Raw genomic sequence first — 72,089 nt, forward strand, 5'->3', positions numbered from 1 at the left:
GTCGATGCGTGCAGAAGTAGGGTGCGGTGAAGTGGCATCGTCTTCGTCCTCGATCACTCTGGCCTTCACCGTTGCTGTGGAGGAAGAGAACTCAGATTCTTCAAGAGACGGAGTTCGTCGCAGCACAGTCCTTGGAGGTGTGGAGTCAAACTTGAAACGTTCAGAGAAGCCATCCTCTTGAAGATCATCTTCAGAACACATAAGTGTCAACCCTTTCCATGTATGCCGATAGGTTTCATGGGCAACAAAGGCAATCTTGGTGGCAAGATTGCGAATGCAGTTGACATCCACCAAGAGGCTTTGCATTTGGTGCTTCAGCCAGTCATGATGCCTATCATGTTTCTGATGAAGGGCAACCGGAAGCTCCCGGTCATTGAGAACACGAGATCGCTTCTTGGGCCGTTGGGAAATAGTGCTTTCAGTGGCTTCAGTGAGGGCACGATGAGGTGCACGTGTAGTACCAACCAGAGGATAAACACGAGTGACTGCTTCAACTCCTTCAATGTTTTGAGAGAAACTTTGATGCTCAGCATTCTGAAGACTAAGAGGCTCCTTGGCGGGCTCTGGATAGATGGCTTCAATGGACATATCAACGTCAGGCAGAAAGATCCGATGATTGCAAGCAGAGGGCTGATATGAGACAGCTGAGTGTAGTTTGATCAGCCGCATTATCCATGGAGCATAAAACTTCAAGCCAAAAAGATCAAATCCTGATGCAGTAAGTTGGCGGATGAAGAAGTCTTGTGCATTGAAGCATTTGTCGTGAAGAATATAAAAGACCAAAGTCTTCATTGCACCTTCCAGCTTTGCATGTGGAGAATGTCCTTTGATGGGCCAGAGAGTTCGCCTGATAATGTGATAGATAGTGCGTGGCAGATACTCAAGGTCTTCAACAAAGAACTCCTTAGGATATGCAGCATCTGGAGGCAAAGGCTTCATCATGCTAAGCATCTGACTCATGTTCGGTTCAGGCTTCTGAAAGATGCTCTCCATAGCTGCACTGTGAAGCTGAAAACCAGGTTCATAAAGATCTCCAGGAGTGGGCAGACCAATGAGCTCAATGATATCAAAGGCTTTGGTTTCGTGATGAACATTGCCGGTCATCCACTCAAGGACCCAAGTCTTCAGATCTCTATTGTAGCCACGAATGTGAAGAGTGGCATAGAATTGGAGCAGTAACTCTTCGTTTCAGTGCTCTTGGTCGGTGACGAAAGGCAACAATCCAGACTCTTTGAAGCAATCCAGAGCTTCTTCCAAGCAAGGCAGACCAGTTATGGCTTCAGTGTCAAGACGCATATGAGGGAAAATGCGACCTTGATTGTACAGAATGCATGAGTAATAACTTCGCTGCGGATAACTCCAGAACCGATCAGAAGATATTCTTTCCCTTGAGTAGGGGTTCTTGGCGCTATTGAAGAAGGTGTTGTCTACTTTGAAGCCATTGACATTAAAGGATCCGGGTGCTGATGCAGGACCTGGAAACCAAGGCAACCTTGGCATTGGCTTCTGTACCTGAGGCATGTGCTCAACGTGAGAGTCAAACTGAGGACCAGCAGCATGCGCAGGAACAGGAGAAGTAGCATCATTGGCTTCACTGACTTCTGACACATTGGTTGGTGCAGGCTCCACATTTGCTTCAGCCATGACAACGTCATTGGCTTCATTTGTGTTGCTGGTGGCAGCCTCAAGATTCTCAACCTCCACTTGATGAGCTGGAGGGTCGGGCACAGACACGTTCTCCTCGAGAACAGCTTCTTCAGTAATGGGGAGAGTAGGGACACGTTCTTCTTCTTGTGTGTCGTCGGCTGATGCAGCCGGAATTTCTTCAGCAGCTTTAGCCTCAGACTCGGAGACATTCACAGTAGGAGTGGCATCTAGAAACACTTGACGTGCAACAGATTGGTGGGGCACTTCTCCTTCTGGAACGCTCGAAAGAGGGACTTGAGACCTTGGTCCTTTGCGAAGCCTGCGTAACGCTGGCGACGCCTCTGGAGACGGAGTTGGCTGGGCCTCAAAGTCATCTTCTTCTTCTTGTCGGGGTGGTGTGACTTGTTGTTGTGGGTGATCAGCCCATGATGCATCCTGAGCAATTGGCGTCAGAGGACGACCAATGCTGATGAGTTCGTTGTGCGTAAGCACAGGCGATGATACCAAGTTGTGCTCTATCTAAGGAAGAACTACATCATCTTCAACATTGTCATGGTGACCAATGTCTTCAGCAGCGGTGGGATCAGCTGCTGGAATGTCTTCAGCTTCATGAGCCTCTGTGGAAGCAGACTCATGGACAGTCAGTTGGCGCTCTTGATGTTCAGCTGCAGGGCGAACCATGGAGATAGGTTCAACAACTAAGGGCTCTGTGGGAGCAGCCCGATCCTTCTTGGTCTTGCGCTTCTTCTTGGAGGGAGCAGCATCAGAGGCTTCAGGATGTTTCCTCTTTCTCGCTTCAGCCTCAGCAGTCCTCGTCTTCTTCAGTTCTGAAGCGGTTGACCTGACCTTTGGCTTCGAGCTAGTCATGCTGGCTGGGAAGACAATGGGATGTGCTTCCTGCCTTGGTGCTTCGGGTTCGGCCACAGCTGGCTTCTTCTTCTTCTTTGCAGCCATCCTGGGATCGATGCCAGGACGACCAAGGGCCTTGCGCTTCTCAGCCTCATTGTAGGCTTGCACACACTTGTCAGCCAGGCTCTTCATGTGCTCACGAGAGCCTTGAGCTTCTTCATGCTTCTTGAGAAAGGCTTCTTTGAGCACGTGCAGCATGATCTTGAAATTTTTAACCTCTTGCACGCTGAGCTTGGCCATGTGCTTCTTGAACTGAGCTTTCTCAAAGTCGATCTTTTGCTTCAGTTCAACGATGCGCTGAGCTAGAGCAAGCTCTGAAGCAATGGCGCCATGGAAGGCGACACTGAGGCCAATTGGAAGTTGCAGATCTTCAAAGCTGAGGTTGGGCATTTCAAACCACTCATCAATGAAGTTGTGGATGATTGCCACGTCAAAGAGAGGCAAATCATTGAAGATTTCTGCTTCTTCTTTGCTCTTGATCAGTTGCTCAAGAGCATCATCTGCAAGATCTTCATCGCTGGACAGATCAATGGCATCATTGCGCAGAATAGCAGCAACAGTCAGTTCTTGGCTGGTGTGTTGCAGAGGCATCTTGACTCTCGAGGGCTTGGAGATTCGCGACAAATCTTCAGACTGCACACTGTTTTCAGGAGGTGCAGTAGCCAGTGGCTTCGCCCGTGAGATTTTTGGTTCTGAGGCAGGCATTGAAGCTTTAGGCTTCTTCAGTTTCTGAGGCTTCGGCGGTGCAGGCACTTCATCAGATTCAGCGTCATCTGCAGGCTCATCCACGGCTGTCCCTTGAACCATGATATGATTGATGAGACCTTCCAAGTTGTAGAAGGGCCCAACAAGATTGGCTTCAGCTTCGCGGGTGACATCGGCACGGGGAGCAGAAGGGCCAGGGTTGAAGTCTAGTCCCAATGACTTCTTGTTTTGCTTAGACGAATTCTTGGCAAATTGGAAGTTGCGTTTGAACAGATTGTTGTCACGACACCATAGCAATGACGATGGGTGAGCATCCGCAGGCTGTGGTCCACGGACCATGCAGGGATAGAAGCCTTGTTCAATGGCTTCATCTCTGGACCTGGGTTGAAGATTTCTGTATAGGATGTCTCCCCAAGGTCGCTTGATGGCATTTTTCTCAGCATATTCCTAGGTCACAAACCGGTACTTGAACCATTGTTCTGCCCAATATCTTCGAATCCATTGGATTCGGGTCTTGCGCTGATTGTAATCTGTAAGTGCATCTAGTGCCACCCCTAGTTGGTTTTGGAGTATTGACGACAAACCTAGTTGAGGGACTAATGTGTTTGTGAGAATTGCAGGATAACACAGGTAGAAGTCCCTCATTGATTCAGTTTTCCTACCAGAGATGACCCCTAAAAATGTATGAAGACATTGAAGTCAAAGGTGGTATATGAGGATATTCACATCGAAGACTATGACAAGAGAAGACATCGCATGAAGCCTATGGAGCTCGAAGACTTAGATCTTTCGTAGTTCTTTTTCTTCTTTGTTGAGTCATAGGAACCACCGTACTGTTAAGTGGGGTCCAAGAGAACCATTCAGAATGACTGAAGTGATGCCTAACCAAAACCTATGTCTTCGAGTGAAGACTATGAGAGCGAATCTTGTCCAGAGTCAGACAAGTCAGCTTTGCTTGCAACCCAAGTAAAGTTGCCGTGTGAGTTTGAAATCTGACCGTTGGAACACGTGTCAGTTCCTTAGTGACCCAGGGTCATTTCGGACAAATCAGGTCGGGTTGCCTTGTGGCTATAAATAGCCCACCCCCTACAACCATAAATGGTTGGCTGCTCAGAGTTAGTGTACGACTTTTGTCGTTTGAGAGCAACCCACCTCGAAGCATTTGAGAGAGAATTCCTCGCGAGGATAAAGCCCTAACCACCCAAAGCCAAAGAGAATTAGGCATCACTTAAGTCTTCTTGTCTGTGTGATCTGAAGACTTATTACACTTGAGGACTGTGCATCCTCCAGCCGGTTAGGCGTCACGTTCTGAGCATCCAAGAGACATTGTGGATCACCAGTGAACGAAGTCTGTGAAGGTTTGGGAGTCTACCTTGAAGACTTACCAGAGTGATTGGGCGAGGTCTATGTGACCTTAGCTCAAGGGGAATACGGTGAGGACTGGGTGTCCTGAGCTGCGTGTTCAGGACTGGGTGTCCGGGACTGTGTGTCCTCAGGTTTAAATACCTAGCCGTCCTAACCAGACATACCGTTGTCACAACAACTGGAACTGGTCCAACACATCATTATGTTCAACAAGTCACTGGTTTCATCCTTCCCTTCTCTTTACGTACTGTTACTCCTTGTGAAGACATTGTATGATTGCACTATCTTTTATCTTCACTGAGTGACTGCGTGTTCTGTTTGGCTTCATAATTTCTTCCTACTTGATCCTTACTACATTACTGCTCTTAGCCATTGTACTCTCACTCTATTGAATACTTGACTATGGCTTGCCTAGTGTAGTCTACCTTCCGCTGCAGGGTAATAGGTTTATTTCGGTCGTTTGTCTTCATAACTTCCATGTTTTGAAGACTTTCATAAAAATTGCCTATTCACCCCCCTCTAGTCGATATAACGCACTTTCAATTGGTATCAGAGCAAGGTACTCCCTTGTTCTGTGTGATTCGGTTTAACCACCTATAGTTTTAGCTATGTCGACTGCAGGGATAATTAAAGTCTCCGCTGCGTGCCCCGTCTTCGATGGAACTGAATATCCCTATTGGAAGAATAAGATGCGCATGCATCTTGAAGCCATTGACGTCGACCTATGGTATGTCGTCAAGAACGGCGTTCCCAAGGCTGGAGAAGGTGTCACTGCTGCTGACGTCAAGAAGTTCGTTCAACTGGACTCTGCTGCCAAGAATATCATCTGTGGTCATCTGACCGAAGGACAGTATGGCCGCGTGAGTGCTTTGGAAACATCTAAGCTAGTTTGGGACTGGCTCTCCAAGGTCAACGAAGGCGTCTCAGCCCAGAGAGATCAGAGAATCAGTGTCCTTCGCAACCTCTTCAACCTCTTCAAGAGAAATGACAATGAGATCACCAACCTCTTCAAACGTTTGATCGACTCACTGACATCACGAATGAGCTTCAAGCCCTTGGTGCTACTGAGATCACCAAGCATGAAGTCGTCAAGACACTACTGAGATCACTTGACAGTTCGTTTGACACCCTAGCCCTGATGATTCAAGAACGTCCTAATTTCAAGACACTCGAGCCGTCTGACATACTTGAGAGGCTCAACACACATGAGTTTCAGCTTTCTGAGAAAAGAGATATCTACGGTCCAAACTATGGGCGAACTCGTGCCTTGAAGGCAAAAGCTGTCTCCTCATCTGAAGAAGAATCTGCCAGCAGTTCTGATGATCCTGAAGACATTTGAAGGGAACTTGCTATGCTTGTCAAGAAGTTTGAAAAATTCACCAAGAAGAAAGGCTTCAGAAAGTTTTCCCGATCAAGCTCAAGGAATGATGAAGCTTCTGCTCATGACTACAAGAAGAAAACATGTCACAAGTGCAAGAAACCTGACCACTTCATCTCTGAGTGTCCGCAGTGGGACAATGAGAACAAAAAGAAGAAGAAGAGCAAGGAATATGACTCTGACAACAAGAATAAGAAGAAATACTCAAAGTCCTCTTCCAAGTCTTCTTCAAAGTCTTCATCACACAAGAAGAGCTCATCTGGCAAGGCACGTGCGATTGTTGGCAAGGAAATGGATTCAGAGGAGGAGTCCGCTTCTGAGGAGGCGGAGGTGGAGTCTGAGGAGGAGTCCGATTCCGGCGTCGGAAGTCTGGCTACAGCATACGTTGCCAAGTCCATCTTCAATACTGAAGACAATGACCTCATCACCGACACCGATGCAAATGACAAGGACTACTCCGCTCCTACCTACTGCTTCATGGCACGCGGTGCCAAGGTAAACACATGCACTACTCACTATCAAACATCCAGTGACGATGACTCTGATTGTGGTTCAAAACCCAGCTACAAAACACTTGCTAAAATTGCAACTGAACAACAGAAAGCCATGGAACATATTTAAAAACTGTTAGACAAAAGCGATGATCTGTTAGGCGCTGAAATGACTCGTTCTGAGTCCTTAATTGAAGATATAAAAAATCTTCACACAAGTATGAGGAACTTGAAAGTCGTCATGAAACGCTCTCAACAACTCATAAAAAGCTTTCCTATGATTATCTTCAAAGGAAGCAAGATCTTGAGAAATTGAGAGCGGCTCATGAAGATCTTCAAAAGGAAAATGAGTCACTTCGCTCCAAACAGATCAGTTCCGCTCAGGAAGGATTTGAACCACCATGTCTTAAGTGCATTGAGCGTGATAATGCTACTACTGTTGCTGAATGTTCTACTGCTGCTACTGTTGCAATATCTTCAACTATTGATGTGGGAACTAACCCCTCTGTTGAGGATTCCACTTCTATTGCTGATGAGAATGCTAGGTTGAAGACATTGCTTGAAAGAGGGATGTACAAAATTCTTAAAGGGCATCAGACACTATGTGATGTCCTCAAAAAGCAGATCTTGAACCGAAACCCGAGGAAAGAGGCTGTTGGATTCATAAGGAAAATGAATGCTGATGGCTCTTACTGGAAACCTGAGCAGTACCCCAAAACCACATGGGTTGCTGCAAAGGAATCTTCAGCAGATCTATCCAATCTATCTGGCTTCTCTTGTGCAAATCCCATTGTCATTGATGAATCCTTTGATGCAAACTATAAACTGTTTAAGAATCAAAATGGTGAAGTGTTTGCCAGGTACATTGGTACTAACTGCAGGAATGGATCGCCTATGAAGAAGATCTGGGTTCCGAAAAAGTGTCTGGAGAATCTTCCTGTGAATGTCATCATGACACCACACATGAAGAAGACAAACCTCAGACCACAGACTTCACACGGTCCAAAGGCTTCATACAGACAGAGGACTCACCTGAGTCGCACTAACGCAAATGTTTTGCAGGGAAACCGTACTCAGGCCTATGAATATGTGCGCGATTCATCAAACCACCATGTTCATAAGACCAAGAACTATTCTGCTTATTCTTATGAGTACTATTGTCCGCCTGCAAGACTTTTTGCTAGGGCTCCAAAGCCAAAATTCTCAGACGCTGCACTTAGACTTATTGCTTCTAAGCCACCCTTAAAGATGTGGGTGGCTAAGAAAGCTTAACTCTCTTTTGCAGGGAAAGGTCTCCAGCAGAAAACCAAAATTGTCTGACGCTATTGCTGGGGACCTTAAATATCTTGTAGGGCGCAAGATCAAATGCCCGAATGGTCTTACTATGTACTTCGTTCCTGAATCGCTTGCTACTCTCCCTATCAGTCCTAATCTGGATCTAAGCTTTCATAACCCACTGGTTCGTCAAATGTTTTTGCTTCACAATTCTCTTCATGAAGCCTATCCCCCTAACTGCACTGTAGGGTACGACACCAGCGTCTTCATAATGGATTATTGATAGTGGGTGTACCAACCACATGACTGGCAAAAGAAGCCTTCTTATGGACTCAACCTTACGTCCATCCGACAAGAGTCACATCACATTTGCTGACACAGGTAAAAGTAAGGTATTGGGTCTAGGTAGAGTTGCAATCTCAAAGGATCAACACATGGATAAAGTCATGCTTGTTGAATCCCTTGGCTTCAACTTAATGTCTGTCTCAATGCTTTGCGATTTGAACATGATCGTAATATTTGGAAAATATTGTTGCCTTGTACTAATGGAATCTGACAAGTCTCTAGTGTTTGAAGGGTATCGGAAAGATGATTTGTACGTGGTAGATTTTTCGGCAGGACCACAGCTTGCCGTATGTCTTCTAGCAAAGGCTTCAGAATGCTGGCTCTGGCATCGGAGGCTAGGGCATGCTGGCATGAGGAACCTCCACACCCTTGCAAAGAAGAAGCATGTCATAGGCGTCGAGGGCGTCAAGTTCAAGAAAGATCACTTATGCGGTGCCTGTGAAGCAGGGAAGATGACGAGGGCCAAACATCCCTCGAAGACAATCATGACAACCACTCGACCCTTCGAACTGCTCCACATGGATCTTTTCGGTCCCACTCATTACTCAACTCTTACTACTACTGCTTGCCTCTATGGCTTTGTTATTGTTGATGATTATTCTAGATATACTTGGGTGCACATAATCCTTTACAAGACTGAAGTGCAGGGTGTCTTCAGACGCTTCGCCAATCAAGCTATGAACCATTATGGCGCCAAGATAAAGCACATCAGAAGTGACAATGGCACTGAATTCAAGAACACTAGCCTTGATACATATCTTGATACCTTGGGCATCACACATGAATTCTCGGCCCCGTACACGCCACAGCAGAATGGCGTCGTTGAACGCAAGAACAGAACACTCATTGAGATGGCCAGAACGATGCTAGATGAATACAAGACCCCAACAAAATTCTGGCCTGAAGCCATTGATACTGCATGCCATACAATCAATCGTGTTTATCTTCACAAGCTTCTGAACAAGACATCTTATGAGCTCCTTACTGGCAAGAAGCCAAATGTCAGATACTTCAGAGTATTTGGTGCCAGGTGCTGGATCAAGGATCCACATCACACTTCAAAATTTGCACCAAAAGCACATGAGGGTTTTATGCTTGGATATGGAAAGGATTCACACCCCTACAGAGTCTTCAATCTCTTTCTCTATAAAGTGGTTGAAACACTGGATGTGCGATTTGATGAGACTAACGGTTCACAAAGAGAGCACCTGCCAAATGTGCTAGATGAAGTTCCATCCAGCGAATCAATCAAGCTAATGGGAACTGGAGAAATCATACCCTCTGAAGCTCAACCTGAAGAGGAACTTATCATCTCCGCACCTGATCAACCTGAAGACAATGCTCAGTCTGAAGACAATCCCACTAACAATGACAATGATCAGCAAGAGCAAAATCTTCGCCCTGTACATCCTCGTGTTGCCAATGAAGTGCCGATTGAGAGAATAATTGATAGCATCAATGCACCTGGTCCGCTTACTCGTTCAAGGGCGACTCAGCTGGCAAATTTCTATGGGCACTTCCCATTCGTCTCAATAACAGAACCCAAGAAAGTTGAAGAAGCCTTCATGGAACCTGAATGGATTCACGCTATGCAAGAAGAGCTTCAACAGTTTGAGCTGAATAATGTATGGGAACTGGTTAAGCATCCTGATCCTCGCGAGCACAACATAATTGGAACCAAATGGATATACCGCAACAAGCAAGATGAGCATGGTCAAGTTGTCAGAAACAAAGCTCGCCACGTTGCTCAAGGATACACTCAGGTGGAAGGCATTGACTTCGATGAAACATTTGCTCCTGTGGCTCGACTTGAAGCCATACGCATACTGCTGGCCTATGCAAAACATCATAACATACTTCTATATCAAATGGATGTGAAGAGTGCTTTTCTCAATGGCAAGATTGAAGAAGAAGTGTATGTTGCACAACCGCCTGGCTTTGAAGATCCAAAACATCCTGACATGGTATACAAGCTCAACAAGGCACTGTATGGCCTCAAACAAGCCCCTCGGGCTTGGTATGACACACTCAAATACTTCCTGAAGAGCAAAGGCTTCATACCTGGTTCCCTCGACCCCACTCTCTTCACGAAGACATATGATGGTGAACTGTTTGTGTGCCAAATATATGTGGATGACATTATCTTCGGCTACACCAATCAGAAGTACAGTGAAGAGTTTGGATATATGATGCAAGAGCAATATCAGATGTCCATGATGGGAGAGCTGAAGTTCTTCCTCGGTCTCCAAATACGACAGCAACGCAACGGCATCTTCATATCTCAAGAGAAGTATCTCAAAGATTGCCTGAAGAAGTTTGGTATGCAAGACTGCAAAGGCTTCACGACGCCAATGCCAGCCAAACATCATCTGGGTCCCGACGACAATGGTAAAGATTTCGATCAAAAGGTATACCGCTCCATGATTGGTTCTTTACTTTATCTGTGTGCATCTAGGCCAGATATTATGCTTAGTGTTTGCATGTGTGCTCGATTCCAAGCGGCACCAAAGGAGTCGCATCACTTAGCTGTGAAGCGAATTCTTCAATATTTGGCTCACACCCCAACTCTAGGATTATGGTATCCAAAGGGCTCAGAGATTGATCTGGTTGGATTCTCGGATGCTGATTATGCTGGTGACAAGGTGGATCGCAAGTCTACGTCAGGCACATGTCATTTTCTGGGACGATCACTTGTATGTTTGTCTTCAAAGAAGCAGAACTGTGTATCTCTCTCCACTGCTGAATCTGAATACATTGCTGCTGGATCTTGCTGCGCTCAGCTTCTGTGGATGAAGCAAACACTCAAGGACTATGGCATTCATCTGAAGCAAGTACCACTCTACTGCGACAATGAAAGTGCCATCAAGATTGCCAACAACCTAGTTCAGCACTCGAAGACAAAGCACATTGAAATTCGTCATCACTTTCTCAGAGATCATGTTCTGAAGGAAGATATTAATATCATACACGTCAACACTGAAGAGCAATTGGCAGATATCTTCACCAAGCCCTTGGATGAGAAGAGATTTTGCAAGTTACGGTGTGAGCTAAATATCTTGGAATCCTCAAATGTCCTGTGATTCGGCACACATCCTAACACTTATGCATATTGATGACTTAGATGTGCAACACATGAAGAAAAGTATATCTTCAATCAATGATGACATACATTCTAAGTGTGAATACATTAATGTGGAATTTGACTTCGGAGCGCCACGATAATTGTGCGTCGTGTCTGGGTCTAATACTTCCTATACGATGGGTAAAGCCACCACCAAACTTTCTGTTTGAAGTGCTTCACTCATGGTGTTACATTAGCTATGTCTTCACATTTGGTTTGGCTTCAATCTCAACATGTCTTCATGATTATCTTCACTATGTTGATTATATATATACACATACTAGTGTTCTGTCCTCTACAACATTCACTTATAGATATGTCTTCTTGTTTAATCTTTTGAACTAAGTGAATGTGATCAGACCCTAACCTCTCTATGCTTTCTATCTCAAACTCTATCTCTCCAAATCATATGCATTCTATTGAAACTGTCGAATGTCTTCTCTGCGTCCTTGTCAGCAGAAGATATAGAGACAACCATTAAGTCCGTTTTCAATGCTCATTCCTTCACCTGAAACCCAGAGAAGTCAGAACGACCACCTGACAATCCAGGCATGCATGGGACGTGGAACAACCCCCGATATGCTGCATGAAGGCCACGTGCCCATCAGATGTGAATCGCCAGGGGCACCTGTGTAATAACGCAGTGCCGCCCCTGTACCTATAAATACACGCCTTACCATAGTCATTATCTCTTCTTCCACTCTCGCACGAACCCTAGTGCCACCGCTAGCACTCGACGATGCCGGCGACGAAGCGCTTCGCTGCCGCAACCTCTCCGATGCTGTCTTCACGCCGACCGCGGACATCGTCCTCTCCGCCGTCGCCGTAGGTGTCCTCCGTCGCCAAGTTAGGGCACGGAAGATCGAACTGCTAGGCCTCTTCTTCCACTCCGTCTAGCAGTTCTTCGTGTGGTAAATAAAACCTCCTTTTACGGCCCCCTTTGATCCTATAGCTTTATCACTTTCTACGGCAAGCACTTTCTATTCACACAAGTTGGATCCCTTTCATATTGCATCACATAACATGCCTAGTATATTCACTTATGCTTCACAAAGTAGTTAGATTCCTCACTTGTACTGATCTGTGGATTCGTACAAATCTGGAACCAACTCCTTATCTATGAGTGAATGTCTTCGCACGATGAGGTCAATGTCTTCTAAACTGATTTATCTTCAAAATCTTCTGAGAATGCATATGACCTCTTCCCCTTCGCTCGCACCTTAATGCTATCACAGTTACATGTCTGTGGGAGAATCCTTTGGTTCTCATAGTCTGCATTCATTTGCAAAATTCTTACAGCATCACATAAATTCTCCCGAAGCCAATTCCTGTTTGTCCAGCAAGCGAAAACCTTTGAAGCCTCTGAACATATTGAAGCCTTTCAGATTAAGGTTCATGGCTTCAAAAAAATCAGCAAGGAAGGGTGGCAGAAAGCGTCGAGGAGAAACATCAAGAGATCTGCCCGATGACCTCTCAGAGCTGTACAAGACAGATCCTGAAGAGGATTACAATCAGCGCAAGACATGAATCCAATGGATTCGACGCTATTGGGAAGAACAGTGGTTGAAGTACAGATTTGTGACCAAGGAATATGCTGAAAAGAATGCCATCAAGCGACCACGGGGAGACATCCTCTACAAAAATCTTCAACCCAGAACCAGAGATGAAGCCATTGAACAAGGCTTCTATCCCTGAATGGTCTGTGGACCACAACCTGCGGATGCTGACCCATCGTCCCTGCTATGGTGTTGTGACGACATTCTGTTCAAGGGCAACTTCCAGTTTGCCCAGAACTCAGCAAAGCAGAACAAGAAGACATTGGGACTAGACTTCAACCCTGGTCCTTCTGCTCCAAGGGATGACGGCACACGTGATGCAGAACCCAATGTCGTCGGTCCTTTCTACAACCTTGAAGGTCTCAGCACCCATATCTTGGTTCAAGGGACTGCCGTGAATGAGCCTGCAGATGACGCTGAATCAGATGAAGCGCCTGCAGCACCAAAGCCAAAGAAGCAGCCAAAAGCTTCAAAGCCTGCCTCTGCTCCAAAACTCTCACGGGCGAAGCCACTGGCAACTGCACCTCCTGAAGACAGTGTGTAGTTTGAAGATTTATCACGCATCTCCAAGCCCCAGAAGGTCAAGATGCCTCTGCCACACACCAACCAAGAGCTAATAGCTGCTGCCATTCTGCGCAATGATGCCATTGATCTGTCAAGTGATGAAGATCTTGCAGATGACGCTCTTGAGCAACTCATCAAGAGCAAAGAAGAAGCAGAAATCTTCAATGATCTGCCTCTCTTTGATGTAACAATCATCCACAACTTCATTGATGAATGGTTTGACATGCCAAACATCAGCTTCGACGATCTGCAACTACCCATTGGCCTCAGTGTCGCCTTCCATAGCGCCATTGCTTCAGAGTTAGCTATCGCCCAGCGCATTGTTGAACTGAAGCAAAAGATTGACTACGAAAAGGCTCAGTTCAAGAAGCATATGGCCAAGCTCAGCGTGCAAGAGGTGAAGAACTTCAAGATTATGCTGCACGAGCTCAAGGAAGCCTTTCTCAAGAAACGTGCAGAAGCTCAGGGTTCTCGTGAGCGCATGAAGGTTCTGGCTGACAAATGTGTGTAGGCCTACAATGAGGCTAAGAAGCGCAAGGCCCTTGGGCATCCTGGCATCGACCCCAGGATGGCAGCAAAGAAGATGAAGAAGCCCGCTACGGCTGAACCTGACGCACCAAGGCAGGAAGCAGATCCCATTGTCTTCCCATCTAGAATGACTGGCTCGAAGACAAAAAGCCGGTCAACCGCTTCAGAGCTCAAGAAGACGAGGACTGCTGAGGCTGAAGCCAGGAAGAGGAAACATCCTGAAGCCTCTCCTACTGCGCCCCTCCAAGAAGAAGAGGAAGACCAAGAAAGAACGGGCTGCTCCCACAGAGCCTTTGATAGTTGAACCCATTTCCATGGTTCATCCTGACGCTGAACGCCAACTGACAGTCCATGAGCCTGCTTTCACAGAGGCTCATGAAGCTGAAGACTTCCAGCAGTTGATCCCATCGCTGCTGAAGACATTGGTCAACATGACCATGTAGAAGATGGTGGAGTCCTTCCTCAGCTCGAGCACAGTGAACTCATCAGCATTGGTCGTCCTCTGATGCCAATCGCTCAGGATGCTTCATGGGCTGATCGCCCACAAGAGGAAGAAGACTTTGAGGCCCAACCAACTCCAACTACACAGGCGTCGCCTGCGTTGCGCAGGCTTCGCAAAGGACCTAGGCCTCCAGTCTCTACGTCTAAAGCTGAAACTGCTGAAGACATTCCGGCTGCATCAGCCGATGAAGAAGAAGTCCCACAAGCTGCTACTCCCCTGTCCCACCAAGAAGCGGTTCTCGAGGAGAACGTGATTGTGACCGACCCTCCAGCTCGTCAAGTGGAGGTTGAAAATCTTGAGGCTGCCACCACCACCAATGAAGCCACTGACGCTGTCATGGCTGAAGCTAATATGGAGCCCTTCCCAACAAAAGCATCAGAAGTTAGTGAAGCCACTGATCCCACTGCTTCTGTTCCTGCACCTACTGCCGGTCCCCAGTTCGACTATCATGTTGAGCACAGGCCTCAGGTACAGAAGCCAATCCCAAGATTGCCCAGGTTCCCAGGTCCTGCATCAGCACCTGGATCCTTCAATATCAATGGCTTCAGAGCAGACAACACATTCTTCAATAGCTCCAGGAACCCCTACTCAAGGGAAAGGATATCATCTGATCGGTTCTGGAGCTATCCGCAGTGAAGCTATTACTCCTGCATTCTATACAATCAAGGTCGCATCTTCCCCCACAAGCGTCTTGACATTGAAGCTATCACTGGTCTGCCCTGTCTGGAAGAAGCTCTGGATTGCTTCAAAGAAGTTGGATTGTTGCCATTCGTCACTGACCAAGAGCATTGGAATGAAGAGTTGCTGCTCCAATTCTATGCCACACTTCACATCCGCGGGTATAACAGAGATCCGAAGACTTGGGTCCTGGAGTGGATGACAGGAAACGTTCATCACGAAGCCAAAGCCTTTGACATCATTGAGCTCACTGGTCTTCCCACTCCCGGAGATCTCTACGAATCTGGCTGTCAACTTCACAGTGAAGCTGTGGAGAGCATCTTTCAGAAGCCTGAACCTAACATGAGTCAGATGCTCAGTATGATGAAGCCATTACCCCAAGATGCTGCATATCCCAAAGAGTTCTTTGTTGAAAACCTATAGTATCTGCCAAGGACTATTTATCACATCATAAGGCGAACTCTCTGGCCCATCAAAGGGCACTCTCCACATGCCAAGCTTGAAGGTGCAATGAAGACTTTGGTCTTCTATATTCTTCATGGAAAATGCTTCAATGCACAGGACTTCTTCATTCGCCAACTTGTTGCATTAGGCTCTGGTCTTTTTGGCTTGAAGTTCTACGCCCCATGGATAATGCGGCTGATCAAACGTCACTCTGCTATCTCATATCAGCCATCTTCTCGCAATCATCGGATTTTTCTGCCTGATGTGGATATGTCTATTGAAGCCATCTATCCTGAGCCTGCCAAGGAACCTCTAAGTCTTCAGAATGCGGAGCATCAAAGTTTTTCTCAGAACATTGAAGGAGTTGAAGCATTCACTCGTGTGTATCCTTTGGCTAGCACTACACGTGCACCGCATCCTGCTCTCACTGAAGCCACTGATAGTACAACTGCTCCATGACCCAAGAAGTGCACTCGTGTTCTCAATGACCGAGAGCTTCTTGTGGCTCTTCATCAGAAACAGGATAGGCATCATGACTGGCTGAAGCGTCAAATGCAAAGCCTCTTGGTGGATGTTAATCGCATTCGCAATCTTGCCACCAAGAATGCTTTTGTTGCCCATGAAACTTCTCGCCGCACATGGAAAGGGCTGACCCTGATGTGTTCTGAAGATGATCTTCAAGAGGATGGCTTCACTGAGCGCTTCAAGTTTGACTCCACACCTCCTCGAATGGCAGTGCTGCGACGAACTCCATCTCTTGAAGGCTCTGAGTTCTCTTCCTCTGCTGCAACTGTAAATGCGAGAGTGATCAAGGATGACGATGATGCTACTTCACTGCCGCCTCCTTCAGCATGCTTCAACACTGCTCCAAGCTCTTCTGCACCACCAAACACCACCGACGACCCTGCTGCATCACCTACTCTTCATGGGGACGAGTAGATGCTCTATGTCTTCGAACCTTTTTGGTCCTTACTGACAAAAGGGGGAAAAGCATACAAGTTTGATAGTCTTCAAGCGGGTCCATATGGGCGGGTGCTTTATATTTTGCTTCGTGTTTACAACTCTCGTTTTGATACATTTGGTTCTTTGAGTTGTAACACTTAAAACTCGATGGTCGTCTGCTACTTATTTTCCACCTTGTGATGCGATGATAAATTCCGCATGTGCGACGATAAATTCCGCACTTAGATCATTTTGCAGATGTCCATTTTCCATTATGCATGTCATTATCTTCACATACCCTTTTCATGCATAGTGGATTGTCATCATAAGTTGAAGAGGATCTCCACAAGCACAACCTGCCATGTGCATTTGCATTCCAAAAGCAAATTACTTATATGCACATCTTCAGGGGGAGCCCTTGCAACTTATGAAGACAATTCCTTATCCTTTACAATTTCACATATTATATTCCCCGTTGAAAACTTCAACTAGTTTGTCATCAATCACCAAAAAGGGGGAGATTGTGAGTGCATCTAGTGCCACCCCTAGTTGGTTTTGGAGTATTGACGACAAACCTAGTTGAGGGACTAATGTGTTTGTGAGAATTGCAGGATAACACAGGTAGAAGTCCCTCATTGATTCGGTTTTCCTACCAGAGATGACCCCTAAAAATGTATGAAGACATTGAAGTCAAAGGTGGTATATGAAGACATTCACATTGAAGACTATGGCAAGAGAAGACATCACATGAAGCCTATGGAGCTCGAAGACTTAGATCTTTCATAGTTCTTTTTCTTCTTTGTTGAGTCATAGGAACCACCGTACTTTTAAGTGGGGTCCAAGAGAACCATTCAGAATGACTGAAGTGATGCCTAACCAAAACCTATGTCTTCGAGTGAAGACAATGAGAGCGAATCTTGTCCAGAGTTGGACAAGTCAGCTTTGCTTGCAGCCCAAGTAAAGTTGTTGTGTGAGTTTGAAATCTGACCGTTGGAACATGTGTCAGTTCCTTAGTGACCCAAGGTCATTTTGGACAAATCAGGTCGGGTTGCCTTGTGGCTATAAATAGCCCACCCCCTACAACCATAAATGGTTGGCTGCTCAGAGTTAGTGTACGGCTTTTGTCATTTGAGAGCAACCCACCTCGAAGCATTTGAGAGAGAATTCCTTGCGAGGATAAAGCCCTAACCACCCAGAGCCAATGAGAATTAGGCATCACTTAAGTCTTCTTGTCTGTGTGATCTGAAGACTTATTGCACTTGAGGACTGTGCATCCTCCAGCCGGTTAGGCGTCGCATTCTGAGCATCCAAGAGACATTGTGGATCGCCGGTGAATGAAGTCTGTGAAGGTTTGGGAGTCTACCTTGAAGACTTACCAGAGTGATTGGGCAAGGTCTGTGTGACCTTAGCTCAAGAGGAATACAGTGAGGACTGGGTGTCCTGAGCTGCGTGTTCAGGATTGGGTGTCCGGGACTGTGTGTCCTCAGGTTTAAATACCTAGCCGCCCTAACCAGACGTACAATTGTCACAGCAACTGGAACTGGTCCAAAACATCATTGTCTTCAACAAGTCACTGGTTTCATCCTTCCCTTCTCTTTACGTACTGTTACTCCTTGTGAAGACATTGTATGATTGCACTATCTTTTATCTTCACTGAGTGACTGCGTGTTCTGTTTGGCTTCGTAATTTCTTCCTACTTGATCCTTACTACATTACTGCTCTTAGTCATTGTACTCTCACTCTATTGAATACTTGACTATGGCTTGCCTAGTGTAGTCTACCTTCCGCTGCAGGGTAATAGGTTTATTTCGGTCGTTTGTCTTCATAACTTCCATGTTTTGAAGACTTTCATAAAAATCGCCTATTCACCCCCCCTCTAGTCGATATAACGCACTTTCATAATCCTCTTCAGGATCTGTCTTGTAAAGCTCTGAGAGGTCATCAAGCAAATCTCTTGACGTTCCCCCACGATGTTGTCTGCCACCCTTACTTACTGACTTCTCTGCAGCCATGAACTTCAGACTGAATGGCTTCAACACGTTCAAAGGCTTCCAAGGCTTTCGCTTACTGGACAAACAGGAACTGGCTTCGGGAGAATTTATATGATGTTGTAAGAATACACGAAGAACTGCTAGACGGAGTGGAAGAGGAGGCCGAGCAGTTCGATCGTCCGTGCACTAACTTGGTGACGGAGGATACCTACGGCGACAGCGGAGAAGATGATGTCCGCGGCCAGCGTGAAGACGGCGTCGGAGAGGTCGCTGTAGCTAAGAGCTTCGTCACCGGCGTCGTCGAGGGCTAGCGGTGGCGCTAGGGTTTGTGCGAGAGTGGAAGAAAGGATAATGATTGTGGTGAGACGTGTATTTATAAGGACAGGGACGGCACAGTGTTATTACACAGGTGCCCCTGGCGATTCACATCTGAAGGACATGTGGCCATCATGCAACATATCGGAGGTTGTTCCACGTTCCCACGCACGCCAGGATTGTCGGGTGGTCGTTCCCACTTCTCCGGGTTTCAGGTGAAGGAATTAGCATTGAAAGCGGACTTAATTTTTGTCTCTGTATCTTCTGCTGACAAGGACGCAGAGAAGACATTCGACAGTTTCAAGAGAATGCATATGATTTGGAGAGATAGAGTTTGAGATAGAAAGCATAGAGAGGTTAGGGTCCAATCACATTCACTTAGTTCAAAAGATTCAACAAGAGGACATAGCTATAAGTGAATGTTGTAGAGGACAGAACACTAGTATATATATATAATCAACATAGTGAAGATAATCATGAAGACATGTTGAGATTGAAGCCAAACCAAATGTGAAGACATAGCAAATGCAACGCATGGGTGAAACACTTCAAATAGAAGAATTTGGTGGTGGCGTTACCCACCGTATAGGAAGTATTAGACCCAGACACGGCGCACAATTATCGTGGCGCTCTGAAGTCAAATTACACATTAATGTAGAATGTATGTCTTCATTGATTGAAGATATACTTTACTTCATGTGTTGCACATCTAAGTCATCAATATGCATAAGTGTTAGGATGTGTGCCTGATCACAGGACATTTGAGGATTCCAAGATATTTAGCTCACACCGTAACTTGCAAAATCTCTTCTCATCCAAGGGCTTCGTGAAGATATCTGCCAATTGCTCTTCAGTGTTGACGTGTATGATATCAATATCTTCCTGCACAACATGATCTCTGAGAAAGTGATGACGAATTTCAATGTGCTTTGTCTTCGAGTGCTGAACTGGGTTGTTGGCAATCTTGATGGCGCTTTCGTTGTCGCAATAGAGTGGCACTTGCTTCAGATGAATGCCATAGTCTTTGAGTGTTTGCTTCATCCACAGAAGCTGAGCGTAGCAAGATCCAGCAGCAATGTATTCAGATTCAGCAGTGGAGAGAGATACACAGTTCTGCTTCTTTGAAGACCAACATACAAGTGATCGTCCCAGAAAATGACATGTGCCTGATGTAGACTTGCAATCCACCTTGTCACCAGCATAGTCAGCATCCGAGAATCCAACCAGATCAAACTCTAAGCCCTTTGGATACCATAATCCTAGTGTTGGGGTGTAAGCCAAATATCGAAGAATTCGCTTCACAGCTAAGTGATGCGATTCCTTTGGTGCCGCTTGGAATCGAGCACACATGCAAACACTAAGCATAATATCTAGCCTAGATGCACATAGATAAAGTAAAGAACCAATCATGGAGTGGTATACCTTTTGATCAAACTCTTTACCATTGTCGTCAGGACCCAGATGATGTTTGGCTGGCATTGGCGTCGTGAAGCCTTTGCAGTCTTGCATACCAAATTTATTCAGGCAATCTTTGAGGTACTTCTCTTGAGATATGAAGGTGCCGTTGCGTTGCCGACGTATTTGAAGACCAAGGAAGAACTTCAGCTCACCCATCATGGACATCTGATATTGCTCTTGCATCATATATCCAAACTCTTCCCTGTATTTCTGATTGGTGCAGCCGAAGATAATGTCATCCACATATATTTGGCACACAAAAAGTTCACCATCATATGTCTTCGTGAAGAGAGTGGGGTCGAGGGAACCAGATTTGAAGCCTTTGCTCTTCAGGAAGTCTTTGAGTGTGTCATACCAAGCCCGAGGGGCTTGTTTGAGGCCATACAGTGCCTTGTTGAGCTTGTACACCATGTCAGGATGTTTCGGATCTTCAAAGCCAGGCGGTTGTGCAACATACACTTCTTCTTCAATCTTGCCATTAAGAAAAGCGCTCTTCACATCCATTTGATATAGAAGTATGTTATGATGATTTGCATAGGCCAGCAGTATGTGTATGGCTTCAAGTCTAGCCACAGGAGCAAATGTTTCATCGAAGTCAATCCGTTCAACTTGAGTGTACCCTTGAGCAACGAGACGAGCTTTGTTTCTAACAACTTGACCATGCTCATCTTGCTTGTTGCGATATATCCATTTAGTGCCTATTATATTGTGCTTGTGAGGATCAGGACGCTTAACCAGTTCCCATACATTATTCAGCTCAAACTGTTGAAGCTCTTCTTGCATAGCTTGAATCCATTCAGGTTCCATGAAGGCTTCTTCAACTTTCTTGGGTTCAGATGTTGAGACGAATGTGAAGTGCCCACAGAAATTTGCTAGCTGTGTTGCCCTTGAACAAGTGAGTCGACCTGGTGCATTGATGCTATCAATTATTCTCTCAATCTGTACTTCATTTGCAACACGAGGATATACAGGACGAAGATTTTGCTCTTGCTGATCATTGTCATCGTTAGAGGGATTGTCTTCAGGCTGAGCATTGTCTTTAGGTTGATCAGGTGCGGAGATGATAAGTTCCTCTTCAGGTTGAGCTTCAGACGGTATGATTTCTCCAGTTCCCATAAGTTTGATTGATTCACTGGATGGAACTTCATCTAGCACATTTGGCAGGTGCTCTCTTTGTGAGCCATTCGTCTCATCAAACCGCACATCCATTGTTTCAACCACTTTATAGTGAAAAAGGTTGAAGACTCTGTAGGAGTGCGAATCCTTTCCATATCCAAGCATAAAACCCTCATGTGCTTTTGGTGCAAATTTTGAAGTGTGATGTGGATCCTTGATCCAGCACCTGGCGCCAAATACTCTGAAGTAACTGACATTTGGCTTCTTGCCAGTAAGGAGCTCATAGGATGTCTTGTTTAGAAGCTTGTGAAGATAAACACGGTTGATGATATGACATGCAGTATCAATGGCTTCCGGCCAGAATTTTCTTGGAGTCTTGTATTCATCAAGCATCGTCCGGGCCATCTCAATAAGTGTTCTGTTCTTGCGTTCGACGATGCCATTCTGCTGTGGCGTGTACGGAGCTGAGAATTCATGTGTGATGCCTAAGGTATCAAGATATGTAACTAGTCAAGTGTTCTTGAATTCAGTGTCATTGTCACTTCTGATGTGCTTTATCTTGGCACCATAGTTGTTCATTGCTCGACTGGCGAAGCGTCTGAAGACATCCTGCACTTCAGTCTTGTAGAGGATTATATGCACCCAAGTATATCTTGAATAATCATCAACAATGACAAAGACATAGAGACAATAAGTAGTAGTAAGAGTTGAGTAATGAGTGGGACCGAAAAGATCCATGTGGAGCAGTTCGAAGGGTTGAGTCGTTGTCATGATTGTCTTCGAGGGATGCTTGGCCCTCGTCATCTTTCCTGCTTCACAGGCACCACATAAGTGATCCTTCTTGAACTTGACGCCCTCAATGCCTATGACATGCTTCTTCCTTGCAAGGGTGTGGAGGTTCCTCATGCCAGCATGCCCTAGCCTTCGATGCCAGAGCCAGCATTCAGAAGCTTTTGCTAGAAGACATACTGCAAGTTGTGGTCCTGCTGAGAAATCTACCACGTACAAATCATCTTTTCGATACCCTTAAAACACTAGAGACTTGTCAGATTCCATTAGTACAAGGCAACAATATTTTCCAAACATCACAATCATGTTTAAATCGCAAAGCATTTAGACAGACATTAAGTTGAAACCAAGGGATTCAACAAGCATGACTTTATCCATGTGTTGATCCTTTGAGATTGCAACTCTACCTAGACCCAATACCTTGCTTTTACCAGTGTCAGCAAATGTGATGTGACTTTTGTCAGATGGACGTAAAGTTGAGTCCATGAGAAGGCTTCGCTTGCCAGACATGTGATTTGTACACCCACTATCAATAATCCATTTTGAAGCAGCTGGTGTCGTACCCTACAGTGCAGTTAGGGGGATAGGCTTCACGAAGAGAATTGTGAAGCAAAAACATTTGACGAACCAGTGGATTATCAAAGCTTAGATCGAGATTAGGCCTGATAGGGCAAGTAGCAAGCGATTCAGGAACAAAGTACATAATAAGACCATTTGGGCATTTGATCTTGCGCCCTACAAGATGTTTAAGGTCCCCAGCAATAGTGTTAGACGATTTTGGTTTTCGGCTGGAGACCTTTCCCTGCAAAAGAGAGTTAAGCTTTCTTAGCCACCCACATCTTCAAGGGTGGCTTCGAAGCAATGAGTCTAAGTGCAGCATCTGAGAACTTTGGCTTTGGAGCCCTAGCAAAAAGTCTTGCAGGTGGACAATAGTACTCATAAGAATAAGCAGAATAGTTCTTGGTCTTATGAACATGGTGGTTTGATGAAACGCGCTCATATTCACAGGCCTGAGTATGGTTTCCCTGCAAAACATTTGCGTTAGTGCGACTCAGGTGAGTCCTCTGTCTGTATGAAGCCTTTGGATCGTACGAAGCCTATGGTCTGGGGTTTGTCTTCTTCACCTGTGGTGTCATGATGACATTCACAGGAAGATTCTCCAAACACCTTTTCGGCACCCAGATCTTCTTCATAGGCGGTCCATTCCTGCAGTTAGTACCAATCTTCTTCATGGAGGTTTCCGAGGCGGGAGGCCGAACCTGCGGCGGCTAGCCAATGAGGGGCCGCAGGGCAACGTGGGGTAAAAAGGAATGTAGTCCGGACTGAGACACCGGCGCAAAGGTATAGCGCACCCTCTTTTTCCCTGGTGTTATTCCTTCAGGGCATATTAACGTTCGTTCTATCTTCAGGACGAAGAGACCTCGCCGGACTACATCCGGAGAGGTTGCCAATCGCGCCTCCACCAGCCAGGCTCCAACGCCTGGCCTGGAAGCGGAAACGAACACAAGGCGCGCACCGGACGCTCCTCTGACAAAGGATGCGGACAGGCTGTCTGCCACCAATTCCGAGGTGGAGAGTGCCATGAACCACAGGAGTCGCCGGACAGTTCTTCGCGACGCTTGTTTCTCCCAAGAGACATTAGATGCCTTCAATTCGGGAGATGCGTACCTCCGTGCCGCTCAAAATGGTTTTGCCAGAGCCACGGAGCAATATGTAAAAGACATATGGGTAAGAAATTTTTGGTAAATATATATATACCAGTAGCCCCCGAAACTTGAAACAGTTAGAGTAACGGATTTAACGATCATTTGTTATGCAGGTTCTCACAGAGAAGAATACTGTACTGTCCCAGGAGCTGGAAGAGTGCAAAGCCCAACTGGAGGCCGCACTAGCCGCGGCAGGGGAGCCCAAAGAGACCCCCTCTGGTAAGATACACTTCGAAAGATTAGTATCTTGCGAAGTGCGGCGTGGGTGTAAATCTGACAAATCATATTGCAGATGGCGCCGGACTAGATCCGGAGAGGCAACAACTCTTGCGCCGGCTAAAGGACGGTGAGAGTATGTTGACAAGGGTGAGGCGGGAGAAGAATGATCTTCAGGATGCCAACACCAAGCTGGACGTTGAACTTAAAGATGTTCGTGGCCAGCTGTCGGACTCTACTAAGGAGAATCAGTGGCTTCGACGCGGCATATTTAGTAAGTTCTTAAGCGAATCTTTGAAAGAAAAGAGTTCGGCAAGGAAGTCGACTAACTGAGTAATGTCTGTAGGTATGCTAACGGGTTGTCCCGCAGAGGAGATGCCCGGTTCTACAGGTGACCTTCTTCCCGAGCTCTCGCAACTGCACGAGCGAGTTCGACAGGCGATGCGAGGCGTTGCCCAAGCCTTATGGCCTTCCCACTCTATGCCCGAGGGCCTTGGAGAGCTTTCGGAGAAGCTTAAGGGAGTTCGGCGGCGCTTCCGGTTGTCGAAGATATCGGCCTGCCGACAAGGCGCTAGGGAGGCCTGGGCCATGGTGAAAACGCGGTACACGAAGTCTGACCCAAACCACATGGCCGAGGTCGGACCTGTGGGGCCTGACGGGAAGGAGATCCCTGTAAGCTTAGTGTACGGCCAAGTAGAATTGGCCGCCAAGTATTCCCAGCAGGACTGTAAGTTAGACAGCCTGTTAGATGGTATTGAAGAGGAATACAATCAGTCAGAGTGACTATGTAATTTTTAATTTACATGTGTAATGCCTTCTAGCCGGATTGTAGATCGTTTGTCGTTGCCGACCTTTTCGCTTCAACCTCAGGACCTGACGGTCCGGAGTGTGTCCAAATACCCTACCGGTTATGTAAGAACCGGGGTATGCATGGAGACCAGGCGTAGGGGTCATTAGTGCTTTATCAGACAAGTGCCCAACTAGTTCTGTTATATTACATGGTTAGTAAGAAACATCTTCCAGAGAGAATAGTTCCGTTAGGGGTTCCTTTCTCTGGGAGGCATGCCCTAAAGTGCATGTCCGGACTGCAAACGCAGGAAAATCATCTGGGGGAATATATATAAATAAGTAAAAAAGGTCATCTTTTAGTTCACCGACCGAATATTCCCTTAAGAACGCTAGCTTTCGGCTTCACCCAGTCTGAGGTACACATCCGGCTGATCCGGCAGTAACAATCACAGAGGTGCTCCCTTTACCACCTAGCCGAACAATCGGGAACGTATGGGTAAGCACAGGAGCCAGGCAACCCAGCTTGGCCAAAACTTAAGTCATATCGATGCATATAATGGTGAAGAAAAGGTACATGCGGAAGTTTGACACATGTGGTGGGCATGAAGCCCGTAAAAGTAAGCTTCTGTTAAAGAAGCCCCCAGGTTTAAGGAGCGCGAGTAGCATGTCACTTGAGGAGCCTTTAAGGGTTATAAAAGAAAAAGGGGGGAGGAGAGAAATGTAAGACAGAAAATGTAAAAAATGGACAGAGGAAGGAGACAAACACAGAGTCCGACGCTAGGCATAGAATCTTCGGAGACGGGCTGCGTTCCATGGGTTCGGCTCGAGTCGGTTATCCGACGCATCTCGCAGGTGGTATGCTCCACCAGTCAGGACTTGGTCGATTATGAAGGGACCTTCCCACTTGGGCTTCAGCTTGTCCTTTTTCTTGTCCGGCAGGCATAGAACTAATTCGCCAACGTTGTTGTTTTTGGCCTGCACTTCTCTGCTTTGATATCTTCGAGCCTGCTGTTGATAGAATGCGGAATGGGCTTTTGCCACGTCACGCTCCTCCTCTAAGGCGTCCAAACTGTCCTGCCGATCGAGCTCGGCCTCCCTTTCTTCGTACATGCGCACTCAAGGTGAGTCATGAATTATGTCGCAGGGCAAGACTGCCTCTGCGTCGTACACCATAAAAAATGGTGTGTATCCGGTGGTGCGATTCGGCGTGGTCCGCAACCCCCAGAGTACGGAGTCGAGCTCCTATACCCAGTGCGTGTTAGATTCCTTGAGGGACCGCACTAATCTGGGTTTGATGCCGCTCATGATGAGACCATTTGCATGTTCGACCTGACCGTTAGTTTGTGGGTGATAGACGGAAGCATAATCGAGCTTGATGCCCATGTTTTTGCACCAGAGTTTTACCTCATCGGCCGTAAAGTTCGTGCTATTATCGGTGATGATGCTCTGGGGGACGCCATAGCGGTGTACGACCCCGGATATAAAGTCTATCACAGGTCCGGATTCGGCCGTTTTAATAGGCTTGGCTTCTATCCATTTGGTGAACTTATCCACCATGACCAGTAAGTATTTTTTCTTGTGGGTTCCGCCTTTAAGGGGTCCCACCATGTCAAGCCCCCAGACCGCGAAAGGCCAAGTGATGGGGATAGTTTGGAGGGCGGTGGGTGGCATATGGCTTTGGTTTGCAAAAAGCTGGCAACCGGCGCATCGTTGGACCAAGTCCTGAGCGTCCGCCCGGGCCGTCGGCCAATAAAAGCCTATACGGAAAGCCTTGATTACAAGGGACCGGGCTGCGGCATGATGGCCACCGAGTCCGGCATGAATTTCAGCCAGCAGGTTCCGCCCTTCCTCTTCGGAGATGCACCTTTGAAGGACTCCGGTAGTGCTTTTCTTATAAAGTTCTCCCTCATGGACTTTATAGGCTTTAGATTGCCACACTATACAGCGGGCCTCGTTTTGGTCCTCTGGGAGTTCCTGCCTAGTAAGGTAGACTAGGAATGGTTCTGTCCACGGGGCGATAACGGCCATTAGTATGTGGGCTGAGGTTGTGATTTAATTGGCAGAGCCTCCGATTATGTCAGATTGTTCGGCGTCGGACGGTGCAGTTGGGTCCGGGCTAATATTGCCAGTTCCCCTTCCCATACTACGGATGGCTTGAACAGCCTTTCCAGGAATAAGTTGGGGGGGATCGCATCGCGTTTTGCGCCGATGCGTGCCAGGACGTCTGCCGCCTGATTGTTTTCTCGGGCTATATGGTGAAATTCGAGCCCCTCAAACCGAGCTGACATTTTGAGGACGGCGTTGCGGTAAGCTGCCATTTTTGGATCCTTGGCATCGAAGTCTCCATTTATTTGGGATATCGCGAGGTTCGAATCCCCGTGCACCTCTAGGCGTTGAATGCCCATGGATACTGCCATCCGGAGACCATGTAAAAGGGCCTCGTATTCGGCTGCATTGTTGGAGTCCGTGTACATAATCTGGAGTACATATTGAACCATGTCTCCTGTGGGGGACATCAAAACGACGCCGGCCCCAAGTCCGGCTAACATTTTGGAACCGTCGAAGTGCATGATCCAGTTTGAATATGTGTTGTACTCTTTAGGGAGTTCGGCCTCCGTCCATTCTGCGACGAAGTCGGCCAAAACTTGCGACTTGATAGCTCGCCGTGGCCTATAAGTTATGTCGAACGGGAGGAGCTCGATGGCCCATTTTGCAATCTGGCCCGTTGCGTCATGGTTGTTTATAATATCGTTGAGTGGTACTTCCGATGCTACTGTGATTGAACACTCTTGAAAGTAGTGTCGTAGCTTCCGGGATGCCATGAATACCGCATATTCAATCTTTTGATAATGTGGGTACCGTGATTTGCATGGGGTGAGGACAGTGGACACATAGTAAACCGGCTTTTGAAGGGGGAATTTGTGTCCGTCCGTTTCCCGTTCGACGACGAGCACTACGCTGACAACTTGATGGGTTGCTGGAATGTACAATAGCATTGGTTCGCCGATGTTTGGCGCGGCCAGGACAGGGTTTGTTGCCAATATGGCTTTTATTTCCTTGAGTCCGGCCGTGGCGGCATCTGTCCACTCAAAGTGTTCGGTGCGCCGAAGGAGGCGATAGAGGGGTAGCGCCTTTTCACCCAACCGGGAGATAAAGCGGCTTAGAGCCGCCACGCATCCGGTTAATTTTTGTATTTGATTGAGGTCCTTTGGGATATCCAATTGTGACAAAGCTCGGATCGTGGCTGGATTTGCTTCGATTCCTCTACCGGATACAATGAATCCCAAGAGCTTTCCGGCTAGAATGCCGAAAACGCATTTTCCCGGATTTGGCTTGATATCATATGCTCGGAGGTTGTCAAATGTAAGCCTCAAGTCGTCTACTAGAGATTCGACATGTCTTGTTTTTACGACCACATCATCCATGTATGCCTCTACTGTTTTGCCGATCTGGTTTGCCAGACATGTCTGAATCATGCGCTGATATGTTACGCCGGCGTTTTTGAGCCCGAAAGGCATTGTGTTGAAGCAGAATGGGCCGTGTGGGGTGATGAATGCTGTTGCGGCTTGGTCTGACTCGGCCGTCTAGATTTGATGGTAACCGGAGTATGCATGGAGGAAGCACAACGAATCGTGTCCTGCAGTGGCGTCGATAATTTGATCGATGCGGGGGAGGGGGAAGGGATCCTTTGGGCAAGCCTTGTTAAGGTCTTTAAAGTCAATGCACAGGCGCCAGGATTTGTCCTTCTTTGGTACCATCACCAAGTTTGCTAGCCAGACCGGATGTTTTATATCTCTGATGAATCCGGCCTCCAATAGTTTGGCTAGCTCCTCTCCCATTGCCTGTCTCTTGGGCTCGGAGAAATGCCGAAGGGCTTGTTTGACAGGTTTGAATCCTTTTAGGATATTTAAGCTGTGTTCGGCCAGCCTGCGTGGGATTCCTGGCATGTCTGAAGGGTGCCAGGCAAAGATGTCCCAGTTCTCCCGTAGGAATTCTCGCAGTGCGGCATCTACATCGGGGTTTAATCATGCCCCGATGGAAGCTGTTTTATTGGGGTCCGTTGGATGGACCTGGAATTTGACTATTTCATCCGCTGGTTTAAAAGAGGTGGACTTGGATCTTCTGTCGAGTATCACATCATCCCTGTTTACCGTGGAGCGCAGCATAGTCAGTTCCTCAGCCGCTAGGGCTTCGAACAGTGCCTCAAGGGCCAATGCGGTTGTCTTGTTTTCGGCGCGGAGTGCTATGTCCGGATCACTAGCGAGAGTGATGATTCCGTTCGGCCCGGGCATCTTGAGCTTCATGTACCCGTAATGGGGTATTGCTTGGAAGATTGTAAATGCTTCCTGCCCCAGCAGAGCGTGGTATCCTCTACTGAACGGGGCCACTTGGAATGTGACCTCTTTGGACCTACTGATCTAGTGTGATTTTTCCTGCACAGTGCGCTTCTCGACTGGGGATTATTCCTCTAAAGGTTGTGCTGCTTCGCTCAATGCGGTTCCAGTCTATTTCCATTTTTTGAAGGGTTTCCTCATAAATGAGGTTCAATCCGCTGCCTCCGTCCATGAGTACCTTGGTGAGGCAAAAGCCGTCCACTATAGAACTGAATACCAATGCGGCTGGTGCTCGAGCTGTTCGGAATTTAGGTTCGTCACTGGCATTAAAAGTAATAGCCGTGTCACTCCATGGGTTTATTGTTGCTACTTGATAGACTTCGGCGAGGCTGCGGAGTGTTCTTTTTCGCATATTATTTGATGCGAAAGTCTCGAAGACTGTTAAGACTATACTGGAGTCCCTGAGGTGGCTTTCTGCGGCCTCCGGGATTAGGAGATCTTCGCCCCTTTTGGTGACCTGCCGGAGTATCCAACATGCTCTAAGGCTATGAGTTGGTGTGGCGTCCTCTGTACTATGAATTTTACAGGGTCCATTAAGCCATCCCTCCAGTACGGTTCCATGCCCTGTAGAGGGTTTTGGTTTTTTGGTTTTTAACCCGGGTGTCTGATGATGATGCACCCTTTTATTTCGGACGAGGTTTCTATTCAGGGCCGGATTGTCCCAAAATTTAGTTTCGGTTTTCCGGGCGCTTTCCATCGCACAGTACTTTTGTACTATGGACGCCAAGTCAGACAAGCGTGTAATATCACGACGACCTATGGCGTTGAGGATTCCCTTGTCCGTGCAATTATTGCAAAAGATTGAGATTGCGTCTTCCACGCGGCAGTCCTTATCCTATTCATAACCAGGAGGAACCTTGCCCAGTAATGATGTACTATTTCTTTGGGCTTTTGCCTGATTTGGGATAGATCGCTTGTGTCGGGTGGGTGGGTGGAATTCAATCCGGAACTTCACCCAATCTAAGACTCAGAGGCCAAGGAGTTTCCGAACTCTGAAGTTTGGATTCTTGGATGTTATCCAGTGAATCTAGCCCGTTGCCTGATTCTAAGTTCAGGTCTTGAGTTACATCCTCCCTTCCGCGGGTATCCGTCTTGGAGGGATCGGGAATCCGGACGTAGCTAGTCCTTAAGATAGATGAAGAGTCGCCGCACTGTGCCTCTACCATGGCAACATGATGGGTGACTTGGGGAGAATTAATTTCTCTTAGGTCGGGTTAAAGCCCAACCTGGTCATAATCCGTAGTGACCCCCAAGGCGGCAATGCAATCCAAGAGATCGTTTACGAAAGAGAGCTCCATTGGATCTAACTGCTCGACGAGTTCCGAGCTGACGTGAAGATTGCTTTTGATGACCCGAGAGGTCACCGTCGGCGCAATGGCCGAACAGGCGGTCATGAGAAAACCGCCTAGCCGGAGAGTTTGGCCGACAGCCAAGGCTCCCTTAGTAATGGCGCCGTCTTTAAAGACGGGAAGAGGCATCCTTCCTGATTGCGACGGCACAGAGGAACTCTCAATGAAAGCACCAATGTCGGTGTCGGAACTGGCGGATCTTGGGTAGGGGGTCCCGAACTGTGCGTCTAGGCCGGATGGTAACAAGAGGCAAGGAACACGATGTTTTACCCAGGTTCGGGGCCTCTTGATGGAGGTAAAACCCTACGTCCTGCTTGATTAATATTGATGATATGGGTAGTACAAGAGTAGATCTCCCGCGAGATCAAGGAGGCTAAACCCTAAAAGCTAGCCTATGGTATGATTGTTGTATATGAAGTTGTCCTACGGACTAAAACCCTCCGGTTTATATAGACACCGGAGAGGGTTAGGGTTACACAAAGTTGGTTACAATTGTAGGAGATCTTGAATATCCGCATCGCCAAGCTTGCCTTCCACGCCAAGGAAAGTCCCATCCGGACACGGGACGAAGTCTTCAATCTTGTATCTTCATAGTCCTGGAGTCCGGCTAAAGGTATAGTCCGGCTACCTGAACACCCCCTAATCCAGGACTCCCTCACAAGGCATAGTAGATGAATTGCGCAAATCATGTAAAGGAAGCATGGCGATATCATCACATGGAAAACAAAAGCCAATGACCATCATCTCGTCATTTATGCCATAAGTGCAAATGGGATTGATTTTAATGGGGCGTGCATAATTACTATGTTGAGATTGAAATGATGCAATATGTGAGATCTCACTCATAGCATATGAGAAGTTCAATGGATTGTCAAACATGATGTGACCAATAGAATTTTCACATGATATCCTATGGAGCATAGCATCACAACTAGGCAAATCAACATGCTCATCATCATATTCATCATAAATTGGTAAGTCATGACATGAAGAATTCACACTAGCATGAAGCATGGGAATAGGTGGATCAACATTATGCAAACAATCATTGGTGAGATAGTCCACTAGTGGGACAAGAGAAGCACCATCACCTACGTTACCATTGGAGCATCGCTCATGTGTTGTAGGCGAGGCGTCAAAGACCAAGTTGTGGTCATCTTCATGTTGATGGAACCATGTGGGGGGTGCATCTTCTTCCACCACGACCATCATCGTCTCCATTGGAGGTACGGACTCGTCGAGGATAGGCATGTCGTCATGTAGGAGACCTAGCACCAAAGAAGAAAACACACTAGGAGTAGGGGTTAAGTCATTAGAAATCAAAGTGGCCTCACATGCCATCTCAACTACCTCACTAACTAAGTGTTGTGGCTCACTCACTCCCTCTTGGATGCTCTCACTCATATGGTTGGCGGAGTCACTCAAATGGCTCTCAACCTCACATAGAATGTGTGGCATGCTCTCAAGTGTGGGGCTAGTGGTGGTCACACTCATCCTCTCATAGGAAATGCACTCAATGTCATATATGGTGGAGTCACTCATCTCACTCATGGGGTGGTGGCTCGCCTCACATGGCAATTGGGTCATCTCATGATTTGTGGGTGTCGGAGAGATGTGGGTGCAAACGTCTCCATGCTCAATCATGTCGTAGTCGTAGCCGTGGATGAAGGCCGAATATGGCACATCATCACTCTCCTCTAAGACCGAAGATAAGGTCTCATGGGCGGTCTCGTAGCTTGACTCGGAGAATGAGTCCTTTTGGGGCGCCATCTTCATGTAGTCGAAGAGGTTCATGCTCGTCGCCGTGGTCGAAGGGGATGGCCCTAGCTCGACCGTCTTGTTGTCGTCTTGTTGTAGGAGGCCCATATGATGTGCCACCTCATAGCTCGTCTCCATGACCGAAGGGAATGTCCCATGCTCGGCCATCTTCCTTGGGGGGCTTCCGAAGATGGAAGTGTCGCCCTCACTCATAGGTGGTTGCCTTGTACTTGAAGATGTCGATGTAGGCGAACTCACGGGAAGTAGGCGAAGATGCCGTACGTCCGAAGGCGAAGATGCCTTGAGAACACTTGGCGAAGATGTCGAAGTGGTGGTTGTAGCCATAGCTCCGTCTTGGTGGTGCTTGTCTTGCGGTCTTCTCTTATGCTCATGAAGGTTGGCCTTGGCGTGAAGTAGGGCTTGTTGGGACTTGTGCAATTGCGCTTGGTGAGCATCGTCATGATGATGTTGGGGTTATCGTGCTTGAGATCGTAGTAGATGTCGTTCGTCGTCGTCGTGCACATGGTGCTTGGAGGTGACTTGCCCTTCATGACGAGGTGGATCACGAACATGATGGTGGTCGCTATGGAGATGTGGACGTAGACGACTTGCGCTTGCATCATTTTTGTGCTCCGAAGACTTGTGACTTGAATGTCGCCGCCTTTAGGATGATGAAGGGGAAGAACGGTTGATCAACAAGGTTCGAATCTCCTCCATCCTTGCATCTCGCTCCTCCTTTTGTGCAGAAAGCTTGTTGTCGATGTAGTCCCTTTTCCTCGCTTCGGAGTGGCGAATGTCAATGGAGAGGTTCTCGATGCGCTCTCTCAATCTTGATTCTGAGCCTTGCATTTGTCGTTGTAGATCGAAGATTGACGCTTTGGTGATGTAGTTGTTCACGCCGTCGTTGTTGTGGAAGACCGGAGATGAAATGCCTTTCCTATACATCACTCCAAGAGAAAATGTGAGTGGTAGAAAGAGAAGAACGAATACCAAATGTACCTTGACCGAAGTTGAAAGTGGATCAATGATCACTCCAATGTGGATAAGGAAATAGCACAATTGGTACCAATTCTTGTCGGTTTCCCACACCTACACAAGTAAGGCTTATAGTGGAGCTTGGTGAGGATAGTGGCACACAAATTTGATGCAATGTGTTAGCAAGAGTCAATAAAGTTGAAAGATATTCACAAATTTGCAAGTGAAACAAGTAGACCAATAGCAATGAATGGCACACGGAAATGCACACACGCATAGATAAATGGGGTCGTGCAACCAAGGAATGAGCACAAAATGTGGAATCCACGGAAAACGCTTGTGTTGCACAACTCAAGAGAGACACTAGCATGATTGCTCAATAGGTGGATACGACACTTGTGCACAACCTATAAGATGCAAAATGTATGAACTTTCTATCCCAAGTATGCTATGTGTATGATGTTCCGATGGTATGATCCAAGATGATCAGATATGAAAATCTTATGCAATGTGGTATGATGCTATGGCACTTTCTTACAAGCTCTTTGTTCACTCTTTTTCTTTGCTTAAAAGCTTATTCTTTTTTTGTATGGCCACTTTGGGAAATGCACAAACCAAGATAGTAATTGTGTATATGCAGGAACAAACTTGAGGCACACGATATGATATGATACCAAGATGATACCGATATGGCATGGTATGTATGCAATGGGAGGTGTAGATCACTAATGTGCACAAGTAACATTGCCGACAATACTCAAATGGCTAGTCTTGATAGGAAAGTGACGCAAAATGGGCTAGGGGTTATCAATACAATGGCAAGGGAATATACAATGGAGGGATACCACGATACCAAGATGATATGGAGGTTACCGTCCATGTCGATGATGAGTGGCGGTGATCTTGATGGAGATACCAAGATGATGGAAACTCGTCCCTGAGTAGCCGAAACACCTTAGGAAACGGAAAAACCGCGAACTCAAAATCTCAAATGTCAAATGGTGGTAGCGGGAATGCGGTGGTGGAAAGATGGGTTATGCGAGTAGGCAATGCGGAAATGGAGTGTAAGGTGGTGGACTATACACGGTATCGGAGTTGGAAGCACAGTCCCTAAGTAGCCGAAACACCTTAGGAGACACAACTCACAACACAAACAAAATTGGGTTAAGTTGGGGTGGCGGAAGTGTATGGTGGGTAAGCCTATGCGGAAGTGGTGGTGGTGGTTAATGAGGAAGCAACCGTCCCTAAGTAGCCGAAGCACCTTAGGAGACTCAAATCACTCCTCAAGCAACCACTAATGCGATGGGGAACAAAATTGGTTAGGTTGCGGAAGCCGGTGGTGGTGTAGCGGATGATGTGGTGGAAGCCCTAGGCAAAGATGCCAAAATTCACAAAATTTGATGGAGTCAAAATATGTTGGTGGTATTTTTGTCGGAAGGAGGATGTCAAGATCTTTCCAACGAGCTAATGAACGTGAAAATCGGACTCCAGATGAATTAGTTATGGCCGAAACAAAAATCAGCCGAAGTTGATATCTACAGGTAGCGGACGTCCGGTAATGGACGGTCGTCCGTTCGCCGGACGTCCGGTCGGGTCGGAAATCCGCTAATTTCAGCTTGGGTTAGGGGTTACGGTCGTCCGGTAAGGTCAGACGTACGGTGCTTCCTGGGTCTCCGGACGTCCGGTAAAGTGACGGTCGTCCGGTGGGTCTGGGTCACCACGAGATGCGAGTTCCGGGACGCGATTTTGGGCGAAATTTGGGGATTTGGGGGTCAAAATAGAGGGGATTTTGTGGATGAAAGATGGGGAAACTTGGGGAGATGCTAGATCCACTTGAAACCAAGCAAATCTACGGATCAAATCCAACAAAACTTCGTCAAACCAACAAATCACAAAAAAATTGGGGCTATTTCTGGTGGGGATTTTAAAAATTGGGGAAGAACACAACAAAATTAGGCTAGAAAACAACGAGGGGAGGCTCCGAAATCATGATCAACGTGTCTCATGACACCAAGATGATGTAGGGTAGGAATCCTAATCGGCCGATCTTTCACGAAAGGAGTGGATCCCGCGATGAACACGAAGAACACGAGGAGGGAAACGAGGGTAAACACGGGGGAAACACAAGAGAGGCACTCAAACCAACAAGAATGATCACACAAGTGCTAGATCCTCGAAACATGATAGGAGAGACAAGATCCAAAAGTCAACAATGGATGGTACAAAGGTAGCCGGTATTCTCCGTGAGGAGGTCTTGAATCCATGAGGGGATCTTCCCTTAGAGGGGTCTTGAATCCAAAGGGATATTCTTTGAACAGAGGCCGCGGTCTCTCTCGTGGACTAGATTCGTTGTGGATGAGCAATTCTCTATGTCTCAAAATGAGCTAAACCAATGCTAACCCTAGCTAGGAGGAGGTGGAGGAGTATATATAGTCTAGGTCCACGAAGGGGTAAGTGGGATAGGGATACATGGGCCTCGGGCCCGAACACTGTGCGTAGACAGGTACCAGATGTCCGCTGTGGACCGGTCGTCCGGTGGCTCACGGGCGGCCGGACGTCTGGTAGACGTCGGACGTCCGCTTGATTTGGCTTGGACACTGGAGTGCCGGATTTCAGGAGGTGGCCGGTCGTCCGCTCGCGTCAGACATCCACTCGTTTGGCTCGGGCGCGGGATCGCCGGTCGTCCGGTCCGGGCCGGTCGTCCGGTGGGTCTTCAGGCGTCGGACGTCCAGTCCCGACCGGTCGTCCGGTGGCTGGAGCTTCTTCCGCAGATCTTCTTCTTGTTCCTCGTGCTTGGTGTCCTCAGCTTCTTGTCCATGGGCTTCCTCTTGGTTCCTCGTCATGCATAGCACACATGTTTGAGGTAGTAGCCATGTCTCACATGTGGAAAGTGACGATTCGGAGAGGAGCGAGTTCACCTTGTGTCCAATGGCGTGTACTTGAGGTCTCGTCTTATGTTCACTTGGGGCTTGGAAAGTAGTCGGAGTGTACATGGGGATGAACGTGGGATGCTCCGCATCACTAGGAGAGTCGACGAAATCAATTCCAACCGCCGCAGAGTCCAGGACCACCAGATCCAATCTAGACACCATCACGGAGGGGTTCACCACTTCCATTGGTGCCTCTCTCTGATGATGCGTGAGTAGTTCTTTTTAGACCTTCGGGGCCGTAGTTAGTAGCTAGATGGCTTCCTCTCTCTCATTTGATTCTCAATACAATGGTCTCTTGGAGATACATATGATGTAACTCTTTTTGCGGTGTGTTTGTTGGGATCGAATGAACTTTGAGTTTATGATTAGATCTATCTTTTTATATCCATGAAAGTTATTTGAGTTTATTTGATCTCTTATATGCATGATTTCTTATACCTCGTATTTCTTCTCCGATATTTGAGTTTTGTTTGACCAACTTGATCTATTTATCTTGCAATGGGAAGAGGTGCTTTGTAGTTGGTTCGATCTTACGGTGCTTGATCCCAGTGAGAGAAGGGGAACCGATGCGTATGTATCATTGCTATTAAGGTTAAAATGATGGGGTCTATCTCTACATAGATAGATCTTGTCTACATCATGTTATCGTTCTTATTGTATTACTTCGTTTATCCATGAACTTAATACACTAGATGCATGCTGAATAGCGGTCGATGTGTGGAGTAATAGTAGTAGATGCAGGCAGGAGTCGGTCTACTAATCTTGGACGTGATGCCTATATAATTATCATTACCTGGATATCGTCATGAGTATTTGAAGTTCTATCAATTCCCTGATAACCCAGAAGTATAGGGGATCGCAACAGTTTTCGAGGGTAGAGTATTCAACCCAAATTTATTGATTCGACACAAGGGGAGCCAAAGAATATTCTCAAGTATTAGCAGCTAAGTTGTCAATTCAACCACACCCGAAAATTTAATATTTGCAGCAAAGTGTTTAGTAGCAAGGTAATATGATAGTAGTGGTAATGGTGGCAATAGGTAACGGTAGCAAAAGTAATATTTTTGGGTTTTGTAGTGATTGTAACAGTAGCAGCGGAAAAGTAAATAAGCAAAGAACAATATAGGAAAAGCTTGTAGGTATTGGATCGGTGATGGAAAATTATGCCGGATGCGATCGATCATGTAACAGTCATAACCTAGGGTGACATAGAACTAGCTCCAGTTCATCAATGTAATGTAGGCATGTATTCTGAATATAGTCATACATGCTTATGGAAAAGAACTTGCATGTCATCTTTTGTCCTACCCTCCCGTGGCAGCGGGGTCCTATTAGAAACTAAGGGATATTACGGCCTCCTTTTAATAGAGTACCGGACCAAAGCATTAACACATAGTGAATGCATGAACTCCTCAAACTACGGTCATCACCGGCAAGTATCCTGATTATTGTCAGTTTGGGGTTAACGGATCATAACACATAATAGGTGACTATAGACTTGCAAGATAGGATCAAGAACTCTCATATATTGATGAAAACATAATAGGTTCAGATCTGAAATCATGGCACTCGGGCCCTAGTGACAAGCATTAAGCATAGCAAAGTCATAGCAACATCAAACTCAGAACATAGTGGATACTAGGGATCAAACCCTAACAAAACTAACTCGATTACATGATAAATCTCATCCAACCCATCATCGTCCAGCAAGCCTACGATGGAATTACTCACGCATGGCGGTGAGAATCATGAAATTGGTGATGGAGGAAGGTTGATGATGATGATGGCGACGGATTCCCCTCTCCGGAGCCCCGAACGAACTCGAGATCAGCCCTCCCGAGAGAGTTTAGGGCTTGGCGGCGGCTCCGTATCGTAAAACGCGATGAATCCTTCTCTCTGATTTTTCTCTCCCCGAAAGTGAATATATGGAGTCAAGGTGGATGCCGGTGGAGCATCAGGGGGCCCACGAGGCAGGGAGGCGCGCCCAGGGGGGTAGGGCACGCCCCCATCCTCGTGGATAGGGTGTTGGCCCCCTAACGTGGATCTATCTTCCAGTATTTTTTATATATTCCAAAATAATTCTTTGTTGATTTTCAGTCCATTCCGAGAACTTTTATTTCTGCACAAAAATAACACCATGGCAATTCTCATGAAAACAACATCAGTCCGCGTTAGTTCAATCCAAATCATGCAAGTTAGAGTCCAAAACAAGGGCAAAAGTGTTTGTAAAAGTAGATACGACGGAGACGTATCAACTCCCCCAAGCTTAAACCTTTGCTTGTCCTCAAGCAATGCAGTTGATAAACTATAAGTGATAAATAAAAACTTTTACAAACTCTATTTTCTCTTGTTGTTGTAAACATGTAAAGCCAGCATTCAGGTTTTCCGCAAAGACTGTGAACTAACCATATTCATAATAACACTTAGGTCTCATGTTTACTCATATCTATGACATAATCAACTAGCGAGCAATAATAATAAATCTCGGATGACAACACTTACTCAAAATAATCATAATATGATATAACAGGATGGTATCTTGCTAGCCCTTTCTGAGACCGCAAAACATAAATGCAGAGCACCTTTAAAGATCAAGGACTGACTAGACATTGTAATTCATGGTAAAAGAGATCCAGTCAAGTCATACTCAATGCAAACTTACAGTAATGGATGCAAATGACAGAGGTGCTCTCCAACAGGTACTTTTTAGTAAGAGGATGATGACTCAACATAAAAGTAAATAGATAGGCCCTTCGCAGAGGGAAGCAGGGATTTGTGGAGGTTCTAGAGCTCGGTTTTGAAATAGATTTGAATCATATTTTGAGCGGTATACTTTCATTGTCAACATAACAACCAAGAGATCTCGATATCTTCCATGCTACACACATTATAGGCGGTTCCCAAACAGAATGGTAAAGTTTATACTCCCCCTCCACCAACAAGCATCAATCGATGGCTTGCTCGAAACAACGAGTGCCTCCAACTAACAAGAGTCCTGGGGGAGTTTTGTTTGTAGTTATTTTGATTTGATTTGCATAAAGCATGGGACTGGGCATCCCAGTGACCAACCATTTTCTCGTGAGTGAGGAGGGAGTCCATTCCTCTTGAGAATAACCCGCCTAGCATGGAAGATACAGATAGCCCTAGTTGATACATGAGCTATTCGAGCATACAAAATAGAATGTTTATTTGAAGGTTTAGAGTTTGGCACATATAAATTTACTTGGAACGGCAGGTAGATACCGTATATAGGTAGGCATGGTGGGCTCATATGGAATAACTTTGGGGTTTCTGGAATTGGATGCACAAGCAGTATTCCTGCTTAGTACAAGTGAAGGCTAGAAAAAGACTGGGAAGCGACCAGCTAGAGAGCGACAACAGTCATGAACATGCATTAAATTTAATCGACACCGAATGCAAGCATGAGTAGGATATAATGCACCATGAACATAAATATCATAGAGGCTATGTTGATTTTGTTTCAACTACATGCGTGAACATGTGCCAAGTCAAGCCACTCGAATCGTTCAAAAGAGGATAGCACCCTATCATACCACATCACAACCATTTTAATAGCATGTTGGCACGCAAGGTAAACCATTATAAGCTCCTAGCTAATTAAGCATGGCATAAGCAACTACAATCTCTAATTTTCATTGCAAATATGTTTCTTTCATAATAGGCTGAATCAGGAACGATGAACTAATCATATTTATAAAAACAAGAGAGGTCGAGTTCATACCATCTTTTCTCATATCAATAAGTTCATCATATAATCATCATTATTGCCTTTCATAATAATAATAGTGCACTTGCATTGTACTAAGCTGGACTCTGCAAGCATTCAATTCAAGAGAGAAGACAAGGTAATATGGGCTCTTTGTTTGATCAACAATAATGCATATAAGAGTCACTCAACATTTTCATCATGGTCTTCTCCTCTCGACCCCCAAAGGAAAGAAAATAAATAAAACTATTTACACGAGAAAGCTCCCAACAAGCAAAATAGGAACGAGAAATCTTTTAGGTTTTCTTTTTAATTACTACTACTACAGGCATTGAAAGTAAACTAACTAAAAGCTACAACTATTTTTTTTGTTTTTCTCAAGGTTTATCACACACACAAGAAGAAAGCATAAAAAGGGAAATAAACTAGCATGGATATTACAATGAAAAAGTATGAGCACCGACAACTAGCATGAGTGTGTGAACATGAATATAATGTCGGTGAGAGATACATACTCCCCCAAGCTTAGGCTTTTGGCCTAAGTTGGTCTATGGCCACGGTTGGCCTGGCGGATATCCAAAGTAATAGTTGGGGTCGTACTGAGAAGGATCCCCCTGGTGCCACTGGTTGTCTATCTCTTTCGGATTCCCCTGATGAACAGACTGCCGGTGAGGATCAAATTGTGGTTCCGGCTCTGGCTCTGTAGCTGGTGTGGGGTTTCGGTAGGTGTGAATGGCCTCCGGTGGAAAAAGGTACTTGCCTGCAGATAAGTCAAAGAAGGAAGGAGCAGGCAGAGTAATAGTCTCAGGGTGATTTTTATCAAATATCAGCTTGTACTTAAGCATCTTTTCCTTATTCTTAACGATAAAATCATGTGCTACCATACTCTTATAGTCTAGAAAAACAGGAGGAAACAACTTCTCTTCCTTCTCATAATGTCTAATAGGTATGTTAAAATGTGCAGCGAGGCGCGAGGCAAAGATACCTCCCAAGATGGGCCCTGTCGTGGTTTTGTCACGGCAGATGTCCTAGAGAAAGGACTTAGTCGTGGAGCCATCGCTACGGGTTATCTTGAAGGGGTTAAAGCGGACACAAGGACGCAAGAGAGTTTATACTAGTTCGGCCCCTTCAATGAAGGTAAAAGCCTACGTCTAGTTGTGATGGAATTGATGGGTGTTTCGATGACTAGGGAGCAAATAAGCTTCGCCTATGTCTCGAGTTGTTGTCTGTCTCTGAACCGTCGCCGGGTCGTCCTCTTATATACATGGGGACACCCGTCGGTTTACAAAGTCCCGATACCGGCTCATAGATGCGTCCGGTTCGGTCTCCACTATTCCTAACTTATAACACAAGTTACATACCGACGCCGGTTTATAGCTATAGGCCTTAAACCGATTATGGGCCTTTAGCCCTCATCTGCCCTCATGGGCTTTTATCACACTCAACTACTGATGAAGTTAGCCCGGCTTGTCCTGGCCGATTTATGCCCAGTAGTAATATCCCCAACATTAGGCCCCAAATTGATTTGAACAGGTTCATGTCAATCCTTAGCAAAAATCTTCATCTTCAACATCTTCTTGTATTTTGTTGAACCGTCGTGATGTCATCTTCTCTGCTCGCGGTAGGCCGGTGTGACGTCACTGGTTATAAAGAACCTTATCCTGTTAACAAGCCTGCGACAATTAAGGCCGCAACTTTGTTTCCAAACTCGCGGCTCCTTGATTCTCGCGCCTGACATATCCCTTTCTTTATAAATAGGACCGAAGGGTCATTTCCTTTCTCTTTCCCTCTGACCCCTTCTGCTTCATATTCCTCGCGTTGCCCAGCTTCGGAGCTCCGCCGCCACCGTCGACCTCTGCATCAACCTTGGCCGCTGCATCAACCTGAGCACACCAGAGCATCGTGGCGACCTTCCGCTTCTTCCTCAGCTCCGGTAAATCTTCTTTCCTTTCCCCCGCAGATCTGTTCTAGGGTTTCCTCGTTCGTCGAAGTTCACCGAGACTCTGGCGATGTTCTTCCTTTGTTTCTTCTTTAGCCCATGAATAAAACTTCAAACCTGATGTATTCTCTGTAATGGCTTATCTTCTGTTACCAAAGCAAACCTTTATGCGCATAAAACACTAATCTGGTCCCTTGTGAATTGCTTTGAGATCAACCTTTTAGGTCTAAATCCTTTTATTTTCCTGTCTTACGGTAGATCCAAAATTTCACCGCGACCTTATGAAATCTGTTTTTACCTTCCTTAGTCATTCTTGCCTTAGATCTGTATCCTCTTTACCACATAGGCGGTTCACCTTTGAAAAAGCAATCTATCATATATCATTAGTCCCCTTGTTGAACCGTCGGGATGCTGTTGCTTCATAAACTCCGGTTTAGATAGATCTGCTTCCGGTTTAACATTGCACATATCAATGTACTTTGTAGATTTCATCATGGCCAAGCAAGTGTATGAGTGCAATTGGGTCCCTTCTCGCGTCACAGAGGATCAACTGGACGATTTAGTCCTGATTGGCGCCTTGGACAGCAAAGACACCGTCCATTGGAGGGCTCCTGGCAAAGAATGCCCCCCCACACCTCGAGAAGGAGAGGTTGTTGTTTTCGTAGACCACTTAGCCCGGGGTTTTAAACCGCCCGGTTCTAAATTCTACCGGGATGTTCTACCTGATTTCCAACTCCATCCGCAAGACACTAGCCCCAACTCTGTTACAAATATGTGCCACTTCCAAGTGCTTTGTGAGGCGTTCTTTCAAGAGGAGCCCACAGTGGAATTATTCAGAGATCTTTTCCATCTAAACTGTCGTACTGAGTTTACTGATGGCTCTAATACGGAGTTGGGTGGCATGGCGATTCAAAAAAGGAAAGAGGTCACATACCCTCACGCCAAGCTGCACATTCACCCCAAGGAGTAGAATCAGACATGGTTCTACTGCAAAGACACCTTCCATGCTGGTGAGAATCCCTTGCCTGGCTTTTGTCCGGAGCGGCTCAGCAATACCCATCCTTTTCCTCAACGATTGACTGCCCAGGAGAGAAGCAAATATGCTCCTCAGCTGTCAAAGCTCGGAGCCTTTATGGCCAACGGATTAACAGGGGTTGACCTTGCTCGCTATTGGATATCATGGAGCATACTGCCCCTTAGTCAGCGCTCCGGTTTGATGTGCGCATATACTGATAGTGTGGATGACCCACTGCGACATTCAAGACTCCAGCTCTCCGGTGAAGAAATCACAGAGGCTGTGCGTAAGATATTGAATGAACCGGAGCACATCTGCGCTAGAACCGGCCTGCTTCCCTTCTGTGCCACCAACAAACCGCCAGCTGTAAGACTTTGATTTTTCTCTTTGCTGAATCTGTTATTGATATGTCTGGTCATTGTTTTTAATATCAGTGTCTGCATAACCAGGGCGATGATCCGTTTTGGAGCAGCCGCAGGAGAAACCAGAGAAAACAGATAAACCGGAAAGAGCAACCCGGCAAAAAACTAAAGCTGTGAAGAAGACTGCCCACCGGAAAAGAACCACTGCATCTTCTAATCCGGCCCCTGATGACGAGGTGGATAATCTGGACTTTGAGGTAGAGCTTGACTCACTTGGTTTATTTTTCATGCATCTTATTGATGATGATATTTGTCAGGATGATGCCGAAGCCAGCCATGCGGATGTTGCAGAGGTAATTATTCTCTCTTCCGATTCAGAAACTTTGCCTTCACAAAAAATCTGTCAGGCAAACCGGAAAGTTAAATTTTCTCATCCTCTTGCTTATTTGGATCCTAAACTTCTTATGAAGACTCAACAACACGAAGCTCGCCGCACCACCCGGCATAGCGGCCAGGTAGTTACCTCCGCCGGTTTACCGAACAGTCCGGTTCGGAAACGTCATTCCGAGGTCTCTAATTCGCTTGTCAGTGCTTGTCCTAAAGCGGGCTGCTTTCATCAACCTCTTAATCCGTCTGACTCCGATTATCAGGTTATTTCCCACTCATCTTCTGGCGAGTCGTCGGCTACTCAGCTCCCACCACTCAAAACGGTGCTTGGGTAAGCTATATTTATTGTGATGTTTGCAGTATATTGCCTTAGAACATATGCTGTATTTAATTTTGTTATTCTTCTCAGGGCCAAACCTAGGCCGAGCAAGAAGGCCCGCCTGGACAAAGCGGCCGAAGAAGATGTCATTCTTGAACCACGCACCACACCCAATCTTGAAGCGGCTATTCCTGAGGATATTCCCAATGATCCACCGCAGCCAGATGATGATCTTACTGCTGAGGAAAGACCTACTGATACCTCAGATCCTATCCATCAGCCCACAGGTTCCCTCCGGGTTGAAAGCACCACCGGTCCCACAAAACCTACTGACAAGCCAACAGCTCCAGTGCAAACCGGCGGTACCAATGATGATGAAGTTGTCATTACTGGCACTGGCCATACTGAGCCAAGCAATCCTGTCGCTTTATCCAAACATTCTGCCAAGGAAGAATTAGCTGCTTTTGGCAAAGGCAAGTGGAATGCTGATCTGACGGCTTACGCTGCTCTAAACGCCCAAGATATCCATTCCGCCTATCTGAACCGGCTGTATACCAGCCGTGACTATGAAGCCGGTCTGGTTAACATGATGAAGGATAAATATGAGGTAACTTCCATATGCTCCTTCCTGCTTGTATGCTTTCATTCTTGCTGACTCTCCTAGCCCCTAAGGGCCGATTTGAAATATTCTTTCAAACCGGGACTTAATAATATGAATCTTGATGCTTTGAAATTTGCTGATGTAGTCCCCAAGGGCCGGTTCAACTTAGCGTAGTTAAACCGGTACTTTAAGTAATTGAAACTGCCGCATCAGAATACATATGATCAAATAGCCATTAGCCCCCAAGTGCCAAGCTGAATACTTGTATTGAGCATGGGACTTTGTAAACAATTGAAAGATGAAGATCGAATATGCATTATCCCCCAAGTGCCAAGTTGAATACTTGTATTGAGCTTGGGACTTTGTAAACAATTGAAAGATGAAGATCGAATATGCATTAGCCCGCAAGTGCTAAGCGCATAACTTTTTATGTGGTTGGTACTTCAATCCTTCTACCGATTTGTTGAAACATATATCTATATGCCTGCAGGCGGAGCTAAAGGCGAAAGAAAGCCAAGTCATCGATCTGCGAGAAAACCTGAAAACCCAACAGGCTAAAACCTCCAAGGCAAAAGAGGAATTGGCCAGTGCCTTAAGCGCCATGGAACAACTTAAGGAGAACTTCAATAAGAAACGGGCGGGTCGGGCCACTAAAAAGTCCGCTTTGATCAAACGAGCAGAGGATGCCGAGGCTGCACTGAAACCAGTGACGGATGAACTGACCAGCATAAAGCGGCACGTTCATGCCATGACCACTGCTATCTTTGGTAAGCCAGTTTACCTTCTGAATTGGTTCTGCCTTCTTACAGAGTCGCCGGTTTATTAACCTTTTATGGTATTTCAGGGACATGCATTGGTCACTTGGGGTCAGATGTGCGGAAGAAATTGAAAGCCGCCTATACCTTGGTTGAACAATTGTATACTGGTGCCCAGCGGATCATCTGTACCGCGTCTCATAACAAACTGGATCCCACTTTGATTCAAGATACTTTGATGAAACTATCAGTGCTTCCTGCCCGGGTTGAAGAGCTGAAGAAATCTGCTGCTCGAACCGGTGCAATCAATGCTTTAATCCGGGGAAAAGCCTGGGTGCCGGATTTTGATCCTATTGAAGCGGCTCAGGGTTATCCCAGTTTGAAGGAAGACGGGTCAGAATTTGGTGAAGCGAATCTGCGAGCCATAAACCAGGAGGTACGTCCGCTAGCTTGTTAACTGGTTGAGGAAGCAGATTTGTCTCATTATCAAGCCCAATATGCCAGCCAGAACAAGCGAATAGCTGCAGCAATCCATGAATCGGAAAACCTGATCCCTCCAATCCATAAGCATACTTACGCTCCCAATATTGACCCGTCTTCGCTAATCCATGACGAAGCTGTTTTTCAAGCATTGATGGGATCGACTGGACAACTGTGGATTTCCAGCCACTGGGTAGAGAAACGGAAGCTGAAGCGGCGCAGGATGACCCACAACCATCAGGCCAGGCTGGTGGCCAAGCTTAAACCGGAAGCCGGTTTTAAAACTGTCTCTCCTTTGTGAAAAACAGTTATGTTATTATGGGCACCATGTTGCCTTGTAATAGGCTAGCTGATACCTTTGATGTTGATATGCCTTCGCGCATAACTTGTTCTTCCTGTGGTAATGAACTTTCCAAAATACTTTCTGAAATAAGAAATTCGTTAAGTGCCACCTCGGTTGTACCGTCAGGCAGAATATGATGTTTGTACATATAAAGTCAAAACATCCAAAACAAAATTTTAAGTATATGATCAAAAAATTTGAGATACATAATACCTGCCACCATTGAGTGTGAAGTTGGCTTGGCCAACCTTGAAGCGGAGATTTTACAAACCCACACTGTTGGAGGAAATAACAACTCCTGTATATGTATATGACACTGGTTACCATGTAAACCGTGTCGGGTTATAATGAACACCGTGTTACTCCATAAGAGGATGTTAACAACAAGGATCAAACCGGACAAATAGTCTCCGGATTGACGTGAATTGTGTTCCATCAATTGATTGGTTAAAAAACTTTGTCGGTTTAAAGAACACAATAAAAAGCAAAAACCCCCCTTCAAAGAAAAGTATGAAGCAAAAGCAACGACAAAAACGTTTGCCAAAAAAGATTTATTTAAGCTGATCAAATGGCGTAACCATGGCCAAACACGACCAAGCTCCCGTTAGGTGTAACTATGGTTCTAGTTAGCCAGGTCCCCAAGTGATTATTGTGGCATTTATGCCGACCAAATGGCATGGTCATGGTTCGGGTTCGACCAAGCCCCCAAGTGATTCTGTGGCCTTAGGCCGATCAAGAGGCATGACTGATTCAGACATGACCAAGTCCCCAAGTGATCTGGTGGCTTTCGCCTACCAAGAGGCATGGTATTGGTTCGGACACGACCAATCCTCCAAGTGATATAACACGATGCTTTTAGCAAAGCGAACTCAAGGGGTAAACTGGAGGCCGCTTTAGAGCAACTCCGTGTAACCTCACATGATGTAAAAGAACAGATACCCCGCTTTACTGAGGTTCTGGTTTATTATACTTAATCATAATATATACATTGTATGTACATAAGTATAGCCAATGGCTCAGGTATAGTAAGGCCGAAGATGAGCTATATTCCACGGCCTGTTAGTCTCCTCCTCTGATGTACGTGAGTCCTTATGCTCTCGAATATCGATCAGATAGTACGACCCATTGTGCAGATTCTTGCTGACCATGAAAGGCCCCTCCCAAGGTGGGGATAGCTTATGCATATCAGTCTGATCTTGGATGAGCCGAAGCACCAAATCTCCTTCCTGGAAGGCTCTGGTTCTGACTCGGCGACTGTGATAACGACGAAGATCCTGCTGGTAATTCGCCAACCGGGCGGCTGCGATGTCACGCTCTTCATCCAACCGGTCCAAAGCATCTTGTCGTGTTGTCTCGTTGTCCGCTTCAACATAAGCCGTGACACGAGGTGAGTCATGACGGATATCGCTGGGGAGAACCGCCTCCGCTCCATAAACCATGAAGAACGGTGTGTATCCTGTTGATCTGTTGGGTGTTGTATTGATGCTCCATAACATTGATGGTAATTCTTCTACCCAACAACCCGGTGTTCTCTGCAAAGGAACCATGAGCCGGGGCTTGATGCCTCTCAAGATCTCTTGATTAGCTCTTTCTGCTTGACCATTGGACTGTGGATGTGCCACTGATGAAACGTCGAGCCGGATGTGCTCCCGTTCGCAGAACTCCTTCATAGCACCTTTGGATAAATTGGTACCATTATCTGTGATAATACTGTGCGGAAAGCCAAACCGGAAAATCACCTTTTTGATGAACTGAACCGCCGTGGCCGCATCACACTTGCTAACAGGTTCTGCCTCCACCCACTTTGTAAACTTGTCCACCGCCACCAGGAGGTGGGTCTTCTTATCTTTGGACCTTTTGAAAGGCCCAACCATATCCAGCCCCCAAGTCGCAAACGGCCAAGTAATTGGAATCATCCTCAATTCTTTTGCCGGTACATGAGCACGTCTTGAAAACCTTTGGCAACCATCACATCGTCTGACCAGATCCTTCGCATCAGCATGAGCAGTTAACCAATAGAAACCATGGCGAAACGCTTTAGCCACTAGAGACTTTGAACCGGCGTGGTGACCACAATCTCCTTCGTGGATCTCACGCAAAATTTCATGACCTTCTTCAGGAGACACGCAACATTGAAAAGCTCCCGATACACTGCAATGATGCAACTCACCGTTGATGATAGCCATGGACTTGGATCGCCGGATTATCTGCCGTGCCAGAATCTCATCTTCTGGTAACTCGCCCCGGTTCTTGTACGCCAGATAAGGAAGCGTCCAATCCGGAATAACATGAAGAACTGCCACCAATTGAGCCTCCGGATCAGGAATGGCCAAATCCTCTTCACCAGGGATCTTCACCGACGGGTTGTGCAGCACATCTAGAAAAACATTGGGTGGGACCGGTTTGCGCTGAGAGCCCAGCCGGCTTAAAGCGTCCGCCGCTTCATTTTTCTGCCGGTCCACGTGGTCCACCTGATAGCCTCTGAAATAACCTGCAACAACATCCACCTCATGACGATATGCTGCCATGAGTGGGTCCTTGGAGTCCCAAGTGCCAGACACTTGCTGAGCCACAAGGTCCGAATCACCGAAGCACTTAACTCGACTTAGATTCATCTCCTTAGCCATCGGAAGACCATGGAGCAAGGCTTCATACTCAGCTGCATTGTTAGTACAAGGGAACATTAAACGGAGACCATAACAAAACTTATCACCTCGTGGGGAAGTTAATACGACTCTAGCCCCCGAGCCTTCCAACTGCCAGGATCCGTCAAAATGGATGGTCCAATACGTATGATCCGGCTTTTCTTCAGGTGCTTGCATTTCCATCCAATCATTGATGAAATCAACAAGTGCTTGAGACTTAATCGCTGTCCGAGGTACACATTTCAAACCGTACGGCCCCATCTCTATAGCCCACTTTGCAATCCGGCCAGTTGCTTCCCGGTACTGGATGATATCTCCCAAAGGAGCAGAACTGACCACCGTAATTGGGTGCCCTTGGAAGTATTGCTTAAGCTTCCGGCTTGCCATAAAAACTCCGTACACCAGCTTCTGCCAATGCGGATACCTTTGCTTGGACTCAATGAGTACCTCGCTGATATAATAGACCAGACGTTGAACCGGATGCTCCTTACCTGCCTCCTTTCGTTCCACCACAATAGCCACGCTGACCGCACGAGCATTAGCCGCAACATATAGTAGTAAAGGCTCCTTGTCAATGGGAGCGGCGAGCACAGGCGGATTGGCCAATTGCCGCTTTAAGTCCTCAAATGCTTTATCAGCAGCAGAACTCTAGACGAACTGATCCGTCTTCTTCAACATCTGATACAAAGGGATCGCCTTCTCACCAAGGCGGCTGATAAACCGGCTTAACGCGGCAATCTGGCTTGCTAGGCGTTGAACATCATTGATTCACTTTGGTTTAGCCAGGGAGGTGATGGCTGTGATCTTCTCCGGATTAGCCTCAATTCCCCTGGTGGACACCAGAAAACCCAATAACTTGCCCGCTGGTACACCAAAGACACACTTGTCCGGATTAAGCATCATCTTGTACGTCCTTAGGTTATCAAAGGTTTCCTTCAAATCATCAACCAGAGTCTCCTTCTCCCTGGATTTAACCACGATATCATCCACGTAAGCATGTACATTACGGCCAATCTGCTTGTGAAGACAATTTTGTACACACCGTTGATAAGTTGCCTGGGCACTTTTGAGCCCAAAGGGCATAGACACATAGCAGAAGGCTCCAAAGGGAGTTATGAATGCCGTCTTTTCCTTGTCCTTAACTGCCATTTTGATCTGATGATAGCCAGAATATGCATCCAGAAAACTTAAACGCTCACAACCCGTCGTAGCATCAATGATTTGATCAATACGGGGGAGGGCAAAAAGATCTGCTGGACAAGCTTTATTAAGATCTGTGTAATCCACACACATACGCCAGGTGCCGTTTTTCTTAAGGACTAGCACCGGATTGGCAAGCCACTCAGGGTGAAAAACTTCAACAATAAAACCAACTGCTAAGAGCCTGGCTACCTCTTCTCCAATCGCCTTGCGTCTTTCTTCGTTAAACCGGCGGAGGAACTGTTTCACCGGTTTGTATTTAGGATCCACATTAAGTGTGTGCTCAGTGAGTTGCCTCGGTACACCTGGCATGTCAGAGGGCTTCCATGCAAAAATGTTCCGATTCTCATGGATGAACTCGATGAGCGCGCTTTCCTATTTCGGATCCAAGTTGGCACTAATGCTGAACTGCTTGGACGAATCGCCAGGTACGAAGTCAACAAGCTTAGTTTCTGCTGCCGATTTGAACTTCAGGGCCGGATCATGCTTCGTAGTTGGCTTCTTCAACGGAGTCATGTCCGCCGGATCAACATTGTCTTTATAGTACTTCAACTCCTCGGTGGCACAAACCGACTCTGCATAAGCCGCATCTCCTTCCTCGCATTCCAAAGTGATTTTGCGGCTTCCGTGAACCGTTATTGTCCCCTTGTGACCCGGCATCTTGAGCTGCAAATACACATAACAGGGTCGAGCCATAAACTTGGCGTATGCCGGACGTCCAAACAAGGCATGATATGGACTTTGGATTTTCACCACTTCAAACGTTAATGTCTCTGACCTGGAATCATGATCATCCCCAAAGGCCACTTCAAGAGCTATCTTACCAACGGGATATGCTGATCTGCCAGGCACTACACCGTGGAATACTGTATTGGACGGTTTTGAGATTCTTATCTGTTAGTCCCATACGATGGAAGGTCTCATAGTATAGGATGTTAATGCTGCTCCCTCCATCCATGAGCACCTTGGTGAACATATAACCTCCCACCTGAGGCGCCACCACCAGAGCCAACTGACCCGGATTATCAACCTTGAGTGGGTGATCCTCTCTGCTCCATATGATTGGCTGTTCAGACCAACGTAGATAACGGGGTGTGGCTGGTTCAACAGAGTTGACTGCCCGCCTCTGAACCTTCCGGTCTCGCTTGTCCAAGCTAGTGGTAAAGACATGGTACTGCCCATTACTCGACTGCTTTGGGTTGCTTTGGTAACCTGATTGTTGCTGCTGTTGGTTGTAACCACCCTGGTTGTTCTGACTATTTTGACCATTATGTCCGCCCGGATTACCATTAAATCCTGAACCGGAACTTCCTCCACCATAACCCGGCCCGGACCCTGAGCCACCGCCCGATCCGTGATCATACCGGAAATTATTAGAATTCTTGAACTCCTGCATAATAAAGCAATCCTTCCAAAGGTGGTTTGCTGGCTCCTCCTTCGTCCCATGTCTTGGACAGGGCTGGCTTAGCAGATAGTTCAGGCGGTTTGGGTTGGGGTTGGGCGCTCCACTACGATTTTTCGGCCTACCCTTGCTCCGCTGGCCATTGTCCTGTACGTTGGTATTAGCCACAAAATCCATGTTGCCATCCGCTTTACTCTTGCCTCCTCCGCCATTGCCTACCCAGTGATGCTGCTGACCTTTGGAGCTACTGTTCTCCTTCCCCTTCCCTGTCTTGTCATCATCAGATTCAGGATCCTTGGTACTATCAGAATCAGCATATTTTACCAAAGCGGCCATGAGGGTCCCCATGTCGGTGCAATGACGCTTCATCCGTCCCAATTTCAACTTCAGGGGCCCAAACCGGCAGTTGCCTTCTAGGGTTAATACTGCTGTGTCATCGTTGATGCGGTCTGAGGAGTGCAACACTTGTGAAACCCGGTGCACCCAATGAGTCATTGACTCTCCTTCCTCCTGGACGCATGCAGCTAAGTCTACTATCGACATAGGCTGTCTACATATATCCTTGAAATTGTTGATAAACCGGGCTCGTAATTGGGCCCATGAACTGATAGAATTAGCGGGCAAGCTTTTTAACCAAGTACGGGTCGTTCCTTCAAGCATCATGGTGAAGTATTTCGCACATGCCGTGTCATCCACATCAAGCATCTCCATGGCCATCTCATAGCTCTCTACCCATGTCTCTGGTGGTTGATCCACCGTATAATTTGGTACCTTGCGTGGGCCTTTGAAATTCTTGGGCAAGCGCATGTTGCATAAAGCGGGGATGAGGCAAGGCACCCCCAAAGAACTAGAAGTAACACCAGGTTCGATCGAAATGGTTGGACGAACCGGCGTGAGCTGCCGAGCCTGATGCTGTGCGGCTAACTCGGCCTCCCTGCGCGCTCGGGCCCGGTTCACCACTTCCTGAGCGTCATTAGCACCACTCGTCGGGTTGTTACCACGAGGTGATCCACGTCGTTCATTACTCGACACTACTGGTTCATCCATATGTCTGCTATAGCTCCGGCTTGGACAGGGGGTCGAGTGGATCCGGTCGCGGCTGTACAAGTACGCCTCCTATTGGGCCAAAGCTGTCCTCAGAAGTTCCTTGACCCGTCGCGTCTCTACTGCCTGTGGCGAGTCACCTTCAACTGGAATGGCCTCCAGTCGTGCAGCAGCGGCAACAAGATTGTCCATTGGGTTGGAGTAGTGACCCGGAGGTGTTAAAGCATCCCGAGGTATAACGGTGTTTTGACGAGGCGGGTCCATCTGACGGGGCTGAACCGGTGCACCGGTCCCAGGGGCTTCTGCCCGGTTCCCCTCCAGCGGATTACTGGCTCTTGGTCCTGGAGTGTTGAAAAGGTCTCTCACCTCGAAAACCGGAGGTAAGCGGGACCGGTGCTTCCTCCTCATGACTGCATGTGCCGCGCTCTGATCCTACATAAGCATGTAGGCCTGTGCATCTAAAGCGGCCCGCTCTGCGGCCATCCTGGTGTCCTTAGCCGCCAGATCCGTTTTGGCCTGGGTGATTTGTTCCTTTACCTTTGCAATCTCCGTGTTGTGAGTGTCCTGATCTGGCGGATTAACTTCTGCCATAAGCACAACCAACGCATCAAATAGTTCTGATAGAACCTGAGCCGGTGGGCGCACAGGGCCTCCTGCCCCGGCAACCGTTGCCGCTGCTAAACCGGAGATCGTTGCCGCAGCTGTCGAAGAGTGAAGCGCTGCTTGTGTTCCGGTCATGAATATTCCAACCCGGTTAGGCAGATCAGAGGGGTCCGGAATACTGTCGCCATCGGAACAGCTCTCAATCCGGCTATCTTGTAGCTGATAAAGAGATTCGGTTTCTCCGGTCGAAGATTCGTCACCGGAACGAACGGCAGTCGCCCCGCAAAGCTCCGATCCATCCTCATAACTCCCTCCATGGATCATTCCGACGAAGGCACGCTTCATGGCCGGTTTAACCCAGGTGGATCGCGCATGCTGAGCCGTCTCGACGAGGTCGGTGCAGACGTCCGGCTCAGGGCCCAGTTCTCCAATCTTGCCAATGAAAACGTGAATGCTACCAAAGGGGACCCGGTACCCGTACTCAATTGAGCTGCCCTCGGGGCCCCAGCCTGCGTCGTCGATGTAGAGTTTGCCGCGATGACTCTTAGTCATCCGGCCTACAGCGTAGCCCTCGAGTCCTTCAAAGCGGCCCTCCAAGAACCGGAAACCCTCGTGCGATAGCCCCACGGTGGGCGCCCACTGTCGTGGTTTTGTCACGGTAGATGTCCTAGAGAAAGGACTTAGTCATGGATCCATCGCTACGGGTTATCTTGAAGGGGTTAAAGCGGACACAAGGACGCAAGAGAGTTTATACTAGTTCGGCCCCTTCAATGAAGGTAAAAGCCTACGTCTAGTTGTGATGGAATTGATGGGTGTTTCAATGACTAGGGAGCAAATAAGCTTCGCCTATGTCTCGAGTTGTTGTCTGTCTCTGAACCGCCGCCGGGTCGTCCCCTTATATACATGGGGACGCCCGTCGGTTTACAGAGTCCCGATACCGGCTCATAGATGCGTCCGGTTCGGTCTCCACTATTCCTAACTTATAACACAAGTTACATACCGACGCCAGTTTATAGCTATAGGCCTTAAACCGATTATGGGCCTTTAGAACTCATCTGCCCTCATGGGCTTTTATCACACTCAACTACTGATGAAGTTAGCCCGGCTTGTCCTGGCCGGTTTATGCCCAGTAGTAATATCCCCAACAGACCCTCAGTACAGTTAAGATTTAACCGCTTTGCAACAATAGCGCCCATACTAAATGTGTCATCACGGAACAAGGCATGGCACAAAATAACAATATGAGGGGCACTAAGGTTGCCACAGTTTCTACGACCAATTAAGCATCTACTAGCAAATATTGCAAAGTAACGTTAAACAGGAAAATGTATGCTAGTAATTCTTGCATCGAAAATGTTCCTCGTTTCCCCTGCAGCAATTGTATCAATAAACCCTTCCACATCATCACGATGTGGTTCCTCTACACTGCCCTCAAAAGGTATCAAACAAACCCGACAAAAATCACGAAGTGAAATCTCCTTATGCTCATCATATAATAAAATTCCACCGTAGGTGGTGAGCTCCTAGCATGGAAATGAAAGTTTTGCACAAAGATATTGGTGAGTAAGAGATACTGTTCGCGTTGGTCATGGAGGAAGGCGGTGATGCCTGCATTCTCAGCCAATACATAGAAATCATCATAAATCCTGGCTGCTCTCAAGAAACCATCACAAGGCCATTCACACGGCCGAACCTCCGTGGTGCGAGGGAGATTATACTTGGGTTTCTTGTTATCCTCACTTTGTTTATCCTTCGAGCTTCGGCTCGATAAGCCCCTCAAAAATCTCTTCATCTTTTTCTGAAATTTTTAGTAAGGTCAAAATAAAAGTGAACCAAACTCAACAAAATTGATAGAAACTACTCCTACTAGTGCCTAGAGGCAATATCATGCATTAAAACTACTTTTGACCATATAAATTTGACATGCAAGCTCTAGAACAGGTTCACCTAAGCAGCAAAAATTTGCAATGAATAAAGCACTAGAACAAAAACTAATTAGACCATTGGAGGAGTCACATACCAAAGAACAATCCCACAAAGCAGCTTTGTGAATGGAGCTTTGAGCTAGTAGATCGAAAATGGCAGCAAGATGAGCTAGAACTTGGGTTTGAGCTGGTTGGTGATTTTTTTGGGAGGAGGAAGGAGTGTGTGGTAACTGGAATAAGTGGAGGAGACCCACGTGGGGTCCATGAGGCAGGGGCGCGCCCAGGGGGGTCGGAATTCAGAAAACAGATAGAAAAATACTATTTTTGCTTTACTTAATATAAATAACAGAAAGTAAAAAGATGGTACAGAGAGTTGTGTTTTCTAAATTCTTCCATCTCATGCTCGTCAAAAGGAATCCACTAACAAGGTTGAGCAGGTCTTGTTAACAAACTCATTTCGAATAATATGAAACCGGAGGATTTTCGAATAACACTATGTTACCTCAACGGGGATATGCATGTCCCCAACAATAAGAATATCATATTTCTTCTTGACAGTAGGAAGAGGAAATTCAAAACCTCCAATAGTGATTGTTGAAATTTTTCCAATAGAATTGATACTGTGGACTTGAGGTTGTTTCATTGGAAAGTGTACCGTATGCTCATTACCATTAACATGAAAAGTGACATTGCCTTTGGTGCAATCAATAACAACTCCTGCAGTATTCAAAAAGGGTCTTCCAAGAATAATAGACGTACTATCGTCCTCGGGAATATCAAGAATAACAAAGTCCGTTAAAATAGTAACGTTTGCAACCACAACAGGCACATCCTCACAAATACAGACATGTATAGCAGTTGATTTATTAGCCATTTGCAAATATATTTCAGTAGGTGTCAACTTATTCAAATCAAGTCTACGATATAAAGAGAGAGGCTCCAAGATCATATAAAGCTGTTTTAACATAGTTTCTTTTAATGGAGCATGGTATAGTTGGTACCCCGGGATCTCCAAGTTTCTTTGGTATTCCACCCTTAAAAGTATAATTAGCAAGCATGGTGGAAATTTCAGCTTCCGGTATCTTTCTTTTATTAGTAACTATTTCCTTCATATATTTAGCATAAGGATTCATTTTAAGCATATCAGTCAAACACATACACAAAAAGATAGGTCTAATCATTTCAGCAAAGCGCTCAATATTGTCATCATCCTTTTTCTTGGATAGTTTAGGAGGAAAGGGCATGGGTTTCTGAACCCATGATTATGTTTCCTTACCGTGTTTCCTAGCAACAAAGTCTCTCTTATCATAACGTTGATTCTTTGATTGTGGGTTATCAAGATCAACAACAGGTTCAATTTCTACATCATTATTATTGCTAGGTTGAGCATCAACATGAACATCATTATTAACATTATCATTAGGTTCATGTTCATTACCAGATTGTGTTGCAGCATCAGAAATAGAAATATCATTGGGATTCTCAGGTGTGTCTACAACAGGTTCACTAGAAGCATGCAAAGTCCTATCATTTTTCTTTCTCTTCCTCTTAGAAGGACTAGGTGCATCTACATTAGCTCTCTGAGAATCTTGCTCAATTCACTTAGGGTGGCCCTCAGGATACAAAGGTTCCTGAGTCACTTTACCTCCTCTAGTTGCAACTCTAACAGCAAAGTCACTATTCTTACTATACAATTCATTGAGCAAATCATTCTGAGCTTTAAGTATTTGTTCTACTTGCGTGGTAACCATAGAAGCATGTTTACTAATAAGTTTAAGTTCACCTTTAACACTAGCCATATAATCACTCAAGTGTTCAATCATATAAGCATTGTGTTTCAATTGTCTACCAACATAAGCATTAAAATCTTCTTGCTTAACCAGAAAGTTATCAAATTCATCCAAACATTGGCTAGCAAACTTACCAGGAGGGTTTTTAGCTTTATCATATCTATAGAGAGAATTTACCTTTACTACCCGTGTCGGGTTATCGAGACCATGTGTTTCTTCAATAGGTGATGAATTAAGACCATGTATTTCTTCAATAGGTGGTAAATTCTTAACATCTTCAGCTTTTATACCTTTTTCTTTCATAGATTTCTTTGCCTCTTGCATATCTTCAGGACCGAGAAATAGAATACCTCTTTTCTTCGGAGTTGGCTTAGGAGTTGGTTCAGGAAGTGTCCAATTATTTTCATTAGTCAACATATTATTCAATAGAATTTCAGCTTGATCAACTGTTCTTTCCCTGAAAACACAACCAGCACAACTATCCAGGTAATTCTGGAAGCATCGGTTAGTCCATTATAAAAGGTATAAAGTATTTCATTTTTCTTGAGAGGGTGATCAGGCAAAGCATTAAGTAATTGGAGAAGCCTCCCCCAAGCTTGTGGGAGACTCTCTTGTTCAATTTGCACAAAATTATATATCTCCCTTAAAGCAGCTTGTTTCTTATGAGCGGGGAAACATTTAGCAGAGAAGTAGTAAATCATATCCTCGGGACTACGCTGCAACTAGGATCAAGAGAATTAAACCAAATCTTAGCATCACCCTTTAATGAGAACAGAAATAATTTAAGGATATAGTAGTAGCGAGTTTTCTCATCATTAGTGAACAGGGTAGCTATATCATTTAATTTAGTAAGATGTGCCACAACAGTTTCAGATTCATAGCCATAGAAAAGATCCGATTCAACCAAAGTAATTAACTCAGGATCAACAGAGAAATCATAATCCTTATCAGTAATAAAGATAGGTGAAGTAGCATAAGCAGGATCATATCTCATTCTAGCATTGAGAGATTTTTCTTTAAGCTTAGCTAATAATTTCTTAAGATCACTTCTATCATTGCAAGGAAGAAAGTCTCAAGCAATTTCTTCATCCATAACATAACCATCAAGAACAACATGCAATTCATATCTGGGGGAGAATCTTCATCATCACTTTCATCAATATTATCAGTTTCAATAATTTCATTTTCTCTAGCCCTAGCAAGTTGTTCATCAAGAAATCCACCTAGTGGCACAATAGTATCAAGCATAGAAGTAGTTTCATCATAAGTATCATGCATAGCAGAAGTGACATATCAGAATTAATAGCAGAAGCAGGTTTAGGTGTCGCCAGCTTACTCAAAACAGAAGGTGAATCAAGTGCAGAGCTAGATGGCAGTTCCTTACCTCCCCTCGTAGTTGAGGGAAAAATATTGGTTCTTTGATCTTTCAAGTTCTTCATAATGATAAGCAGATATAAATCCCAAGTGCCTCAAAGAATAGAGCTATGCTACTCGGCAGTGGCGCCAGAAAATGTTCTTGATAACCCACAAGTATAGGGGATCACAACAGTTTTCGAGGGTAGAGTATTCAACCCAAATTTATTGATTCGACACAAGGGGAGCCAAAGAATATTCTCAAGTATTAGTAGCTGAGTTGTCAATTCAACCACACCTGGAAACTTAATATCTGCAGAAAAGTGTTTAGTAGCAATGTAATATGATAGTAGTGGTAACGGTGGCAAAAGGTAACGGTAGCAAAAGTAATATTTTTGGGTTTTGTAGTGATTGTAACAGTAGCAGCGGAAAAGTAAATAAGCAAAGAACAATATTGGAAAAGCTCGCAGGTTATGTAGAATTATGCAGGATGCGATCGGTCATGTAACAATCATAACTAGGGTGACACAGAACTAGCTCCAGTTCATCAATGTAATGTAGGGATGTATTCGGAATATAGTCATACGTTCTTATGGAAAAGAACTTGCATGACATCTTTTGTCCTACCCTCCCGTGGCAGCAGGGTCCTATTGGAAACGAAGGGATATTAAGGCCTCCTTTTAATAGAGTACCGGACCAAAGCATTAACACATAGTGAATACATGAACTCCTCAAACTACAGTCATCATCGGTAAGTATCCTCATTATTGTCACTTCGGGGTTAACGGATCATAACACATAATAGGTGACTATAGACTTGCAAGATAGGATCAAGAACTCTCATATATTGATAAAAACATAATAGGTTCAGATCTGAAATCATGGCACTTGGGCCCTAGTGACAAGCATTAAGCATAGCAAAGTCATAGCAACATCAATCTCAGAACCTAGTGGATACTAGGGATCAAACCCTAACAAAACTAACTCGATTACATGATAAATCTCATCCAACCCATCACCGTCTAGCAAGCCTACGATGGAATTACTCATGCACGGCGGTGAGAATCATGAAATTGGTGATGGAGGAAGGTTGATGATGACGATGGCGACATATTTCCCTCTCCGGAGCCCCGAACGGACTCCAGATCAGCCCTCCCGAGAGAGTTTAGGGCTTGGCGGCGGCTCCGTATCATAAAACATGATGATTCCTTCTCTCTAATTTTTTTCTCCCCAAAAGTGAATATATGGAGTCAAGGTGGATGTCGGTGGAGCATCAGGGGGCCCACGAGGCAGGGGGCGCGCCCAGGGAGTAGGGCGCGCCCCCCACCCTCGTGGACAGGGTGTGGGCCCCTTGGCGTGGATCTTTCTTCTAGTATTTTTTATATATTCCAAAATAATTCTCTATTGATTTTCAGGTCATTCCGAGAACTTTTATTTCTGCAAAAAAATAACACCATGGCAATTCTGCTGAAAACAACGTTAGTCTGGGTTAGTTCCATTCAAATCATGCAAGTTAGAGTCGAAAACAAGGGCAAAACTGTTTGGAAAAGTAGATACGACGGAGACGTATCATTGCCCAACAGTAATTTGTTTACCCACCGTTTGCTATTTTTTTCGAGAGAAGCCACTAGTGAAACCTACGACCCCCGGGTCTCTTTGTCATATTATTTGCCTTCGTGATCTATTTTATTTGCCTTTTATTTTCAGATCTACTAAACAAAAAATACAAAAATACCTTGCTACAATTTATTTTATTTGGCATTCGATCTATTAATATTTACAACTCTCTCACGTCCGTTTGCCAATTTCTAGCACCGTTACCCGCAAGGGATTTACAACCCCTTTCACAGGTCGGGTTGCGAGTATTTGTTATTTGTGTGTAGGTGATGTTTACTTTGTGTTGCTTGGTTCTCCTTCTGGTTCGATAACCTTGGTTTCATATCTGAGGGAAATACCTACCGCCGCTGTGCTGCATCATCCCTTCTTCTTTTGGGAAATACCGACGTAGCTTCAAGCGACATCAAAAGGAATTTCTGGCGCCGTTGCAGGGGAGGATCTTCAACATATACCATGTTCCCAATCACAAATCTCATCTCCTTGCAATTTACATTATTTGCCATTTTCCTCTCGTTTGCCTCTCGCCCACTTCACAAAAATTTGCCATTTTATTCGCCCTCCTTTTCGTTCGCCATTTTCTTCCGGATCTGTTTTTGAGTGCAACCTTGTTGTGAGTCATCACCAAGTTGTGTGATTTATCAAATACCAACAACAATGATTTTATTGGCACTCCGCTTGCTCCTCCCGCCACTAGTGCGGAGACTTGTGATATTAATACTGCTTTGCTGAATCTTGTTATGAAAGATCAATTTTTCGGTACTCCTAATGAGGATGTCGCGTCCCATATTAATACCTTCGTGGAATTATGCGATATGCAAAAGAAAAAAGATGTGGACAATGATGTTGTGAAGATGAAATTATTTCCGTTTTCTTTGCGCGATTCTGTAAAAATTTGGTTCTCTTTGCCTTGCAATAGTATCGATTCTTGGAATAAGTGCAAAGATGCTTTTATAACTAAGTATTTTCTGCCCGCAAAAATTATTTCCGTTAGAATATGGATCTTGAATTTCAAGCAACTTTAACATGAGCATGTTGCACAATCTTGGGAAAGGATGAAAATGATGCTAAGGAATTGCCCTACTAATGGGTTAAATCTTTGGATGATCATACAAAAATTTTATGCGCGATTGAATTTTGTTTCTCGTAATCTTTTAGATTCCCCCGCGGGTGGTACTTTTACGGAAATTACTTTGGGTTAAGCCACCAAATTGCTTGATAATATCATGGCAAATTATTCACAATGGCATACCGAAAGAGCTCCTACTAGTAAAAAGTTAATTCGGCTGAAGAAATTTATTCTTTGTGTGAAAAACTTGGTGCTCTTATGAAAATGGTTGATAGTAAAACTGCTCCTATTGATTTTAATGATATTCCTTTGTCTACTTTGATTGAGCAAACTTGTGATTCCATAGATGTGAATTTTATCTCTCGAAATAATTTTAACAACAATGCTTATAGAGGTAATTTTAATCCTAGGCCGTTCCCTAGTAATTCCTCTAATAATTATCGTAATTCCTATGGAAGTCCTTATAATAATAATAGGAACACCTCTGATCTTCAGAATAATATTAAAGACTTTATCAACACGCAAAAAGTTTTCAACACTACCATAGAAGAAAAGTTGAATAAGATTGATGATTTGTCTAGAAGTGTTGATATAATTCCTCATGATGTGGAAAGTCTCAAGATGAAATTTTTTGTGCCTAAGGTATAAGAATCAATTAAAGCTCTTTATGTTTCTATGGATGAAAGTAAGAAAAGAACCGCTATGCTTACAGCTAAAAGAGAATTTTTAGTAAAAGCATTTTCTAGTGATTACTTCCGCAAAAGTGATGAAGATATTAAAATGATTATGTTTCTTCTATTGATTCCTTGTTTAGTAAAGTTAAGATTGATGAAAAAGGGACTGGATAAGAGTCAACTTTAGTGAGAAGGCATCCCGATAATTCGGAGGGTGAAAGTCTTGTTGGGAAAATTGATAAAAGTGGGTTTGAAGAGGTCAAAACTTTAACTAGTGATGTGCCCACTCTTTTGGATTAAAAAGACTTTAATTATGATAGTTGCTCTTTGATTGATTGTAACTTTGTTGCAATCCATGATAAATTCACGCCATGCTTATGAACAAAATAAAGCTTTTACTAAACATATTGTTGATGCTATGATGAAAGCTTTAGAAGAAAGTTGGAATTAGTAGTTTCAATTCCTAGAAAATTGCAGATGAATGGGAACCTACTATCAAAGTTAAGATTAAAAATTATGAGTGTTTTGCTTTGTGTGACTTGGGTGCTAGTATTTCTACAATTCCGAAATCTTTATGTGATGTGCTTGGTCTTACCGATATTGAATTATGTTCTTTAAATTTGCACTTGGCGGATTCTAATATTAAAAAGACTATGGGAAGAATTAATAATGTTATTATTCTTGCAAATAGGAATTATGTGCCCATAGATTCTATTGTTCTTGATATTGATTGCAATCCATCTTGTCTAATTATTCTTGGTAGACCATTTTTATGCACTATCGGTGCCGTGGTTGATATGAAAGAAGGCAATATTAAGTTCCTATTTCCTTTAGGAAGGGTATGGAACACTTACCTAGAACAAGAATTAGGCCATCATATGAATCAATCATGAGGGCATCTTATGGATCTCGATATAAAGATGACAAAACTTAGATCCTTGCTTTATGCCTAGCTAAGGGCGTAAAACTATAGGCTTGTTGGGACGCAACCCAATGAATAATTTGTTTTTTGCTTCCTGTTTTTGAGTGTTAGCACAATTATGCTACTGTTATGACTATGTTTTTTATGTTTTAATTAGTGTTTGTGCCAAGTAAAGCCGTTAGGATCTTCTTGGGTGATAGTTATTTGATCTTGCTGAAAAAATAGAAACTTTTGTGCTCACAAAAATAATTATCGTTTTAACCAGAAAGCGATAAAATACCCATTCCTTTTGCAGTAGATCAATATATAAATTTCTCAGGTCATCATAAATTTTCAGAGTTTTTGGAGTTACAGAAGTATTCGAAATATCCAGATTGCTATAGACTTTTCTGTTTTCGACACATTATGTTTTCTTTGCGTTGTGTGCTTATTTTGATGGCTCTATGGTTTTTTGAGGAGTTTTTGCCATAGAAAAGTTGGAATACAGTAGATATAATGCAAGAACAAAATATGAATTGATTTACTACAACACTTATAGTAGTGATTTGTTTTCTTATACTAACGGATCTCACGAAGGCTTTTGTTGAGTTTTATGTGATTGAAGTTTTGAAGTTTTGGGTTATCTTACGATGGATGAAGGAATAAGGAGTAAGAAGAGCCTAAGCTTGGGTATGCCCCGGCATCCCAAGCTATTATCCAATAGAGAGCAAGCAATTAATCTTGGGGATGCCCCCGAGTGGCATCCCAAGCTACAACACTCAAAGCTATATTTTTATTCGTCACATACTATGTGTTTTCCTTGGAGCGTCTTGTACGATATGAGTCTTTGCTTTTTTATTTTGTGTTTTAAGTCTTGATTCCTTGCTAGACACACCTATTTGAGAGAGCCAAAATTATGTCATGACTTGTTAGAATTGCTCTCTATGCTTCACTTAATTTTTTATGAGCTATGGACTTGCTCTAGTGCTTCAGTTATATCTTTTTGAGCAAGGTGTGCTTTAGTATTTTTGAAGAAATGCTCTCTTGCTTCACTTAGATTTATTTGAGAGTTATTACCAAATTTAAAGAAGTTCTCTCTTGCTTCACTTAAATTAATTTGAGAGAAAGAAAAGTTATCCTCATGATCTTCACTTATATTTTTTGAGCTTACAAAAAGCAACATATGAAAATTAGTCCCAAAGTGATAGATATCCAAGAATAATATAATAAAAACTTTCATGAAGATGATTGGACAAAATAAACTTAATTCTTAGTAATAGTTTTGAGATATGATGATGTGATATGTGACTTATGTTGATGAGTAATTATGCTTTAGTAAGAATATTGGTGTTAAGGTTTGTGATTCCCTATGCAAGCACGAAAGTCAATAATTATGTAATGAAATTATATCCTACTTGTGTTGCATTATTCGGTGTTAATTATGCTTAATTCTAGCTTATGAGATTATTCGTTTCTTGGTTGGTCGCTTCTCAATCTTTTGCTAGCCTTCATTTTGCACTAAGTATGATCACTACTTGTGCATCCAAAATCCTTTAAACCAGTTTTGCCACATGAGTCCACTATATCTACCTATATGCGGTATTCTTTTGCCGTTCTAAGCAAATTTGTATGTGCCATCTCTAATTTTCAAAATAAACTTCTCTTTTGTGTGTTCGTTTCACTCGCGGAGCGGTGAGGGGTGGCTAACATTTGCCATGCTAGATGTGTTATTCTCATGATGAGTGTTTATTCACTTGTCATTGCACGAGAGTAAGGAAAATGTATTAGGGATGCCCAGTCCCAAAATGAAAAATGAATTTACTTTGTGTTGTCAAATAATAAATTCCTTGGAAAGTGTTGGTATGGAAGGCAACCGTGGATACGGCTAGCCATGGAAAGTGAACGTATGGTGGAAAAAGGAATGAACTTTATTTTCTGTTTGGGAACCGCCTATGGTATATCTAGCATGGAAAGTGTTGGGAACTTTAAGTCTTTATTGTTGGTGGGAAGGACACACCTCCCAAAATGTTTTTATCTCTAAGTTTTTTGCTTTGAGTTGTCGCACCTCTACAAATCCCTACTTCCCTCTGCGAAGGGCGTTTCTTTTACTATATGCAATTTTTATTTGGAATTTGAGTCTCCATATTCTCTTATAAAAGCACCAACTAGGAGGCACTATGATCGTACTTGAGCATTGGGTGTAGTTAATATGCAAGTGTGTTTCAGGAATGGATCAATGATTGAGCATGATGGGCTAGGGATAGCTTATTTTAGCGTTGATATTTTGAAAGACATAGTTGCTTGTTGATATGCTTGAGTATTTAAGTTATCATGTCAAAACTACACTATTCCTTTGAACAATATAAAAGTCCAAATGTCCATGCTATAAAGAAAAGAATATGACATGATAGGAAACATTCCACATCAAAAATTCTGTTTTTATCACTTACCTACTCGAGGACGAGTAGGAGTTAAGCTTGGGGAGGTTGATACGTCTCCAACGTATCTATAATTTTTGATTGTTCCATGCTGTTATATTATCAATCTTGGGTGTTTTATAATCATTTTATAGTCATTTTATATCATTTTTTGGTACTAACCTATTGGCATAGTGCCAAGTGCTAGTTGCTGTTTTTCCATGTTTTTTACATCACAAAAAAATCAATACCAAACGGATTCCAAATGCAACGAAACTTTACGGAGATTTTTTATGGACCAGAAGACACGTAATGGGCCAAGGCTGCCCCTGGGGGTGCTCCGAGGAGAGCACAACCCATCAGGGCGCGCCAGGAGGCCCAGGCACGACCTGGTGGGTTGTGCCCACGTCGGGTGCCCCCGGATCGCCTCTTTGCTCTATAAATACCCCAATATTCCATAAACCCCAGGGAGTCAACGAAAATCAATTCCAGCCGCCGCAGAGTCCAGAACCACCAGATCCAATCTAGACACCATCACGGAGGGGTTCACCACTTCCATTGGTGCCTCTCTGATGATTCGTGAGTAGTTGTTTTTAGACCTTCAGGTCCATAGTTAGTAGCTAGATGGCTTCCTCTCTCTCATTTGATTCTCAATACAATGGTCTCTTGGAGATTCATATGATGTAACTCTTTTTGCGGTGTGTTTGTTGGGATCGGATGAACTTTGAGTTTGTGATCAAATCTATCTTTTTATATCCATGAAAGTTATTTGAGTTTCTTTGATCTCTTATATGCATGATTGCTTATAGCCTCGTATTTCTTCTCCCATATTTGGTTTTTGTTTGGCCAACTTGATCTATTTATCTTGCTATGGGAAGAGGTGCGTTGTAGTTGGTTCGATCTTACGGTGCTTGATCCCAGTGACAGAAGGGGAACCGACGTGTATGTATCGTTGCTACTAAGGATAAAACGATGGAGTCTATCTCTACATAGATAGATCTTGTCTACATCATGTCATCGTTCTTATTGCATTACACTGTTTCTCCATGAACTTAATACACAAGATGCATTCTGGATAGCGGTCGATGTGTGGAGTAATATTAGTAGATGCAGGCAGGAGTCGGTCTACTAAACTTGGACGTGATGCCTATATAATGATCATTGCCTGGATATCGTCATGAGTATTTGATGTTATACCAATTGCCCAACAATAATTTGATGGAGATCCATTTTGAGGCAGGTTTAAAAAGGCCACGTGATGCTTCAGAGTCAACCAAGTTAGTATCAGAGGCAGCCGTTGTCGTTAGGTGTCATGCACGTATCCTCGCAACATGGATTGAGTACATGAATGACAAAGACAAAACCCAGTTTAACACCTTCCTCGACCATTTATCTGTAATTATGGCTATGCATGGAAATTAGTAATACCGTCTTGTTCTGTCCCATACTTTCTAGGGTGCTGGTAATGATACTCCCATAATTTTCAACAAATGAGGTTCAAGTTGGATAGCCAAGTGTAGCGACCCGACCCGAATGGATCGAAGTATCTGTGCTTAAGTGTCATCCCTGGATCGGTATGCTGACACACACAGTACTCGAGGATTTATAACAGAGGTAAATCACATGTATAGAGTAACGTAAATACTATTACCTCAATCCATATAGCGGAAGAAACAATGAAGCTGTGGAGTCCCAACAACACCAATGACAAAGTTGAGTGTAGACATTGTAACCCTAACTTGTCACTTACTCGTCGTAAAAATCCTGCAACATGAGACGTTGCAGCCATATAGGTCAGTACATTGAATGTACTGGCAATTTCACACCATAGAGTAATAATGAGAATTGTCTGTCTCTATATGCATATTTGGCTGGTGGAGGCTGGTGGAGGCTCTAAGTTTAATTTTGCATAAAGCTAATTTTTCCCTACAACAAAGGAATACATTTTGTTTACTACCAAGTTAAATTACCCATATTGAGAAGGTAACCTACGCGCGACAGGCTGGCGGAAGCCTTTTGGCCCATGGCGCACCTTTCCCTCTGTTTCTTTTCTTTTCGTCTATATTTAGTCCCACATTGCTTAGCCTTTGACCTCTAAGCCTCTCTTCCACCTATAAATACAGACCCATAGAGCCTCCAAAAATCATCCGATTCGGGTTAAATCAATATTTTGGTTTGAATAGATTCATTAAAGAAAAATATATTTCTTCTCTCCGGCGGGACTTCTGGAAGTTGTCTCCTCTCTCCGAAGCCGTCTTTTCTCTACCTTATAAAGGTATCTTTCTTCATTTTTTTATATACTCCCGCAGCTTATTATTTCTAGACTAGTACGATAGAATAATTATATTATCAATTAGTCTCTATATTTACACTTTAGGCATAGAAATCTTTTAGCAATACCTATTTTTCTTCTGTAAAACAGCTTGGCCTTCATTTTTCAAATAGCCATAACTTTTTACTCGTTCATCCAAATTAGATAAAACCAATGCCTACATTTTCATCTTGATTCCGCCTATCTAGTGAATCTATCAAATAAACTTTTTGCAACTTTCAAATTTCAAAATTTGTTCAGATTCATATTCAAACTTCTTTTGATCATATCTTTTTATCCATAGCTCCGTTTCCGGTGAACCCAACTGCATCGGATTCGTATTGAAGTAATCTTTCTGTTCGCACAATTAATGTCATCTTTCCAACATATAATTTTGATCATAGTCAGATTACTCTGCTAGTCCACAAATAGTTATCACACAACATTCTAAGCAGATTCAATGATATGTTGAGTTACTTGTATCTTTTGATCCGTTATTTCCAATCTAGGAATTCTTCTTCCTACATGTTCCTATTGACTTCCTACATCCAGTAACATCATTACTTTTAACTTTGGAACCTTTCAAACTATTCGAACCTTCATTTGATCATATCTTGTAAACGATAGCACATTTTCAATTGATTCCTTATTGCAATTGAATCCCTAGGCGTAATCTAACATCTTGAGCCATCACCACACTTTTTCACCGAAATTAGGATCTGATCTTGCAAAATAATTTTATTTGGTTCTTTTGGAGTTTTTTCAATCTTCCTTTGCATTTTTGGGTCTTTGAGTGACTGCTTATGTGTGGATAAAATTGCTTGCTTACGATAGATTGATCGGAGTGTGACGAGTAGAACTGTCAAGAATTATGAGTGCGAAGAATCTTCACCAACAGTACAAGGCAAGTTCACACTTTGATCATACTCTTCATATACCCAGTTTACTTACATTAGTTTCACCCTTACAAATTTGCACGAGTAGGATTGGGAATTGGGTTTGATATGTAGTAGGAACCTATGATCCTTGAAACACTCCGGGTTTTTCGTTGTGTTATATATTTCTTAGTCATGCTTGTAGACGTGGATTGGTATGTGGGATTCATGAAAGTTGCGCGATTTACAATAATTAAGGGTTAACTTAAGGTGGCTACTTTAATACACATCTGGGTGGATTGGTTGCGGGCACCTGGGGAATCCAGTGTTGTCCTCGGAGATCTCGGGGTATCCGTGTGATCATCCTATGGAATGCCACCCAGGCTCAAAGGGATCTTAAGATTATTCATGCCTAGAAACTTCCGTGCGCAGCCACAAGCCATTATGGGCTCTGGCATAGTTAAGTAAGTTGTGGGAAACCTTTCCATGATGGGCTAGCAGATGTAGAGGAATTGTAGGTGTACCGGCCTATCTATCGGTTAAGAGGACCTCCTCAAAAAGGCTATGTCTCGATCTTCCGATCATGGATGCGGTCGAGTCTTGTGGGGAAAAGTGCGCAAACCTCTGCACAGTGTACAAACTAATCATGATTAGCTGTGTCCCCGGTTATGGACATTTTGAGTATCTGGTATTTGAATTATTGGTTGATCTCATCATTCTATTTAATGAAATTGTTGGGTTATTAAGGATTTGGTGATTTTTGGGATTGAGTTGGGGTTACCTTATCAATATGGGTAATTTAACTTGGTAGTAAACAAAATGTATTCCTTTGTTATAAGGAAAAATTAGCTTTATGCAAAATTAAACTTAGAGCCTCCACCAGCCAAATATGCATATATAGATAGACAATTCTCATTATTACTCTATGGTGTGAAATTGCCAGTACATTCAATGTACTAACCTATATGGCTGCAACCTCTCATGTTGCAGGATTTTTACGACGAGTAAGTGATACGTTAGGGTTACGATGTCTACACCCAACTTTTCCGTTGGTCTTGTTGGGACTCCACAACTTTGTTGTTTCTTCCGCTATGTGGTATTTACGTTACTCTATACATGTGATTTACCTCTGTTATAAATCCTCGAGTACTATGTGTGTCAGCATACCTATCCAGGGATGACACTTAAGCACATAGACTTCGATCCATTCAGGTCGGGTCGCTACACAAAGATGATGCAACTAGACAAGCATGCACCCATGTTTTCAAGTCTGCTCTACGACAATATCGGTATAACTTGAGGAAAACTCACTTTGAAGGCAAGGCTAACAGTGAACTTGCCCAAACATCTCCAGTGGGAAATATATCGGATGAAGACTGGAGAGGCCTTGTTAAACACTAGTATGTTATATATATGTGATTAGATCACATGTTGAACTCCTATTTACGCATGTGCCTCACAAATATATCTTCTTGTAGGTGAACTGTTCAAAGAGCAAGGCCAACCATACGAAAGTGAAATTCCAATAGACGACAGGATCTCGCAGCTATATTGCACACTATGAGGCTCTTGTAACTAGCTGTTGTTTCACTCTTTTCGTTGTGCCAAATTAGCAGATCTATATTGACTTGTTCCAAATGCAGATGAAAGACCGCAAGGACCAAAAAGTACCTGAACCAAATGCTATGGAAATCTTCAAGGACTGTCGCACCAGCAAGACGAAGGGCATGACTACACCAGTCAAAGCCGCTGTTGTAAGTCCTTAATCCTCATGCCTTTTAACTACTACTTACTCTGACTTGTGCATTGAACTGCATGATTTGCAACCATTGTCTATTACACTTTTCAATTTTAGACACAATTTTCTTAGTGTATCATTGCACATTACAATGTTTAAAAGAGAGGAGTGATGTTCCTTTGATCTTCATCTGTAATCTAGTTCCGTGCTGGACTTGCCCTCACAATGTTACAATTGCCTATTTGTCTATTCTCAGTTGTTTTGTGATATGAATGATGTCATACTATTCTTACCGTATTATAAACTTTGTCTCGTTATCCTTAGCTGTCAATACAATGTGAAGAAATAGACAATACATTAGCCATGGTACATGGTCATATGTTTGGAACCTGGTTTTATTATGTATTTTGCAGTAAAATACAACTGATATTTTACACGGGTTCACGAGAATAAGTTCTGTATATAGACCAAAGCTATTCTATTTGGTTTTGCTGCCTCCTTAATATCTTATTTTCTAGTACTACTAATGTACAAACTCAAATTTTCAGGAAGCTATGGAACAAATGGTGGAACCGCCACCTTCTGAAGGTGATGAGGCAACGATAACCGCAATGTCACCTCTTGCTGAAGTGGGTCAGTACCTGTCCACTAACAGTGAGAAAAGCATGTTCTATGTAAACTGGGTTGGTTGTTAAGGCAATCTCGTCCAAACTTCCTCATGATCAAGGTGTGCAAGATCAAAACAAGGCGACTTGAGGCCCAAGAGGGTGAACCACCATATATGTAGTAATGGTGATACCCGCCCAGGAGGGGCCGAGTCATACCACGGACGACTTAAAGATGAAGATGGCGGGTCATGAAAGAAGCCCGTTACGGGCCCAAGACCCAAAGGCGACTTGAGGCCCAAGATGGTGAACCGCCATATATGTAACTTGTATGGTGAGGCAAGCTTAATTAATCACCGGGTCGGGCACATTGTGTATGAGCCGACTGGGACTCCGTAAGCCGTCGGGCATCAACCTGTGTATATAAAGGGGTGACCCGGCGGCAGATTAACTCAAGAAACAACAAGTCGAGAACTATTTCAAGCGTATTCGCTCCCTAGTAATCGAAACCCAAGCAATACAACCAAAGCAGGAGTGGGCATTTACCTCGCTAAGAGGGGTCGTACCTGGGTAAACTCTCTGTGTCCTTTGTCCTATTTAACCCCTTCAAGCTAACTACGTCACGATGGATCCACACCTAAGTCCTTTTGCTAGGACATATGCCATGTTAAGTCCACAACACCTCTCGTCCAATGAGTAGATGACAGCTATCCCAACGGTGAGCCAACACGTGGTTCCTCTGGCCATTGCGAATTTTACACATGGAAAATCCCCATTGGTCCGGGCTGTTAACGGGTTATCGGATCCAAAACCGGACCTGATAGCTTAACGATGACCCGTTACGGTGGATGCCACATGTCGATTACCCTTGATGAAAGCACTTCCATGACGCACCATTTATCGTCATGGAAGTGGACACTTCCGTGATGATAATTTTGGTAATGTCATGGAACAGTTCTATGACAACACATATATGACTATCTTGATTCTGTCATAAAATCGTCATGGATGTACATGCATGACAGAAAACTTGACCTACTGTGACAAACACATATCATCACGTAAGTGTATTTTTTTCTGTAGTGATACGGCTTCACTAGTCCGGCCCATACTCAATGGGTAAACGTCCCGAGGACCCCTTAGTCCATAACTCCCTCACTAGCGGGTGGGGCAGTCTCGCCTGGTCTGTTTGACGAGAGATGAGGGCCTTTGTGATTTGACAGCTCATTACTGCTGGAAGGTGGGGCCTTGTGATTTGACTGCTCGTATAATTATTGCCGACGGCCTAAGGAGGAGCAAAGAACCATGCGGTATACTATAGTTTTCCACTGGAGTACTAGTATGACAGAGGAGCGTGAAACATGGCAGCCCAGTGCGATATGGCGATAAAAAATGATCTAATTTGCTAGTCATTGGTCCCACAGTGCCTCTCATCGTTAGCATTGTTCTATTCATGCCTCACAGAGAACATGCCACATGCGGCGAAAGACCCAAAGAAAACGAGGAAACACATGAGCAAAAGAAGAAGGAAGATTACCCCCCCCCCCCAAAAGAAGACGCAGACACAAGTCTGGGGCGCTGCTCTCTACTTCCTGAATGGTTGCTGGTTGTGGAGTCCTAACGACTTCTTCATCGCCTCCATGACCTTCATGTCCTCACACCTCTCCTCCGCCATCTTCTTCATTCTGTCCATGACCCGGGATTTCTTGAGGTGAGCGTTCATCATCTCTTCCACGGCTGCATTACGTTGCTTGACAGC

Source organism: Triticum dicoccoides, chromosome 7A (genome assembly GCF_002162155.2).
Source record: "Triticum dicoccoides isolate Atlit2015 ecotype Zavitan chromosome 7A, WEW_v2.0, whole genome shotgun sequence".
In the NCBI taxonomy this organism is placed as follows: Eukaryota; Viridiplantae; Streptophyta; class Magnoliopsida; order Poales; family Poaceae; genus Triticum; species Triticum dicoccoides.